Raw genomic sequence first — 60948 nt, forward strand, 5'->3', positions numbered from 1 at the left:
TTGACTCTCCCAGAGTCATGCAACCAGAAAGTGACATCGTGGCATCTCGATGAAGAACCAGCTTTAAGCTGGTTCCCCTTCTCCCATGACTCTTGCTTGCAAATGTCCTCACACAAAAAGCAGGCACTGGGTGCCCGCTGAGCTGAGTGACACAAAGACGTACGAGACACCAACAGAGTCCAAGAGGGACATAGAAAGGGATTGTCTAATCTGAGTGACAGTGAGCGTGGAGGCGTGTTCAGCTCCTGGGAGAAACACCCCAAAAGAGGGCTGGGTCACCTCTGCCTCAGTACAGGTCAGGTCAGGTTTCCCAGAGCAAATGACCCTTGAAACGGCTCCTAAAGGCTGAGAGGGATCTCCAGGCAGCTGGGGGAGTGAGGAGGCAGCTGGCCAGTTCCAGGCTGAGAGCGGTTTGGTGTGCCTGGAGACTGGGCTGGTGCGGTGGAGGGTGTAGTTAATGATGGAAAAGGGAAGTCCTTCTTCCCTTCACCTGCCCCCCCCCCAACTTGTCCTCCCACAAGTATCTCTCCCTCCCCAGCTGTAGGAAGGGATTTTGCTAAAGTAGCTCTAAGCGGCACAATTGCAAGAATGAGGCACAGGAGCATTTAGGGCAGAATCGGGAAGGATGGATTTTGCAGCTTTTCCCAAAGTGTAAATCTCTCTGCTCTCTGCGAGGGCCTCTGAGCTCAGCTCCAGGCAGAAGGCGAGTGCCGAACGTCCCAGGGCCCACCAGCTACCCTCTGAGATCCCTCCCACCTCTGCTCATTGCTTTGAGTCCGCAGGCAGTTGAGACGTCACTGGTGCCCTAGCTCTGAGCAGCACCCACTGCTCATCTTCCCACAGTGAGAGTGGTTTGAACGGATGGCAGGAAGGAGAGGCAGCGTGAAGGCAGTGCCTGTGTCTGGAAACCTCAGTCAAGTTCCCAGAGCACAACTGCTTCCGTTGGTAGCGCACCACCTCCCCATCCGGCTGTGGGCCTGGCGTCGGAATGAGAACGGCTGTTGCAGAAATGCAGAGGCAGGAACTCAGTGCACCTCACGCTCTGGAAGCCGCTGAAGCTCTGACGTGGATGACCTCGGGCAAATTCCCCAGAGTCCAGGCCTGGCAGGAAGCTGAGAGATGTTTGGAGACCACTGCTGTCCCTTCTTCCCCTTTTTCTCCATCCCCGTCCCCCTTCCCCACCTGCCCCTCTTTATAAAAGTACAAAATGGGGAAGGTTCACCCACAGCCTCTAAGTGTCCTTGCTCTTTGTATGTAGACCCATCCGATCCAGAATGTTCCGGCAATGGCATGCCCCAGGTTCAGAGACTGAAGGTGACGAAGTTCGGTGCTGGCAACCTCTTCATTGGTTTCAACCCACCCCCAAGCTGCCTCTGTCTGTGGCCGTCCTGGTGCCCCGAGAAGAGTCACAAGCCTCAGTAGCGTGAATAATTGGGTGTCACAGGAGTAGTGATGTATGAGTCTCTTTGACCGGCTTGCTTTCTTGCACTAATGTGTCATTCACGGTTCCTAAGCCTGCTGCACTGTGGCTGAGCATGAATCAGACAGGAGAGGAGGTTTTCAGGGAGCCCCCGTGCCCTCTGAAATAGAGGCACCACCACTTCTGTGTTTTCAGGTGTGTGCCCGTCCCGTCGGGCCATGACAGGAACACCTGAAGCACAGGCTGACGTCCACAATGCCACACCTGTTGCAGTCCCAGGAGCCCAGGGTCGCAGACCCCCAGGCACTGTGCCCACTTTCTTGGTGACCTGTGAACCTGTAAATTAAAAAAAGGAAGAAAGGGCATGAGTCACTGCACTTTGAGGGAAGGGAAGGTAAACTCCTCTCCACTCCTTCCTCCCACCTCTGGTTCTCAAGGGCTAAACCGGTGCTCTCTGCAGAGCAGGATTTTCTTGGTGGAACTTGAACCCAGTTCCCCTTTCGGGCTGGCCCTGAGAGCACTCAGAAAACCAGACCTGCTGGTCCCGTTTGGGGCAGAGCCACGCCAATGGGATTTAGTTGGCAGAGCTGGGGTGTGCTGCTGCGGGCCCTGCTTCCCGAGGGCCACGGAGCTTCTGCCCTGCTCCATTTCAGAGCCGCCTTCCTCCGCCTCCCTCCCCGGCCGTCTCAGCTCTGCCCGGCCCGGGGTTCATGGCCTCTTGAGTGCAGCTGCCCAGGGCTCTCGCATCTAGAGAACCGTCTGCCCTTCCTCCCACCTGGGCTCTCAGCAAAAGGCCAGAGGGCACAAAGCCGATTTGAACTTGTACGGAATGAAGTGCTTTGGAGGCTGGGTTCCTCTTCCCGCTGTTCTGTGTTCTCTAGACCTTTGGCCAGTGTTTGATGAGGGATTTTAACAAACACCACCTGCCCCCCCCCCCCCTTCCTAGAGGCTGCAACCACAGAAAAGGGATTCTGGGAAGAACTAGTCACAGAACATCACGCTTGAATTTCCTGTGTGCTCTCTCTATGGGTAGGAGACAGGAGGTGACCTGGCCTAACACTTTCACCGTGTAGACGAAAGTGAAGTCCGTGCCTTGTCTCTTGTCACATGGTGGCTTCTTGGAAAGACTAGAGCTGCCCCAAGTTGGCTGATGCTCAGCCACCCTTCCAGGCACTGTCAGCTCACCCTATCATATTTTCTTTAGGGCTGTGATCGTATTTCCATGATTATGTCCTGTCTGTCCTCTACCCACTCATCCACCAGCATATAAATTCCTTGGGCTTTGTTTGTCTCATCGCCATGACATCCTTATGTCTGGACAGTGACACACAGTAGGACTTCAATAAGTAGTTGTTAACTGACTGATGGGCTCAGAGTCCAGTGCCCTTTCTGTGCCTCTATCTGCCTTTAGTAGCCCTATGAACTGCAAGAAGACTCACTCAGGTAAGTAAAACGGCCCATCCTTTCTAGACCCTTTACTGAAGTGAACTGGGCTAGTAGCAAACTGGACAAATAAGGAGAACAGCGCTGTGACTCACCCTCTTCGCTCGTGCTTTGGCACCGGAGAGGTGACCTCACCCACCCCAAGTCAGGAAAAACTGCCGGATTACTCACCTGCCAGAGAGCTGGGAACCCGGCTGCCAGCCCTCCCTGAATGTGCACCGGGCAGCGCTGAGAAGGCAGGGAGGTGGCGGGCCAGTGTGCGGAGCGGGACCCACGTGGGCGATGGCACACCTGTGCAGGGAAACGGGGCCTGACGGGTGCACGTATTCCAACACCTGGCCATTAGTGTTGGGTGCCCCGGGGAGAGGGTCAGCTCGGGGGCCAGTGTCCAGGGAGGGCAGCTCTTACTTTGCACCGTATAAATGTGTATAGCGTGAGTGTTTGAAGTAAAAAACCCAAAACAACAACAACAAAAAAGCTGATGTGAATCACTAAAAGTAAATAAATTCCCCCTGAGAATCCAAAATAGCTGTGCGGTCCCCTCCTCCTTTCTTACCCCCTTCTCCTCTCTTCCTATTCTACATGAGTCGCAGGCAGACCCCAGAACTCAAAAACCTGGCCTAAACCGCAGCAAAAGAGCTGAATTCAAAGACAGAGAAGAAGGTCTAGGTTTCAGATGTGTAGGTCTCTGAGGAATGAGGTCAAAGGTTTCATTGACCAGCCGGCCAAATAGCTCCCTGGGTTCCATGGACACAAATTGCCACTCCCACCCCAAGCAACCACCTTTTTTTCTATTCACTTTCCCAGGCCTTCACTCCCTGGAGACACAGGCCTAGGTTTAGCATCTAAATGACCTGGCCCCCTCCTAGTGCAAACACTGCACTAACAATACCAGGATGGCACTTTGCAAACCCCCAGCTGCACTGAATTCCGCCCCCATGCACCCCACGGAGACCTCCTGAGGTCTACCTACAGCTCAGTGGAGTGAGGAGAAAAGGAGGAGAAGGAAAAGAAGTGGGATCAGCATAGGTGTCACAGCTGAACTTCTTTTGGTAAAAACAAAAACAAAAACAAAAAGCCAGGGGCTCTTGATCTCAGGGTCATGAATTCAAGCCCCACGTTGGGTGTAAAACCCAGTCAAACAAAAGCAAAACGGAATTTATGATGGTTTTCTTTTTAAAAAATCAGCTCCCCGGTACTTTTGAGATCTCCCTGAGAGGAGAGCCACAGGTCTCTGTCACTGTAACCACTCGGGACTGAAACACATCCCCAAGTCCTGTTTGCACTACAAGACTGAGACAGCTTAGACCTCCTTCAGGACAGGAGGGCTGCAGGAGACAAGGGAGCGTCACTAATGTTGAAATGACATTACAGACCAATTTTCGGCACCATTTCTAAGCGTAGGGAGCTCGCTTGTGTCAGGAAGCTGGTCGTTGCCTGGGGTTTTCCTGGTCGGACAGATTCCACGGCCCTTTGAGGGGACCTGGCAGGGCATGGCCTGCTGCTGCTGCTTCTGGAAGCTGTGAGGGCTGAGGGGAAGGAGAGCAGAGGCTGCACCGGTTTTCAAGGTGGCCGCCTGGCAAGCGATCTGAAGTGGAGGGACAAAGAAGAGATTCAAAGGGAACAAACAAACCAAGGGGAGCTGTTGGGTGGGGGGCTGTGGGAGGAGGAGAATAAAGACCTGAAGGCAAGGACACCCCCAAACACTTGCCCAGAGAGCGGCTGAGCCTGAAAGTCCAGTTTGGTAAATGGGTGGGGAGGAAATGAGGGTTGCTCTTCAGTAAAGCGAATGGTGAAGTAAGCAGAAAGAAATTCCTCTCTCAGGCACTGAGGCTTCCTCAGTGTGGCATCGTCAGGATGGTCTTCCTGACTTACAAGTCTGGTTTTTAGGTTTCGGTTTCAGGGGACAGGGAAGAAAGAGCCCCCCCATCATGGCCTGTGATCACAGGTACAAAGAGAAAGCGCCCCCCAAGTGCCAGGGAGCTGCTCCCGCCTGGGGCTGTGTGGGGAGAGGTGTCTGCTGTGTCCCCTCCCTCCTGAGAATGGGACAACCAGGGGAGGCCGGATGGCCATTCCTAGGGACTAGGTGGGGTGGAGACATGCCCTTCATCTTCTGGACAAAGCCGAAGTTTGCCCAGTGGCCTTCCTGGCTTCTGGAAAACAACTTTGCTGGCGCCGTTGGCTTTATAGGGCTGGGGGCCCGTATTCCATACGGGAGGCATCTCTCTGGCTCTTTTTGTTCACCCCAGTGAGAGCCTAGCCACTGGCTCCCAGATGACTCAGCTCTTCCCTGGACAACCAGGGCCACGTGTTTACACACACTGGCACGAATGTGTGGTCTTCTAAAGTGCAGATTTCTTCCTGCAGCTCTCCTGCTTCCAATTCTTTGATAATTGTCCTCCGGGATACGATCCATGTGGCCCCACTGTACCTGGCTTTTATACTTCTTTGGTCTCCCTCACATATCCTTTCTTCCCGAAGCCTCACCTACCTGCTCCCCAGACCCACTACCTGGCCTCCTACCCTTGAACCTCTCACTCCAGAAACAGATACTCGCAAGCCCCTGACCACGCCGTGTGGTTCTGATTCAGCCCTTTGCACGGGGTGCCCCTGCTCAGACACCTTTCACCTCCCGCCTTCCTGACAAAATTCTACCCCAACCTTCACCTCCTCTATGCTGTGAGAGTTACCCACCCATTCATTCTTCCCTGCCTCCAATGTCCTAGGTGAGGACTTGTTCTTTTTTGAAATTTATCTTTGTGCATGATAATGATTGTTTTCATGTCCCTTCCCCTACTGGGCAGTGACCCTAACGATTTCTCTAGGCTAGATCCTAGGACTGGGTCAGGCACACAGGGAAAGGAAAGAGGGAAGGGGGAGAGGAAGGTACTACATTAGATGCAAAGTTTGAGGCCAAAAGCTTTTCAAAGGCAAAAATATCTGAGGTCAGAGGGGGCTCTAGAATAAGGCCGAGGTGGGGAGCCTGGATGGATCAGGCAGTTAAGCGTCTGACTCTTGGTTTTGGCTCAGGTCATGATTGCGTGGTTTGTGGATTTGAGCCCCGAGTCAGGCTCTGCCCTGGCAGCACAGAGCCTGTTTGGGATTCTCTCTCTCTCTCTCTCTCTCTCTCTCTCTCTGCTCCTCCCTGCTTGTACTTTCTCTCTCTCTCTTTCTGTCTCTCAAAATAAATAAATAAACTTAAAAAAGAAAAATAAGGCAAGAGAGACCCTTAATCTCAGGTCGTATATATGCAGGTCAGCAGCTGAGAACAAGACCTTCTTAATTTTTTTAATTTTAATTTTTTTTGAAGATTTATTTTTTTATTTAAAAATGTTTTTTAATGTTTATTCTTGAGAGAGACAGAGTGTGAGCGGGGGAGAGGCAGAGAGAAAGAGGGAGACACAGAATTCGAAGCAGGTTCCAGACTCTGAGCTATCAGCACAGAGCCCAATGCAGGGCTCGAACCCACAAACCTCGAGATCATGACCTGAGCTAAAGTCAGACGCTTAAGTGACTGAGCCACCCAGGCGCCCCTTGAAGAGTTTACTTTTAAGCAATCTCTACAACCATTATGGGGCTCAAGCTCACAACCCCCAGATCAAGAGTCGCATGATTTACTGACTAATCCAGCCAGGTGCCCCTAATTTTTATTTTTATTTTTTTTAATGTTTATTTATTTATTTTGAGAGAGAGAGGGAGAGCACAAGCAGGGGAGAGAGGCAGAGGCAGAGAGACACAGAGAGAGAGAGAGAGAGAGAGAGAGAATCTAAAGCAGGCTCCACACTCAGCACAGAGCCTGACAAAGGGCTGGATCCCATGAACCATGAAATCATGACCTGAGCAGAAATCAAGAGTCGTACCCTCAACCGAATGAGCCACCCAGGTACCCCTAATTTTTATTTTTTTTATTTGAGTATAGTTAACACAAGGCCTTTTTAAATTTTGCACCTCAGTCCTGACCCTGCCAAGGCTTCATTTGTATTCCTCGCAGCCCAAGTTCCCTCACTGATTTGGAAATCAGACAGCTGTCTGCAGGGCATCGACCCTATTAGCTCTGCCTTAGGCACAGGGCATATTGCAAACACCTGTGTGAAAAGCACCGGGCCCGCCCTTGGAGAACTTGCAATCCGGGAGGAGAAAAGACAATCAAATAGTAAATTAAATTGTATTTAATCACACACCATCGTTCAGGCTACGAAGGAAGGGGATACGTGGCTTTCAAAATTGGAGCCAGTCAACGAAAGATGTTCCTTCCCCAGAGAACCAAATCTAGAGCCCGCGTCAGACAAGGCAGCCGAGGGTCCAGCAACCTCTTTCCCGGGCTCTGCCTCTCCTGCCCCATACATCTGTGTTCCCCGTCCCCACCCCCAGAGCGCAGGCAGTACCTAGTGACAGCGACTATTACATGGACTGTGTGAATGAGACAGCAGTTCCTGAGAAGCTCTCTCTGGGCTCCCTTAAGTACACGTGTGTGAAAATGTTCAGTGTGGTCTGTGTGTGCTAACACCATGTGTGAGTAACAAAGGGGTCTAGCAACACGAGGAAAGGATAAGAACAGTGTGGTGGCCACCCACTAAAGGATTCTGGGCACCAGGAGGAATTAACAAGCTACGTGTACACACAGCAACATGGGAAGATCATAAAAAATGGGGTGTAGAGTGAAGAAATAGAACAGGATCCATAGTAATGCTATAAGTTACATAAATTAAAAATTCACATCCAAAACAATGCTATGAATTTTACAAGGAGATGTCTATATATAGACATATAGATACACGCACATCTGCGCACACACATATCTAAGAACGGATATCAAGTACGTTATGGTGGGTGCCTACTGAGGACAGACGGATTGAAAGTGGAGAGTAGAGAGAAGGGAAAACAAGGATTTCCAGCATGAAAGGGCTTTGCACACACTGATGATAATTGTGCACCAAGAACTGAGTAGGGTTAGCTTTCTTCTCCGTTCCTGTGGTCCATCACAGAACAAGACGGTACAATCCCAACCAACCCATCAACCAGTAAAACCCTGACGGAGGACACTTTACACGGGCATAGTAATTTCGTTCCATTTTTCTCAGGGGTCATGGAATTATTCCAACCCAATTCCCCACCTTAGGGTTAAGGAACCCAAGGCCCAGAGAGGACATGTGAGTTGCCCTATTGCACAGCTGCCTGGTGGCAAGATAAAGACAGATGCAGATTCGAGCCCCTGGCCAGTACTCTGGGTCCTACCGTCTGTCTGCTTGCATTTTCTGACCGCTCAACCCAATCTCCCCACAGTGTTTGTTTAAAAGGCTTGGCCATGTTTATCTTAGCACATGGGCGCCCGGTCTGAAGTCATGTACTGGTGTTAACTGGCCTTTCCTGAGTAGAGTTCAAGGTGAAAACTTCACTGGGAGCTGGGAAGCTCAGGTTCTATTTTACATCACTGTTTAGTGGTTTTTTTTTTTTTGTTTTGGTTTGGTTTTTGTTTTTGTTTTTTTTTTTTTTTCTCTTTCCAGGACAACTGCCTCACAGCACAGATGAGCTCACTGACTCACTTGGGCAGGTAAGTGCAGAACCTGGACAGGGCTTTATTGAGAGCGCATCGTGTTTGCAGGAAGTGATATCACTGTGGTGTGGAGGGCAGAGGAGTGTCTTTAAAGGACTCATCTTTCCCACAGCCCACTCAGCCTTGGCCCTGCCCATGGCGTGTCCAGAAGCCCCTGCACAACGTGGGTACGATGTGTTGATGTCAACAAGTTTTGCTGGAACCCACAGACCCATAAAACTGCTAACAAGAAAATTAAACAAGGTGTGAACGTGGGCGGTTGGTGAAGGTTTATGACAGTAACTTTCCTGAGAGAGGGGAATGGACAATAGGTCTCAGAGAGCCTCTCGAAGGAGCAGCCTTTCAGCTGGGCCTATATCACTAACACTCCCAAATCCTGCATGGCCTGGTTTCTAATTAAAGTATAATAGATGCACACAGGCGAAACTGCGCATATTCTAAGGATGACTTTTCACCAGTTCCACATACCCACATAATCAATACCTTGATCAAATTTACAGACCATTCCCAGACAGCAGAGGCCCTGCACATCCCTTTCGGGTCACTGCCCGTCCTCCAAAGGGTGGTGGACCTCGAACAGGATAGGTGGGTTGTGCGTCCCCTGTTTTCACCCCATCAACATCAGGGCCGGTAGGTGCCCACACACGAGAAATCGTGTGCTGCTTGACTCCTTTTCAAGTATCCGTTCCCTTGACCCCGCTGTTCTCTAGTGAGATAGGCAGGTGACAGGATATATTCCCATCAATGGCTGCTGAGACACAGCTGACTTGCTTAGTCATAGAGTCCTACAGTAAGTCAGCAGAAACCCGAGCTTTCAGGCAGGGCCCCTGGCTGCCTCCCAGCTTGCCCGCACCATCTGACATCCGTGGGCATCATGCCCCAGGCTGCAGCTCTTTGCTGAGCCACCTGGGCCCTGCTGGGAGGGCACAGGTTTGAGATGTGATGTAGGTGCCTGGGACAAGCTCCTGGCTCTGACCTCCGAGAGGCCTCCATGATGACAAACCTCAGAGCCTTAAAGACGCATTAGACTGTGGGAAACAGCCAAACATCGGAGGCATGTGTGAAAAGCAATGGCCCAGTATGCTCAGATCACTCACAGAATTTCTCTTTTAGAAATTCCTTTGAAGCCAGATGATAAGCCATAGTTCTCTTATCTTGTGGTTGTGTCACCTTTATGATGAAAGACGGTCAGAGGCGCCTGGGTGGCTCAGTGGGTTAAGCGTCCGACTCTTGGTTTCGGCTCAGGTCATGTGCGATGGAGCACCCCCGTTCGGCTCTGCATTGACAGCACAGAGCCTGCTTGGGATTCTCTCTCTCTCCCTCTCTCTCTGCCCCTCCCCTTCTCGTGGTCTCTCAAAATACATAAATAAACATTAAAAAAAAAAAAGATGGTTATAAGCATGTTTGACTACCCACCATTTTTCACATGTGTGCCCATCAGAGAACAGAGCCCCAGCCAGTTGTCACTAAACATACAGGACATATTAACAAAACGGACTTCCCTGATTATCCCAGTTACTATTTATTGAGCACCTTCTATGCACCAAGATATACTTCCCATGCTAGTGACTCCCCCAAAAGATCATTTTTCACATTTTTCCCATGTACAGAGGAGAAACTGAGACTGATGGTAAATGACTTCCCCAACGTAACCCAGTTAGGAATAGCAGAGCTGGGATTTGAACCGGGTCTATCCAGAACCATAAGCCCACACTCACCTGTCAGTCTTCATGGGTCCCTAGGAAGGCCCTGTGGGGGGCCACCACAAAGACCAGCAATGGCCGGGCTCTTTGAGCCCCTTCTGAAGAGATGGGCAAGGCCGTTTGTGTAAGATGTGAGCAAATGGAGCAGAGAGGTGGGTTACAGTGTGGCACCAACATCCCCCACACTCTCGTAAGAACCCTGTGATCAGAATCAAAGAAGGGGCGCCTGGGTGGCTCAGTCGGTTAAGTGTCCGACTTCAGTTCATGTCATGACCTTGCAGTTTGTGGGTTCAAGCCCCGCACCGGGCTCTGTGCTGACAGCTCAGAGCTGGAGGCTGCTTCAGATCCTGGGTCTCCCTCTCTGCCCCTCCCCAACTCACACTTGGTCTCTCTCTCAAAAAAAAAAAAAAGCACACGCACACACGCACACACACACACACACAAGACTCAAAGAACACGAGCCCTGATGAGAACTTGGAGGGCAGGGGGCCTCACCTCCTTTAGAGGAATGAGGAACAGACATTTAGAGAGGGGATATATAACCGGCTCAGGGTCACCTAAAGTGGGATGAGGGGGCCTCATGAATTCCAGGCCTCTGCTCTTTCCTCAAGGTCTGGCGGTCTTCTTTTTCCCAGTGTCCTCGAATGCTGGGACACTGGATGTCTTTCCCCTTTTTGTCTTGCCTTTCCGGCAGCCAGGGTGGCAGATTTTATGTGGGTGGAGGACATACCCGCCCAGGTGGCCATAGGGCAGCCGGGGATCCTACGAGTCAGAAAGGAGTGTGCTGGGCTGTGGAGAGACAGCCTCCCGTCCCTCACGCTTGCTCTAGGCTTTGCTGACTTGAAGGAGACTCCAGGCACAGTGTGTTCCCTGTCCTTTCCCTGAACCAACACCTGCCTGCTGTGATGTGGAGAGCACCCCCCACCCCTCCATGTGAGCACTGGGCAAACGTTTTCCCAGAGAAGGGATGCCAGGAGTCCCAGGTGGGAGGGAATCCCCTGAAGACTTTGGCCTCAAGGATGAAGTCATGGGCCTTGGAAGCTAATGCATTTTATAGATCCAATAAATTGGATACAGGCTGGCTATTGAGGGACTGTCACGTGTCATGAAGCCCTGCCTTGCTTACTCTGCTGGAGAAGGAAGCGGAAACAGAGGCACAGCTGGGTTTAGTGACCTGCCCAAGGTCACCCAGCCACATAGGGACAGAGTCCAGGTGAGACCGACTGCCGGTCTTCCTGTCTGATGCACGTGGGTCTCTAAAGCCTTCTTGGTGAGACAGCCACCTCACTGGAGGCCCTGAGAAGTTGCCAGGTGTGGGTTCTGACCTAGAACGGTGATAATGGCAAACAGGTAGACTGTCTTCACATATTACACTATTTAACACCCTCAGCTGTTCTGAAGCTGAGACTTCAGATTCATAAGACTATGATTCTCGAGCATACATGCTAAGCAATTTGCCCAAGGGCACACACCTATTAAGCTGCAGACCAGGCAGTGTCTCAGCTGCCAGTGGAGGGCAGGCACCCAGCCATGTCTGTCTCCCCGACATTCCCAGAAATCATCCAGGGCCTTTTGCAAGTCAAGGATGCGGGGGCCATGTTTGAAAAGCCCAGTAGCTGCTTCTGTCTGCTCTCAGTGCCCAAGGGTGTGGCTTCAGGGTGTCCAGGGCCGATGCAGGGAGCCCTGCCACGGGACTTTGGCCCACCTTGAGGGAGTTGCCTTCCAAAAGGCCTGAGAGTTGGCGGGGTGGCCATGAGGTTCCCGTTCCTCTCAATGTCAAGCATAGACCTAGTTCCTGAGGCACTCAACACTGTCTTTATCTTTGTTCTGGTTGTCCCTCTTCTGGCATCCAACCCTCTTCTCCCAGACGCCAGCTGTACCCTCTGTGGGGCCTTCAGCTAGGAGCCCCAGGAACCACACCTTGACCTATCCAAACCAAGCCCAGGCAGACACAGAGACCTGCCAGTGAGGGAGGGGCCCTGGGCAGTGCTACTCGTAGGTACCTGAATGTTCCCCTTCCCCTTTCAATTCCAGCCCACACTTGCTGAGCACCTACTTAGTGCCAGTCACTGGCTGGGTCTTGGAGGGCTCCACGGATGAACCCCACGCACTACACACACACACACACACACACACACACACACACACACACTCCAAGGAGGTCACAGCCTCATTCAGTAGTCAAACATGGTCGCCTGTTTTCCGAGACAGGTAGGAATTGGTGTTATAATCCCAAGTACTCTGAGACATCCGGGGAGGGAAAGATCAATTTCCAAAGTGAGGGGTCAGAGGAGAGTTGATGGAGGGAAAGATGTATTCCATCTGGATTTGGAAGAGGCTGGGTTTCTGAGGAGTCACTGAGCACCCTGATTTAGAGACCCTGCGAGACGCAGAGCTTTCCAGAACCACAAACTTTTCTTTAACTCCCACTGAGAATCTGTCATAAGGTGACTGCCCTTGTACCCCAGGACCCCTCCATATGGACAAATCCAAGAGGAATAAACAGATGTTGCCTATGGCCCTACACCCAGGAGACAATCAGTAAGTTCTTTTTGGCAATAAGGAAGGATGACTGTCATGAAGCTTCTTCCCATGACCTAGTCAGGTACAGCTGGGCCTCCCAGGAGGTGACCCCTGCAAGGGAAAAGTGGCCTTAGGTGTCACTGGTTCCACTCAGCAACTGAGTCTGGAGCAGTCATTTCACAGATTCAGAGTCTTCCAAGTGGAAGGGACTTGGAGGGCCTCCGGCCCAGGGAGACAGACATGCAGCTTTGGCATGAACTCCTCTTACACCTGAAGGTTTATCTCTATTCTGTTTGGGAACAACACAGAATGAGATTAATCCCACTACCAGGTTCTTATTATCCTTTTTCAGTTTGTTTGTTTGTTTTTTTTTTTTTGAGAGAAAAAGACACAGAGAGAGTGGGGGGGGGGGGGGAGGGGCAGGGAGAGAGAGGGAGACACAGAATCTGAAGCAGGCTCCAGCCGTCCGTCTCGGTGGCTCATCGTCAGGCATGGTGCCCAACCCTTGGCTGTCCCGGTCATTCTTCACTGTCACACTCCAGCTCATCAAGGCTCCTCCTGAAAGGTGTGCCAGGGCTGGGGACAGTGTCCAGATGTGGACTGACCAGCTGGACCTCATGCTGGGGGCCGTCATTCCATGAACGTGGACAGAGATGGGGCTATGGGTAGCCATAGGAGGCCACTGCCTCACACACTCCCCTTTCATCTCTCCTAGAAGGAATTCCTCCCCCGAAACGTGGGAATGACAAGCTTCACTGGATCACGGGGATGACGGGTGTGTGGTAGCTCCGCAAAGCTGTGAGCTGCTGGGGAGAAAAAGAACTAGCTAGACTTCAACCCATTATGAGCTGGTTGAGCAAAACAGGGGCTTGGGAAAGGGCTGAGAGGATCAGGCAACTTAGCCCGGTGCTTATCTAGTGACTTATTTTCATTCCTGGAGTCAAATCTGAACTTAGGAGGAGGAGGCTCTGTGGGGGTGGGGAGGTGATTTTACTATCTGTCTCTCAGCAGTGGCAAGAAGCCCGCCCTGTGGGCAGCCCACCTCTTCTCCCTCCTCCCTGGGGATGAGTCAGCAGGTGGGAAGCACTGGTGCCCTGGGAAAGAAGCAAGAACAGCCGACCAGCGAAGCTGACGTCTCCACTCAGCCACAGCTGAATGGAGGCACTGTTCTTTCTGTTGGGGCAACTTCCAACACCGAACCACCGTTTTAATCCAAATATTGCTCGAACTGCTCTTATTGCATCTGCCCAAACTGGTAAAGCGGCTGTCCCTGAAAGTGGCAAGACTGTCCAGATTCTCCCAGCAAATGTCTTGGTCTGATGGGGAGCTGTTTATAGCAAGAAGTGGAGAGAGGAGAACTGTTCCGTACTGCTTTGGAAGGAACCGGGGCCCAGTCCTCCTTCCAGGGAGAGCTTCCACACTCTAAAACGTGGTGGGGGGCTACCTTCCGACGTCCCTTCTTCTGCTTGCTTTCTGAACACTGCACAAGTGCACTGTGCTCCCATCCGGCACTGAGTCAGCACCCTGGAGAGCTGCGCCCCACCCCCTTCCTAACCGGTGAGGTCAGCACAGATGCTGGCCTGTCTGGCCCTAGCACACAGCGAGAAGGAACTGCAGCCACCGGGCAAAACCCCCAAGAGCTGAGCTGAAATGACGGTCACGAAGGCTGTGGAAAGCTCCAGAACTCAAGAGGCCCGGGTAACAGGGTTCCAGGGAGCATGTCTGCTGACAAAGATCTCACTGTGGGCACTCATGTGGGCGTGGCATTGCTCAGTGTGCATTAGCAAATTGCTTTACAGACACTGAATTATAATCTTCCTAAAGAGCAGCCATTGCAAGACTTGAGTGAGGTATCACTTCCCATGTTCCTCTGGAGCCACAGTTCCAGAAGCTCTGATGTTGCGTCACTGAGAGCTCCAGACTCAAAGGAGTGGCCGAGCGTATGCTCGAAGGTGCCTCTGTCTTAAGATCCAAATCAGAACAACCCCTCAGGATCCTATGACAAGGCAGCTCTCCTCCTAACCGGGCGCTGAGCTCAGAATACATTTTCTGCATCATTTGCCCAGGAGAAAAGCACCTGCCCTGCCTGACAGAGGCCGGGAGAGGGGCCCGGCCCAGAGAACAACTCATCAGCCTCTAACCAGGACCCCCAGTCTCTGGCCTCTGTCCAGCCCACTGGTTCTCAACAGCAGGGTGAAACATGGATCGCTGGGGAGTTAAAATGCAACTTTGGGGGCCCCACCAGAGAGATTCTGACTTGGTATAGGTCTGGGGTGGGACCGGGAATCACCCACCAGCCCCAGGTGATTCTGTTGCACCCGGGAGCACTCCACACTGTGGGACAGCATGTGTGAGTGGCCACTCTGATATTGTCAGCGAGGCTCACCACCTGCAGCAGACATCCGGCCCTCACTGAAATGATTCACTTGCCCAGTTGACCCATTGTCCTTGGCCACACAGGCAGCCTCCCCACAACCTCTGCCATCTTCTCATTGGTTACCAGGAGGCAAGGGAGCAGGACTGAACTCAGCCTCCCTTCCGGGAAACTGAAAAAGCAGAAGGTGAACACGTTTCTGATGGGCCGGTGTTCTCGGAAGAACAAATGAAAGGTAGTCTCTGAGACAGAAATGGCACATATTTACTGGAGTTGGCCTGGGGGATGGGAGCCTCTGTGTCTGACCTCCAGAGCGGAGAGGACTTTTTTTCTGCAACAGTGGAGAGTGAACGTTACTGGTGCCCTCACGTTCCTGTGCCTTAACCTCTGCTTGCTGCCATGAAGTTGGAGAGGGATGTTTCTGGCACCCTGGCATTTTCCTGTAGGAACTCTGCGACAAGTGAGGTCTCCTGTATAGAGATGTCGATGCCCTGGTCCACCCATGGATGAGTTCAATAGGTTTTTCATGGGCTGGCCTAGAAACCTGCCTATAACGCATGACACAGCTGCTCTGGGAAAGTGCATTCTCAACTCCTCATCATCTAATTGCAAGCAGACGCGGGAAACATCATTGGCCTATGACTCAGCCCTTGAATGTTTCCAGGGAGGCTGGGGGCAAACTCCAGGCGTGATTCCAAAGGCCTGGCATGAATGCATCAATAGGGACCTCAATCAGATCTTCTTTGAAGGACCAGGCACCTTTGTCCCACAGGCCGACGGTCAGGCTGTGCCAGGCTCCTGGTGGGCCCTGGGTCAAGGGCCAATGAATGACTGGACTTTGAGTGCTGTCCATGGCTTTGACCTCTCCTGTAGTGGGGTCCTACCTACCAACCAGGAAGCCAAAAGCTTCACTGCAGAGCTGTGGCCTGGAAGACAGAAAAGCCATTTTCTTCACCTACAAGAATGTTACTTTTGTCTTCACCGAGGTGATTCAATGAGCCCTAGGACACTTTACTGGAAGATATTTGCAGATGAAAAAATTCCCAGGTAGAGCCTGCTCTGGGTTATCTTCAACCCTGCCACAGATGCAGTCCAAGCTATGCATGGTTACTCCATAGACGCTGAGTAGAAAGTGACTCTGCTGACCCACCGTCCTCCGTGTTTTTGTGTGTTCATGGCCCAAATAAATTTTTTTTAAGAAATTCACTATTTTATTTTATATTTTTAGACAGAGAGAGAGACAGAGAGTGAGCAGGGGTGGGACAGGGACAGAAAGGGAGAGAAAGAATCCCAAGCAGACTCTGTCAGCACAGAGTCTGATGAGGGGCTCGACCCTATGAACCTTGAGGTCATGACCTGAGCCAAAATCAAGAGTCAGACATGGGTGCCTGGGTGGCTCAGTGGATTAAGCTTCTGATTTTGGCTTAGGTCATAATCTCATGGTTCGTGAGTTAGCACCCCGCATCCGGTTCTCTGCTGTCAGCAGAGCCTACTTCAGATTCTCTCTCTCCCTCTCTCTTTGCTCCCCACCTGTGTTTCTCTCTCTCTCTCTCAGAAATAAATAAACATAAAAACATAAAGAGTCAGACACTCGACCGACTGAGTCAGCCATGTGCCCCATGGCCCAAATAATTTTCGAGAGCACTTAATGAGTTACGAGATGCAATGTTCCTTATTCTAATTTGGTTTATACATTGATGCTTATTTGTGTTTGAGGACACATACCAAAAAACCCAACCAGCCAAACAAAAAACTGCTTTTTTTTTGTTGTTGGGGGGCAGGACTGGAGCATGAATCAAAAGTATAAGAATTGAGGGCTGTCTAGATGGCTCAGTCAGTAGAGCATGTGACTCTTGATCTCGAGGTTGCAAGTTTGAGTCCCACGTTGGGCGTAAAGCTTACATCATTGCCAGATGGGAGCAGGGAGGCCATTGCACCCTTAGAGGCAGAAGTTGGTGAATTTGTTCACCTTGCAGGGATGAATTAATAGTTCCACCAAACTATTCTACACAAATAAGCAGAATCTTGAATGAACAATTAGGAACTGTGGCCCCATTAAACTCAACATGTATCTTCAGGAGGACTGGAACACAGGTTCCTTTTGAAAGTCATAAAATAAAAGGGTTAAAACTACTTGAGACCCACTGTGCAAATGAAGTCTTTTTTTTGATGTCAGTAACCCCTGGTACAATAGGTTGAAGGTACAGGAAGGGGTCCAGTGGCCCAACCAGCTTGTAACAAGCAGAACCAGGCTCTCAGAGTTCATGGGGGCAGACAGCAACTCACAAGGACATCATCTACTCATCTATCTCTCAGTGCCTGACCCAGGGATCAACCTGTAAACCGTTTCAGATAAAGCGCAAGAGTAGCCAGGACTAAAACTTGACATGAACCCCTGAGGTATGAGGTGCACCTTCTGAACAATTCCCCTCTTCTCAAATAATCACCAGCACTGCATTTCAAATAAAGCCATACTTCCCTCCCTCTCTGCTCATTCCTAAGGCAGCCGCAGAAGTGAGCTGTGATTTCCCAATAGTGTCCTGAGCCAAAATGCATGAGGACACATAGGAGCAGATCCAGACTTGCTGGCCCCACAGAGATTACACAAAGCTTGGCCCAAAACATGGAACAATGTGAGCATGTACGAGGTGCTGAACATTCCATCGACGGCCTGCGTGTCAGATGCAATGCTTGCATTCCCACGGGTCTGGCACGAGGCCTGCTTTCTAGGCCTTCAGGTAAACACAGACTCTGCTCCCGAGAAGACACACACTAACAGCCTAATTTGGCTCTTGAGCCTTTTGAGGACAAGACTGCTGTATCTCAAAGCTGTTGTACCTCCTATATCGGGGCTTTTCTGTGTGCAGGAAATTATATACTCTTCCCCCAGGATCCCACACATACACACCCATCAGCAGAGCAAGTTAGGATAAAACACAACTCCCATAAACAGGAACTTTATTAAACTACATGTTACATAAAAGAACATATAAATGAGCCTTTAAATACATTCAGTTCATCTTAAACAAATTTATATAGAAATTTATTTACATTTCTGCATTAGATACTTAAATTATTTTTCAAAGCTTACTACCAATAAAAGGTAATAGAATGATCATCTGCTCACACAGATGCATACACATAGGGTCCACAGGGCTAAGTAAAATGCCGCTTCTCAATAAACTCAGCTTATTAGATTTCAAAGCAACAACACATTCTGAAGGTGCTTTATTTTAAGCAGGCCTTTGACGTTGAGGCCTCTGCTATGGAGGTGCTGGGGGTTGGTTTGGAGAAGCTGGTCCTGCGGCAGGTGGGTCCTTGGTTGTTGATAATAATAGCTCCCTCTTTGAGCTAAGGGACCTTTAGAAGCCATCACTGAAGCCGTGCCCCGACTTCCGTAGACTGGGAAACAGAGGCTTAGGGAGAGGGAGTGATTTGCCAAAGTCACATAGCATCAGTGACCAAGCAGGGACTGGGACCCTGGTTCCCAGGATCCTACCTGGAGGTCCTGACCCCATCGCTATCCACAAACTTTTGATCTCTTTCGTCCTTTTCCACCCAACCACGGGACCTGTGCCTTGAATGTTGTTATCTGCACGGTTAAATATATGATTTCTTAGGCTTTTTGAGATGGTGAAAAACACTATAGGATTCCCATAACCATTTTGTGGGGCCCGTGAAATACGTATTCAAGGCTATTTTTATAAGAGATTTTGCGGTCAGGTGCCTTACTTCTTCAATCATAAAATTTACCTTTTCAATTTGGCTGACTTAGGGAAGCTCAGGTTCCAATTAATTTGGATGAAAGGCAACATTCTACAGGAGGAAGATTGTAACATCAACCATGTGGATTCGCTGAAATCCATCTACCGCTGTTGGATCTACACCAAGGTGTCACTACAGTTTCAATAAATGACCAAAAGTGAAAAAGAGTGGGGGATGACTTTAAAATAACAAGGAAGTTTCCAGAATTGCTTCATTTCCTAATTAGCCTCAAAAGGAAGTAGTGAAATGGGCAGTGAGTAGAAACAGTACACGTTTTCTCCCTTTTGAATAAAGCCTTTTTTTCCCCAAAATTTCCTGATGATATAAATTCTTCTGAAAGTAGTTTCTTTTTTTTTTTCTTTTTTGTTTTGTTTTTAGTTTTTTTGTTGTTGTTGTTTTTTGTTTTAAAAAAATTATTTTTTTCTCAGGACTTAAAAACCGTTGTACCACAAAGAACAGACATTGACATTAAGAAGCATCATCAGTGGCATAAATAATACGCACAGACCCTCCCGGCTTTGTGTTGCATTCGCAAGAGAAGGAAGGGCTGGCTGCAGGCAGAGAGAGAAGGGAGGGACAAGACTGGGAGACAGAAGGGTTTGTTTTTCCCTGTAACTAGAGCGATCCCAGGTCATAGCAGCCTTCACTCAGTTTTATAACAGATACACAAATGGGGAAACACAGAAGGGGCAGGTGTGCTCAGCCAAACAGCCCCTCAATGCCTTTCCATTAAAATATGGCACTTCTAAGTTCCGGAAGATCCAGCATTTCTCCCAGGGGCGGCTCCCCGTCTGCAGGGAAGGCGCTGCCCATGGTGCCTGTCCTGAGCACATGGGAGCATCCGATTTCCACGCACCAGTCTCACTTTCCCTCCTGCTCACAAGCAAACCTCACCCGAAGTCACACACAGAAAGATGAGCAACACAGAGAGCCTTCGAGGAGACGGTGCCAATCACAGAGCACCCAGGGCCTGCAGAGAAGTCCAGTTGCCAGCAATGGACGGTGTGTGGGCAGGTGGAACCCTGAGGCCAGGGAACACAGGAAAATAAAAATGTCTTCATATTAAGGGTTTTGTCTTTTTTCCTAGGAGGCATTTCATTCTGCAAAAGGAACTAAAATATGCAGTTTTTGTAATATTCAAAAATAAGTTTGGAATAGGCAAACTGGCCAAAATTCTTTTACTCCGTATGGAAGAATGTCATCTCAGACATCTATGTTTTTCATGCGGTCTCTGCTTGGGGAGGAGTGTGTGAGGTGCCAGCTGTCATGGTGCACATCCAGACTGGGGACCTTACAGCAGGAGGCGTCACAGTGGGTGGCAGTCCACCAGCCTCCCGGACCACACCTTCGGTGACATGAGCGTTAGTGGCTGGCACCAGGGGGTGACTTTATGTGAACAGAGACATCCGGTGCTGGACTGTCACAGGAGTCAGTCCTCACCACCTGAGCCCCCAGCAGCGAGAGGACAGACACCTATCACTTCCGTGAGGGATCGAGGGTTTTCCCCAGTGTGGTCGGATCTGAGTTTTTCAGTCTGAGGGAGGCCCTTTCCCCAGCCCCTCGGCCCTTTGGAGGGGTCTCTGTGTTGGCACTGGGACCCCCAGCAGACTCCGGACACTTTTTGGGGGCCCGGGCGCTACTGGCCCGCCGCAAGGTGCCGCTGTCCTTGGGGATGGCATCCTCGGGGCTACCCTTCGGCCTCGGCTGACGCTGGGAAACAGTCCGAGTGATGCCAGGAGCCTTGGCCACGGGAGGAGAATCTGTTCTCATGGACCGAGATGAGGACGCAACTGTGTTCCGGGCAAAGCTCGGCACGGGAGGCGGGACACGGGGCACGCTGGGGGGCGGCGGGGCCTTGGGCTCCTCTTCGGGGCTCTCGGAGTTGGAGCGGCAGATTTTATTTTCCTCGGGCTTCTGTCTGGGGACGTTCCTGAGGGGCTTGGCGCTGGGCTTCTTGAACGAGCCCCTGGGCTGCAGGGGGTGTTCCTTCCCGGGCCGGACGCTGCCAGAGCTGCCGCTCCCCCTCGCCAGCCTCGGCTCCTCCGGCACGGTCACAGCCCCTGTAGAGGGCCTCCTGGGTGACACTTCCGAGGTCCCCCGCACGGAGCTCCGGCGCGACCACTGCTGCTGTGCTGGGCTGCTGGGGGTGTCCCCAGGCGGCCGCTTCCAGCCCACCGAGCTGCCGCTCGACCTGGAGATGGGCACGACTTTACGCATGCTCTCGCTCTCGGAGGCTGTCAAGGTCCGCACAGGCTTGGGCGCCGCCCCTTGGCTCCGCCTGGCACTCACTGCCTTGGAGGTCCCCTGGGACGCCTCTCTGAGGGAGCTTCTCTTTGGTGTTGTCGCATCCTTCCCTTTGGCAGGTCTGTCCCTGGGAAGGGCGTCCTTGCAGCTGGGCTCACTCTTCCCAGAGAGGGGAGCAGAAGCCTCCCCAGGGGGGCTGGAAGGAGGGTGAGAGGAGACCTGGCTGCCTGTCTCTCCAGCCCCAGAGGACAGGGAGCCATCCCCACCACCCCCCTCCCCTGGCTCCGAGCAGTCCAGGGTCAGCGAGCAGTCGGTGGCATCCGAGATGTAGAACAAAGGGACGGGGTCTTTGCTCTCAGGGTCGCTGCTGCCTACAGATACCAGAGCCTCGCCACTAGGTTGGTCGGGGGCAGATCCGTCATCCCCCTGCAGGGCTGGGCTGAGACCCCCTGGGGCACTTGAGCTCACAGGCAGCAGGCCACTGTGGCTGACAGCGAGGGACTGCATGCTCCCATCCCCCAGAGACACAGGCTCCACGGAGCTGAGGTCATTCAGGGTCAGCCGGGGCACCTCCTCTGGGACCTTGGGTCCCTGGAGGTCGAACTGAGCCAGTCCTGTCACCAGCTCATGCTCCTTAATCCCCAGAGCCAATGGTGAGAGCGGAGGGGACCGGGCGGGAGCCAGGCCCATGGGCTCGCTGTTCCTCTTTTGAAGGATGCCCACCCCACTGCGCCGAGCTCGAGGGAAGAGGGGCGCAGGGTCCTCGGGTCGGGGGACTGGGAGCTGGCTCTGCCAAGATGAGGGTGGCTCAGGGGCCTCCTCCTGGCTCTGTGAGGCCTGAGGTCTGCGTGCGTGGCTGGGGTCCTGGGCCCTCGGGCCCCCAGGCTCCATCCAGGCCAGTGTGGGCCGGGCTTGCCGGGGGCTGCTCCGGGGCAAGCTGTTAAACTTGCTGGGCTCCTCAGGGCTGCCGGTGGAACTCTCCAGGAAGGTCAGCAGCTCCCGGTCAGCAAAGGCGCCCAGGGAAAGGCGAGAGCGGCGGGCGTTAGGAGGTCGGTAGGAAGGGCTGACGGGCCTGGGCTGCAGGAAGGGGGGCAGGTCCTCTGTGCCCTTCTTGGTCAGCAGCTCCACATCATTCTCACTGCTGCTCCGGCAGAAGCCCCCGAGCTCCCCAGCTGCCCAGGAGCGACGCTTCTGCTCCCGCTCCTTCAGCCGCTGCAGCTGTCTCAGCTCCTGCACCGCCCGGTCCTGGTTGTCCTGAACGAGGGGTGGAGAGAAGCCCCAAGACGCATGAGACGTGTGGAACGTGTGTGCAACTCCAGAGCCACCTGCCCTAAGACTCCAGTGAGATATACACGCAGGGAGGAGAGCCCAGCGTAAGCTTCACCAAGAGAGATACTGGTGTTTGCACCTGTGTGGGTGTGGACAGGGCTAGTTCTCCCAAAGCTGCGTGGGGGTGGCCCCACCAATCTAAGCTTATCGTCCCTGGGCCCAACTTGCAGCTTTCCAGTCAAGGCACTGTCCTCTAAATGTAGGCTGTGATTCCACACATGCCTGCCACTTCATTTCCAAGGGAACCCAACTTGGCTTCTAAGCAGGGCAAGATGGAAAGGACTTCCAGGGAAGGGGGAGTTAAGCAATGGCGGAGAGGAAAAAAAGGAGTCAGAGATCAAACCTCCCTGTGGCATCTGTGTTGACTGCATCTACACACACATGAGCAGCACATTCTACTTAATGCTTTGGATGCATAAATGTATACGCTAGATATTAAGAGATGCCTTTCAAATCTCTGTTCCCTGAATGCTCTTCAGTAAAAAACACCAGAGAGGTCATGTTGGCTCGGTCCCTCATGCTCCACCCCCTTTCACAATCAGACAAGATGATTTGCTTTATAAATCCTTCGATTACCCTTCACCCAGCTCCAAGTACCCAGGCCTCACCCCAGCAAAACTGAACCAGAACAAATGTATATGCTAAAGCACATTTTACCACCTGGCTGTGCACTTTAAATATATTTGTATCACCTAAATACATCTGTATCGTTGCAGCCCGGTCCTCTCCGCTCTCGCCATTGGCTCTGGGGATTAAGGAGCATGAGCTGGTGACAGGACTGGCTCCGTTCGACCTCCAGGGACCCAAGGGCCCAGAGGAGGTGCCCCGGCTGACCCTGGATGACCTCAGCTCCGTGGAGCCTGTGTCTCTGGGGGATGGGAGCATGCAGTCCCTCGGTGCCAAGTCCCTCGGATCTCACAAGCCAAGCCTGTTATTGGTAGTACTTTTTACTTGAAGATCAATTTCCTCAAATGGTGGACTTCCCCTCCAAGTTTCCTCGAGACTCTGGCTCTGGCTGGGGAGGCATGGCCCTTCCTGCAGCTCTGGTCCAGCCTCTCCAGTGTCCCAGGTCCCCCAGGCCCTCTCCCCCAAAGCTGCCTGCGGTGGGAGTGGGGCCAGGTCCTGGCGCTCAGAACAGCTGGGCGGAGAGAATCACACAGGTGGCCTCTTGGGCCTGCAGAATTCTGACAGGGAGTGAGGGCCTCAGAAAGAGCCAATTTGGCCTCTACCACCCACCACCGCCCCCCTCTGCTGAGCTCACTGCTTGGACAAGGGAGAGGAAACGTGGCCACAGGCTCAGCCTCCTTCTCTTAGCTGGAGAGAGGAAGGAGGGGTTGAGGACTCAAGTCACTCTGGCCTACTCAGGGCTGGAGGGAAATGTGACCAGTCCCGCAAAGGAATTCAGCTATGGACAAACCTGCATTTAAATACGGGGGAGGGATAACGCACACAAGTATTTGGTTCCTCACCACCACTTGAAGTAAAGGGATGTCGTTTTGTCTTTAACGGACAGATGAGAAGTTGTATTTGCAAAGCCAAGGAACCCAGAGTTTTCTGGCTCCTACACTGAACCCAGAGATGACTGGAATCGGAGGCTAAAAGGCAAGAAACGCGGCCGTATTGCTCAGACGGCAGCAGACCCCTAAGCGCTTGAGGATTTCTAAGCCTGCTCTGGCTGAGGAGGACACGGTTTCTGCAGTGCCCACTGCCTGGCAATAGCCGTGGTGCCCGAAACAGGTGAGAGAACACCTTCCAATCATCCCACCACAACAAAGGGTTCCCCCAAAGGGGAAATTCTCTCCTGGGGAGGGGGGGGAGGGAGACACTCAGGATCTTCAAAGACACTTGTTAATATCACGGCTGCCATCATAGATGAACTTTACTAACATAACGCTTTCAGGGCATCAAAGCAGGTGTTGATGTGAGCAGCACCTTAGCGGAGGCAGCCAACGCTGGGCTCCCGGCGACCGGGAGGTGCTCGGGGCCAGGATGGTACAGACACTTCCCGGTAACCCCAACTGAGAGCGTGGCAATGCTGCCTGGGCCAGACTTCCCTGAAAGCGTGGAAATGCTGACCCATCTTTCTGCCAGGGACAGAGGGCTGGGTGCGGAAAGCGAAAAACAAAAATCCAAACAACTCAGAAAACAGGGAGATGCCATCGGCCATACCTTAACCGCTTTGTTGAATTTGACACAAAAATCTCTAAAGATCTGAAGGCACTCGTCCAGTTTCATGGTTTCTTTGTCTTCACAAAAAAAGTCTATAAGGGTGTGGGCCTCGTCCTGGAGCTCTTGCTTCCAGCGCTCCAGTTCTGTCAGCTTTTCCACAGCGAACTGCGGGAAAACAAACAAGCACACGCTCAAGTCAACAGCAGTGAGGAGACTCTCTGTGCGCCGTCTAGTGCCCGGGGAAGCCCTGCTCCTGGGCTCAATTTCAAGTCGAGAAGGGAAGGTGGATTGCAAACCCAATGCACTCAGAGCCAAAAGGAAAATAATTCAACCCAAACAAAGCCCTGGGGAAGCAAGGTGAACTCCGGTGTAAAGGCCTGGAAGCAACAAATGCGCCTAAAGAGCTTTAATCTACAGAATGCCTCTGACAAAATGGTGGCCTTTAAGGCTATTGAAAAATGACATAGGCGTAACGTTGGTTTTATTAAGGAAAACTCATTCTGTATCTGTTCTTCCTTCTAAGTGAGTCTTGGGGCGCCCGGGTGGCTCAGACGGTTGAGTGTCGTTGGACTTTGGCTCAGGTCATCATCTCATAGTTTGTGAGTTCGAGACCCACCACTGGGCTTGCTGTTGTCAGCACAGAGCCCACCTTGGATCCTCTGTCCCTTTTCTCTCTCTCTCTCTCAAAAATACATAAACATTAAAAAAAAAAGTCTGATATTGGCCAAGGGTTCACTTCAGGGTGCCAAAAGTCACTCGTACTGATGAGTTATCCTGTGGAGGAGGAGTTTAAGCCTCACCTCAAGTGACCTGTATCAGCGTCAATGTCATCCCACAGGACTGGAAGCCCCTGCGCCTAGACAAATGCCCCAGCCAAGACTTCCTAACCATGGTGCTTATCCAAGTCAGCTCAGATGCTGTGTCGACAGTGCATGCTCATACCCCACCCATGCGATTCAGTACGTCTGAGGTGTAACTGCCACTGGTATTTTATTAAAACTGCAGGAGACCCCGATGAGCACCCATGGACAGGAATTACTGCCCTACACAAATCCATCCTCTTCACTTCTTCACCTCCTCCTCATTCTTCCAGGACAAAGTCTCCAGTGCCCCTACAGATTTAGGTGCCGAACACAACAAAGAAACAGAAACGAAAGAGGTTTGCTCTCCTCCAGTGAGCTCTCAGCCCTTTCAGGATGGGGACCTATCAGGCGCACGAGCACACTTCCCTGACATGTTGGGGACATTTCATGTTGAGCTGAAATGAGGAAGCAGCAGGTTAGAGGAGCCACAGCCGCATGGGGACCAAATTGCTTGGGATCACACTCAAGTCAACCTTCTTTTTCACCAGGGAACAAGGCTTATGTGAAGAAGGAATGTGTGAAGTACGTGACTTTATAAATCACACAGATCTTGTTCTTAAAAAGGCTTCTATTTGAGACACTTCCTTTGAGTGGAAGGACCGGCCTAGGAAATGTGAAGCGATGGACTGCCCGCCCTCATGGAGTGGGATCGCTGCTGAAACATGCTTGGAGAAGGAAGAGAAGTTCTGAGGAGACACGTCACCTCTCACCCGCTCCCACACACTCTCCCCCATAAGAGTCCTTTCCTTACACCAAACACACTCAAGAGGTAGTAGGAAACCAAAACTATTCAGGAAACCAGATACCAGAGAAAGTAACCATCTGAGTCAGTAGCCCGAGGCAGTGTGCGCATTCATGCTGCATTATTCTTTATGGAGAGAAGGGTATTCATGAAAAGATAAATCTTTGCCTGTCATTCTTCCACAGGGGGAAAGGTGGATTCCAGCCAAGAAAAACTCAACAGCAGAAAAATAGGACTCTTGACAAGAATCTATCTACATGGGATAGATTAGCTTAGCTCCTCCTCCCATGTCTCATCACTAGATCCTGTGGGGATCGAGAGAAAACCAGGAAGGAAAAACTTAACATGCACTGCGGTCACCCTTAGGACTTGGGAAAGTGAAACATTCCAAATATGGGTGTGAAAAATCACCCGGCTCAGAGTCTTTTGCCAAGACTTAATTTTTGCAGTCAGGACCACAAATGGCCGTCCAGAGCCACACTGGCCAAGTATAATGGACAAGATGTCAGTAGCCGTGCCAGGAGACTCCACTTTCCGTGTCTCACTTGTTTGCTCCAGACTAAAGTTCCAAACCAACGTATTCGTTATTTCTTGCCCAGAGGGTCAAAATACTGACAGAGATTTGCAAGACTGTGTTCTTGTCTTTTCTCTGCTCAAAAAACTTCAATGTTTCCCCATGGCTAAGAGCACAAAGTCCAACGTTTTCCCTTCATGCCCTGACCCCACCCTACCTTATAATATTAATACCTGCCCCCCCCCACCATTTAAAAAGAAACTGAATATAAAAAAGAAAAATAAATAGCTGTATGAGAACATTTTATTTACAAAGATAAAAATGATTACGAGAAAGAAGCATTTAGAGTCAAACAAGGTTGCCTTTAAAGAGCAGCCTAGGGGCACGGCTAAGACAGAGCTGCTTTTCATCATAAACCTTTCTGTGCTGCTATGTAGCATAAAATATTAATATTTAATGTAAGAGCCAGGGAATGAGAGATCCAGGATTCTCATCTCATTGTGGGATGGGCCTTCCCCCTATATTTCTGGATTTCTCTCATTTGTCTGCATGTGCTTACTGCTAAGAGCTTTCCTACCTGTTAGACCATAATTTTTTTTTAATGTATGTTTATTTTTGAGAGAGAGAGGGAGTGAGTGGGGGAGGGGCAGAGAGAGAGAGAGAAACACAGAATCCGAAGCAGGCTCCAGGCTCCGAGCTGTCAGCACAGAGCCCGATGTGGGGCTCGAACTCACAAGCCGTGAGATCATGACCTGAGCCGAAGTTGGACGCTTAACCAACTGAGTCACCCAGGTACCCCAGCTTTCCTACCTGTTAGGTATTTTATGGTGGTGTTTGCATTGTGGAGAAAAATCTGTGCACTTTAAACAGAGTATTTGTTTGGTTATATCTGAAAGAAAATACATATTTAATCATAAAAATAAACGTGCAGCAGAACCAAAGTGTTCGCTGATGGGAGCTGCAACTTCCAATATTTGATGTAGCTTAATTCCGAGGAAACGAGTGAAAGCTGAGGTTGGCAGGACCTTCGGAGCACGCCGTTCCCGGCACCAAGGGTGGCCGTGTTGCACATGTGCCGCCTCGAAAGGCGCAAAGCACGGATACTGACAGTAGCATACCACTTCCCTGGAGACCAAAAGCATGAAAAGCTGCCCCTTTTTTTTAAATAAGGAAGATACAAGAAGTATGTCAGACTATGTGATTAGTGAGTCACAGTGAGCTGTCACAAACACGTCCACTCGGCTGTTTTTTGTTGATGTTATTCAGAGCAGCTCCCGACACACCCTGTGCGGCTGATGTGTTTGGGGTGTTGATAGTCACGGCTATCGTGTGTGCTCCCGCTCTCATTATAAAAACATGCCAAAACCTGGCTTGTTTCTTGAATAAAAACAAGTGAAGGAACAACAGCCCAAGTTGTCAGGTGTCTATGATTTCCGTGGAACTCCCTTCTGTTGTCCAAAAGTTGGATTAGGAGGCAAGAACGCGTACACTGCGGTTTTGAAGCAAAACCTGAACTGCCACGCATATGCCGTCAAGGGTCAGCACCACATGCCGATACCAGTTGGCTACAGCGCGGGGCAATGATGGACGGGGAGCAGGGGTAAAGGGAGGCCAGCCCTAAGCAAACACCTTATGTGCAGACCTCATTCAACAACGCCTGCCAGAAAACCAATGCGGCAAGGAATGGGCATTGAAATACAAAGTTCCTTCTACTGAGCTGGGGAAAAAATATATGAACCGGAACCCGCTGCTTCCACAAACGTGTGCAGATTTAACCAGCCCTGCCGGGTGCCTGGAGCCGAAACGAGAGACGGACTCAAATCACCCACAAACCTGAAGGAAATCTTCCACCTGCTGACAAAGTTCACCATCCCGCTGAATGTTTTCCCTCAGAGATCTCGTCCTGATAAAGAGCGAGCGCAGTTCTGCCTCCGTGTTATCCAGAGATAATCTGAAAGAAGAAAGGGGAGAGAGTGGGCAGTTGGCACAGGGAAGCCATGTGTCACGCAGGCACGTCAAACGAGACTAGCCGTTGGTCAAACCTAGAAACAGAAGGGCAGAACTACCGCGATGACATTTACCACCCCTGTACTTAGACTCAGATACTTAGACTTCCCTCTGGAACCAATGCAAAAGCTCTAACTCACGGAAAGCAAGGCAGTGTAGACATTAAGGGCAATAAGGAGATACTAAGCAGACTTCATGTGGCCACAGACAGCCAGAGTAAGCACTCGGTATTTCAGAGAGAACTAACCATGCAGCTAACAATTCTGCAAAGAAATGACAGAACTGATCACAAGGCCTTTGTTACATACATCACATCAAGATTGGTAGTGCACGGAGTGATATTTTTGTCACCAGGTAAAGTGAATAGGTGATACCTAAAACCCAGTGCAATTCACTTAGCAAATTCATAAACTAGAATGCTTTCCTGCTTCTATCGCAAATTCTAACTTTTCGTCGTGCAATCACGTTTTCCACCTTCACTGGTCATCAGCATCCATTTATGATCTGTCTGTACTTCACCAGGATACCTCATCTTCTATTTCAAAGAAACAAACTTTACTGACTAGGTTTTTTTCTAAGACAGCATCTAGCTGAACTTTCCCATCTAACCAGAAATGTCAGAACAAAAATGTAATGATTATTTCTATGTACACCTCTTAGTAACATTTCTATACTAGTCAGAGGAAAAAATATTCTCACACAAGTTGCTTTCAGAAATTCAAAACCGAAACAGTTTATATCTTTTAAGAGGCTCATTCTTTGGGGGAATAATCTGAAAATCTATAAACATGAACTATGAACTATTCACAACTTTGGACCAATAATTTCCCTTTGGGAAAGACATGTAATCTGTGGTTAGATGTTCACAGTTAATAATACTGAGCCACTGGCCAATGACAGGGCTTAGCTTGAAAAGCTGCGGCTTGTGTATTTATGCATATGGTTCATGGCTCCCCTAACTAGAAACAGTCACACAGATAACAAGCAGGTAACACGAAGGGTGCCGGAGCCAGCTTGCAAGAGGCCACTGTGGGTGTTGGCATCCCCTCCCAGCTCCTCCCTCAGTAAGGCCACACGGGTAGCTTGAAATCTGCCACCGTAGCAGTATTTACACTATGGAAATCAGCAGGTGCTACAAATTAGGGCTTCTTTCTGGGAAAGCTGGATTTACCACTGGATACATAGATATGTGCTGTAAATTTAAAAACACAGAACTCTGGGGAGCCTGGGTGGCTCAGCTGGCTGAGGGTCCGACTCTTGATTTTGGGTCAGGTTGTGATCTCACAGTTCATGAGTTCGAGCCCCACATCAGGCTCTGCACTGACATGACAATGCGGAGCCTGTCTGGGATTCCCTCTCTCCCTCTCTCTCCACCCCTCCCGTGCTCTCTCTCAAAATAAATAAACTTATAAAAAATAAAAACACGGAACTCAACATAGTACATATACACAGATTATAGCTACATTAAAACACTCATTTACACTGGGATAAGAAGCAAATTAAAGTGATGTAAACACAGCTTTATGTTCGGTAGCTACTTTCTCTGTTGAGTGACTAATTTAAATACAATCCTTTCACAACCCTTGGTATGGTTCCAACTTCTTCTAATGCAGTAGAAAATCAATGTACCATGTTAGATTCTACAGGGAAACAGCCCTGGACGTTTGACTGATATATGCCAACTCCCGAGGTAATAGGCTGTGTTGTTTGAGCTCTACCTGTTGGGTGTGGAGGGATTTGAAGTTCTCAATCCATACTGTTTTTACACTGATGATATTCATTAGAAAAGACTGAAATGGGGTTTTTAGCTTAAAAATAAAAGATTAAGTTTTCAAAACCCCCAATTTCCAAAGATGCACACACACCTCTGTAAGCAAATAAAAGGAAGGTCTGAAAATTCAACAAGACAAAACTTTTTAAAGTTATAATATCTTCACCAGTTTTCATTAAAAAATAGCTTCAAAAAATGTGAATCTTACAATTCACTTTCAGTCTTCCTTGCTTACCTAGCAGCCTCCTGAACGTGATGCAATTTTTCAGAAAAGTTTAGAAGAATGGCGTCTTTCTTTTGGGCTTCCTAGAATAAAAACAGAATTTTCTCTCACTGTATGTATAAAACTGGAAGGAAACAATTTTCCCAAGGCTTAAAGGAACCTTAAAGTTCTTGTTTTTATGCTTGGTATATTCAAAGCAATTCACTGAAACATGAACTCTGATATTCTTAACAAGATTTACCAGAACTCCCCTACTCTCAAGATATATTTAACTTCCCAGAGCAACCGATCCTGACGTGAAATACAATTCATGTGCATGCAGAGTCAATGGAAGTGGGTGGTAGCTTAGCAGGGCCCATTGTTTCTAAGAGAATCCAATAAATTCTGCTTAAATACCACCCATACCTATGAGTGTGCCTGTATATGACCAAGATACCTTCAGCTGTTAAACCAGTTTGCAAAATGACTTTAATCAGAAGGTGCACAAGCCATGGAGGTATTTGCATTCTTCATCTGTTCAGAGGATACAAGGAAGGTAGGTATGAAGGAAGCAATCACCAACTCCGGAAACATCCCCACATGGGTAGGGACCAAGTTAGAGCACCTGGATACGTGGATCTAAAAGGACTGCCAGGGGAGCACCGGGTGGCTCATTTGGTTAAGCGTCTGACTCTTCATTTTGGCCCAGGTCAAGATCTTACAGTTCGTGAGACTGAGCCCCATGCTGGGCTCTGAGCTGACAGCACAGAGCCTGCTTGGAATTCTCTCCCTCTCTTTGCCCCTTCCCCCACTCACATGCTTTTCTCTCAAGAAAACAAAACCAAAACCAAACCAAAACAACAACAACAACAACAACAAAAACGTTTTAAATAAATAAATAAAAGAACTGCCAGAAGGCTACCTTCAAGGCACATAGGGTAAGGAAGACATTTTCTGGTTTTAACGCCCTGAAAATTAACTTTTAAATTAGCCCTGAGTTCAACATGTCCTTTGTCTTCTGAAGAATGTCATAGTAATTGTGTGTATTATTTACGGAGCGCTTACTCTGTGCCAAACACGAGTCTGGCACTTTATGGAATGATCCCCTTCAACCCTGTTGGTTACCTGTTTTGCAGTATCACTAGCCCCATGATTAGATGAAGAAATTGAGGGTCTTAATGTTTCAGTAACTTGTCTGAGGAAGTACAGCTAATAAAGGACAAGTCAAAATCCTAATTCCATCCTGTTCTGAAGCTCACACTAGAAACGAGCCCAGCTTCCTCCCCAGCTTAAACCTACATCTGTGTGATTGCTGTCAAAACAACAAAGGTGATCCAATGAAGGAAAAACAAATCGATGTAATTTGTAATTTGAGGTAATTTAACAACAAAGAGGCAACTGTCTTTGGCTGACTTTCCACTTTGTAATTGGTTGTTTCGGTATCACAAAGACCCAGTCAGAAATGGAGGTGATGGACAGGGGGAAGATACCAAACCCTGTGCTCGTGCCAAGGCGAGCTAACCTACAGTTCACAGAGGGACACCAGTGGAGGTGATCTTTTTCATTGCTCTGACCCCTTCACTCTACACTTACAAATCTAGTCAACCCAACATTGGGAATGTCTCACACCCAGGCCTCTGCTCTCCATCCACGTGGCTAGGACTCTGATTCTCAGCTCTTGCCAAGCGATCACAGCCAACTTCTGCCAAGAGGTGCCCTATTTCTAGTTCTCTCTCCACTGCAGCCCATTCTCCATATTGCCTTATTTTCCTAAAAACAAAGCCAACCTGCTCATGCCATTATGCCGTGCATGAACTTCTGCTGGCTCCAAAACGCTACAGCATGAATCCAAATTCCCCAGCATTTAGGATGTGAACTCTTCATAATCGGCTTTTGCCAACCCTGTCCCCTGCCTCCCCCACCCCCTCCTCTTTGCTACTGTCCTACAACCCTAGGCACAGTTCAGCTCAGGAATCTGCAGAGTGCTTCTGCAAAGAGAACCTTCTTAGAACCCACCACACCCTTTCCTATTTCTGTGTGATGCCCCCTTACACCTGGGAAAAACCTCTCCACCCCCGGGGACGATTCACACTCGTTCTCTCTCTGAAGTCACCATTTCCACATACCTGTGCAACAAAGTGCAGAAGATTCATCCCAGGCTTGTTTGCTTTTGTGTCTGCCAATTTGAGCAAAGAAGACAGTTTAAATCCTACTGCATTGCCAGCATACCCTCCCTAAAGAAGACAAATCAAAAGAAAAAATATATACATATACCTCTGCACAGACAAATAAAGTGAGAAACGCAACATTTTAATGCTTTTGAATTTTACTTACTGCATTCATGATGTTCCCCGCCTGCAGCACCAAGTGTAATATTGAATGTAGCTCCTCACACAGCATCAACTCTGTCAAAAAAGAACACACCACAGTCCCTTCAGCTTAAATGCACACGACAGCGACCACATCCAAGTTCAGGAGAGTCTGAAGCAAACTCTGACCCTACACTGCATACAAAAACTGGAGGAAACAAATAAAGCAGCACATGCTGTGGTAGATCTAACGCACCATTTGCTACCGGTAATCCACGTCCTAGTGTTTACCTGGGAATCGAATAGGTATGATAGTTAAGTTTCACAAAATACTTCCATAATGAAAAGTTTCAAGTAGTGGAAAATGCAAAGGCCTTATGAAAAGCAGCATACTGTTACAGGAATAACCTTTTTCTCAGCAATTGTTTATTTTTTCCCTTTATATCCATTAGCCTTTGAGACTACATTTATAGAACCTGCAAACAGAGAGCAACATTCTGCTTAGTCAAGGAGCTACAAGGAGATAAAAAATAAACAGGTTGGGATGGCATGTAAATAACTTGCAAAGCACTAACCCTTAGGGGCCAAGCACCCAGAGAATCTGTTTATTTTATTCAAAACTATACATTTCATTTGGATTGGCTTAAAGGTTAAAAAGGAGCTTCTCACTGTAATATGTTTTTAAATTAGCTCTTTATTTTTATTTATTTATCTTTTTAATGTTCATTTGAGAGAGAGAGAGAGAGGGGAAAGTGAGCAGGGGAGAGGCAAAGAGAGAGGGGGCAGAGAATGTGAAATGGGCTTCAAGGTGTCAGCACAGAGCCCAGTGTAGGGCTCGAACCCTTGAACCATGAGATCATGACCTGGGCCAAAGTCAGACACTTAACCGACTGAGCCACTTAAGTGCCCATTTAAATTAGTTCTTTAACAAACACAGAGGCTTTTGTACACACATCTGTGCAAATAAACAGTATTAAAAATTGTTAATGTATTTAAGAAGCTAAAAAAAAGCTTATTAAAATTACACGATATATAGAAAATAAAATGTCACCTATGATTTTTTTAAGTTCATATTCTCCAATAAGTGTGGTATTACTTACAAAAACTTACATTTGGATCATTGCCTGTATTATGTTATCTAAGAAGGCCAGTATTTCAAGGTTAACCAGATAAGAAACGTTTCCACCGTGCCCACAAATTTGCCTTGCTCATTATGAAAACTATTCCTCCAACTCGATTTGAAGAGGAAGAACAACTCTTCCAACATTGCTGCGATAGCCTTGGTGTACAGGAAAAAATTAAAAAAAAATTTTTTTTAATGTTTATTTATTTTTGAAGGAGAGAGAGAGGCAGAGTGCAAGTGGGGGAGGGGCAAAGAGAGAGGGAAACACAGAGTATGATATGTGCTCCAGGCTCTGATCTGTCAGCACAGAGTCCAATGCAGGGCTCAAACCCACGAACAGCAAAGATCATGACCTGAACCGAGTTGGATGCTTAACTGACTGAGCTCCCCAGGCGCCCCCAGGAAAAAAATTCTAAAAGGCCTCTCTACTGAAAGAAGAAAAATCGTCCTTAATTCTTAGTCTCCTCTCTAAAATGAATAGGATGGACTGAAGAGAAACATTTTATCTCAACACAGACCAGAGCAACTAAACAGGAAAATCAAATAGGAATCAACAGTTCTACTCTTAACTGATAACTAGAAATCTAGAAAACAACCAAGAGGGAATCAGGCTGGCCCTGAAAACCCTGGAAAATGTGAGGGGTAGGGAGCACTAGGGACTCTGCCTTGGAGATGAGGAGTGCCCACACACATGCGAGGCCTGCCTGCTCAGCGCCAGAAATGCCAGAAGGCCAAACCTCATCACTGTGGAGTGAGACAGCAGAGCAGCTCTCAGGAGTCTATCCAAGCTGCGTAAGCAAGCTATTCAAAGAAACAGACATAACCCATTGGCTGCTCTCAAATGTAAATAGCCCACCAGGTGTTAGAGTCTTGAGGGGAAGCAGGTGGGAGAGGAAACAGGGGGCAGAACTATCAGGAACCTGTAGAAGAGTCATGCTGGAGATGCCCAGGAGGAGTCAGGAGGCAAGGAGGTATGCTTCCGGCAAAGCAGGTCCTGGACACCAGGGGCCAGAGTGGGGGAGGAAAAATGCAGCTGGCCTAGGTGCCCAGGCTTTGAGCAGGAGCCAGCACCCACAAGCAGACACTACACACTGCATAGTCAGAGAAAGCTGACCTGGGAGAGGAAGAAGAGCAAGCTGCAAGCAGCAAGGCTTACTCTGAAGCTTGGGATGAAAGAAACCTTCTTCTACAGGAGGATAATATGCTCACTGATGGATTAATTGGCTAATTAATTGACTAATTAATCAATTAATTACTTAGGGAGGAAAGTAAATGGAAATAAACCTTAATTGTCATCCCAGGTAATATCTCATTTCCCTTTTTAGGGTGTAGCAGATCTAGGCGCTTGCACTTCTAATTTCAATTGAATAGTTTTTATTTATTTATTTTTTTAATTTTTATTTATTTTTTCACCATTTTATTTATTTTTGAGACAGAGAGAGACAGAGCATGAACAGGGGAGGGGCAGAGAGAGAGGGAGACACAGAATCGGAAGCAGGCTCCAGGCTCCGAGCCATCAGCCCAGAGCCCGACGCGGGGCTCGAACTCACGGACTGCAAGATCGTGACCTGAGCTGAAGTCGGACGCTTAACCGACTGAGCCACCCAGGCGCCCCATCAATTGAATAGTTTTTAAAAATAAGCTTATACCGGGACTCCTGGGTGGGTCAGTCGGTTAAGCGTCCGACTTCCACTCAGGTCACAATCCCGCGCTTCGTGGGTTTGAGCCCTGTGTCAGTCTCTGTGCTGACAGCTCAGAGCCTGGAGCCTGCTTCAGATTCTGTGACTCCCTCTCTCTCTGCCTCCCCCCTCCGCCCCACCCCGCTTGCACTCTGTCTCCCAAAAAGAAATAAACATTAAAAAAAATTTTTTTAAGATAAAAAAAAAAAAAGGCTAATACCAAGCTGGTGCAGCCACTGTGGGAAACAGTACAGAGGTTCCTCAAAAACTGAAAAATAGAATTACCATATGATCTGGTAATTCCACTACTGGGTATTTACCCCAAATATATGAAAACACTAATTCAAAGGGATACATGCACCCCTATGTTTATAGCAGCATTATTTACGATAGCCAAGATATGCAAGCAACCCAAGTGTCCACTGACTGATGAATGGATAAAGAAAACATGGTGTATATATATATATATATATACAATGGAACATTAGTCAACTATAAAAAACAATGAAATCTTGTCATTGGCAACAATATGCATGGATCTAGAGGATATAATGCTAAGTGAAATAAGTCAGAGAAAGACAAATACCACATGATTTCACTCATATGTGGAATGGAAGAAACAAAAACAGAGAAAAAGAGACAAACAAGAAAACAGACTTAATTACAGAGAACAAACTGGTGTTTACCAGAGGGGAGGTAGGTGGGGGGATGGGAGGAAGAGGTGATAGGGATTATGGAGTGCACTTGTCATGATGAACACCGAGTGATGTATAGAATTGTTGAACACTACATTGCACACCTGAAACTAAGATCATACTGTACATTAAGCACACTGGAATTAAAAAAGTAAATGAATTTGTAAAAATTAAGAGAAGAATGCTTACTAAAAAGAATAAATATTTGGGGTGCCTGGGTGGCTCAATCGGTTAAGCATCCGACTTCAGCTCAGGTCATGATCTCACGGTTTGTGAGTTCGAGCCCTGCATTGGACTCTGTGCTGGCAGCTCAGAGCCTGAAGCCTGCTTCGGATTCTGTGTCTCCCTCTATCTCTGCCCCTCCCCCACTCGCACTCTGTCTCCCTCGGTCTCTCAAAAACGAGTAAGAAAAGAATAAATATTAAAATAAAATAAACTGCTACCAAAATTAATAAAAAGAAATTACACGAAGCATCACGCATTCACTTACCTTTTGTAGCAGTTCTTAGAATTGTTATGTCTGTGTATAGAGAAGAACAAGAAGGTAAAAATTCCTTCTTTAGCACCATGGCTTCAATCCGAAGTGAATAGCTGAAAAATAAAAAGTAAAACTGTAGAATTTTATGTCATTAATTTTAAAACCTTACTCTGAAAAGAAGAGTGATGGATTATCCTTACTTTGGCACCTGAATCAAGTAGTGCAGAAAGGAATCTGCCAGCGACAGCTTGGACACATCTCCACTAAATGTTTTTAATTTCTTTATCTAAAAGACAAATGGAAAAGAAGGCAGACAAAAAAATAACTTATGATTAAAAGGTAACATTATTTTAAATTTCGTCTTAAAATTCCTTTAAGAAAATGAGACTTCAGTGCTCAATTCAAATCAAAAATGTAGGTCCAAGAAAAGACAGAAAAGGCAATCACCACATTTACTATGTTGTTTTTTGAAAGAAGATAAACCAAACAAATCAGAAAGAGAAGAGTTGTGTCACGTTTGTGGGTATAAACAATCCCGATCAAACCACAGAACCGGAGCCACAGGAATCCTCAGGGAGGTTACTAAAGGGTCAGATCTAAGGATGAAAATTTTCTGTAAAGTTATAATCTGGAAGGGAGATCACTGGGAGAAGACAGAAAAGACTGGGTTACCATTATAACATGGTCCTCTAAGTTCTTTTTTTGTTTGTTTTTAAAAATTTTTTTTTAACGTTTATTTATTTTTGAGACAGAGAGAGACACAGCATGAACGGGGGAGGGGCAGAGAGAGAGGGAGACAAAGAATCGGAAGCAAGCTCCAGGCTCTGAGCCATCAGCCCAGAGCCCGACACAGGGCTCAAACTCACTGACTGCGAGATCGTGACCTGAGCTAATGTCGGACGCTTAACCGACTGAGCCACCCAGGCGCCCCTGGTCCTCTAAGTTCTTAATGAAAAAATCTTAATATTTTGGGTATTCTGGATATAAAATATTCTGACTGGGTAAGTGCTAACCGACCTTGCTGTGGCCCAAGTCCCCCTCCACAAGAGTAACTTTATAGGAAGGGGATACTGTGTGCTGAGGCCACTACACTCTGGCTCTCCAGAAGGAAGGTAAAAAGGAAAATGGCTTAAGCAGCTGAGGTCAAGGTCAAGACTTCCCCCTATGAAAAAAATCAAGTAATAAAACAATATATACAGTCAGATCCCATTTCTATAAATTTTTTAAAAAGCGTCCACTATGCACCCCCCCACCCTCCATGTACACACCTTATACACAGGCAAAAGACTAAAAAGGGCCACTTACACGGGTGATAGGATTAAGGCGACTATTGTTTTCTTCTGCTGCTCATTTTTATTTTCTCACGTCTACAATGAACATGCATTACTCTTGTAAAACATTAAACTCAACTAAAAGTTATTCCTTCAACCATAGCAAAGAAAAACAAAAGAGTTCTGACATGGGAACATAGCCAAACAGCTAGCAGGTGGGGATGGAAGCAAAGAGAGAGTTCTCAAACTGCATCAGAGCAAGTCAATGCCTTCCTCACATAGAAAACGGGACCCACCCAGTGGAAGAAACTCTTTTACGTCCCCTGTAGTAGTATAGCATCTTCCAACAAAAATACTTTACGGTAAGTAGAACCTTGGGACTACTTTTAAGTAGACGGCCTATCTCTGCAGCTAACTGTTGCCAATAAGCACCTACCATCTCTCAGGACTCTTTATAAAGCTTACTACTCTCTTCCATCCCCTGGGTTATGGGGGGGTCCCATAAAAATAACATGATGTCTCTGTCTCTTGGAAAATAGGAAACGACAGTTCCAAAACACAGGGGAGGGAAAATCTGCAAAGATCCACAAGCTGAAGTAGCTACATCAACTACCTGAAAATTCAAAACGTAATAGTGCAGACTCACTGGTGGTTAAGACTGTGGTGTTTTTGGTTTTGGGTTTTTTTTCCCCACCGGGCAGAAAATAGCCATTTATCAAACTGCATTATTTCCCCTACCTTTAGGGCCCCAAAGTGAATTTACCATTTTTAGCCATACTCAGTTTAAGGGCAGACGGAATTTCTGGTTTAGCTAAACCCAAACCAGTGCCTGGCTGAACCGAGAAAGCCACAGGATGAATCCTGATCCCTTGTGAACTAGAGTTTGGTAGTTCACTATATATGGGCAGGGGCAGATTGAGGTTGTACCTTTTGTAAGACCATCTATGCAGCATGTGCAAAGCTTCTGAAAACAGCACAATTTTCTGTCTAAAACATAGGAATAGGTCATGCTAAATCAACTTGGTAGATATTTCTATTAAACATGTGCTCAACTCTAACTGAACAATGATTAATCTCCTTCACTTGTATAAAGAGCTAAAAAAATGTTTATGGATTTCAAGAGAATGGTGATGGAAAGATAGTCCTGAATTTAAGTGCCATGTATACAGTTCTTAGTTCCATTTCAAAATGAGCCTTATGTTCATTAAGAGGGATTATCGTACCTTCGCAGTGGTAGGGAGGTAAAAGAGAGGTGAACAAACCCTATAATTATTGTGCATTCTCGTCATCATCAAACAGCATTTATCAAACATTGTTAGGCATAATTTTGTTGGCTGAGCCAAGTGACTCTCATTATGACCTGGCTGTGCCCGGTTTCTGTCCTAATAGCAAACAGCATGCTCCTTAAGACTCACACATTCCAAAGGGCAGACCTCCTTCATCCCATCTAATTCCACTCACATGGCCTTGAAATAGCAAGATTTCCCACCAACAAACTCACCCAACAGAAGACCTTGGGGCTTCCCCCCTGTCATTCCCCTCCCAGGGGCAGAGTCAGCAAAGAAGGTAGGGATGAAGTGATGAAAATGTCAAAGGACGCAACCAACCTGATGCCAGAGAGAACAGAAAATCTCTACCACCTTCCCGCCCTTTATCCTTGACAGTGATGCAGGGACGGGGCACCAGCCCCAACACAGGGAAGGGCTTGCAGGCTGGGTCAGGGCTCCCTTCCACCGTCCTCCCGGCTCCTACACAAGCCTCTTCCCTGTCCCCTCTCTGGGCACAGGAATACTTTTCAGGACAAAGAACCCACTCCCACTGCTTTTATTTCTGGGTCTACCCTCTTCCTCTGCAAGTTTCAACTACGAGTTTAAGGCGAGATGAACAAACAACGCCAGATAAAAGATTTGTGGTGAAGGGCAGAGAGATCCTGAAAACAAATTAACCTTCTGCTGGCTTGTCAGCTGAGAATGCGGGACAGAAAAGGGCTGTTTCCGCTCGTATTTTCAACATGCTGATAAGATTACGGTATCATTCAAGTGACACTCACACTGGTCCTCTGTGAAAGTAGGGGCGATGAAAAGGCTGGGAAGCCAGTGCGGTGCAAGGCGGGGTCTTGAGAACCTTTGCCCTTCCTTCCTCAAAGCGAGGCAGTGGAGCGCAGCAGAAGGAACTGTTGTGGGCTCAAATCACGCGCAAATCCACCTTCCTCAACGGCTTATCAACTATGTGCCACTAGATGGGCTCTGGCTAACTTGTGTGAGCCTCAGTTTCCCCTCTGTAAAATGAGGAGTATCTTACAATGTTGCTAGAAGAATTAAATGAAAGAGACACACTAAATAATCCCAGCTATGGTTTAGTGACTTTCTATGTGCCAGGCACTGGGCTATGGACGCACTTGAGCACATTATCTCGCTCGACTGGATTTTGCCCTGCCCAGTGCCTGGAACATGGGGACACTCAATAAATGTTTAGTCCCTTCTTGTGCAAAAAACGAGCACAGAACGTTACACCACAGACTTAGCAACATGCAGTTACGCAGACACTTGTGCATTTATTAACATATTTCTGCCACATTCCTAAACCTCTCTCACTTGGCACTGACTCCCTCTTGGCCTCATCCCCATCCTCCACCCTCCACCAAGACTCTGGGGTCGGCCCTGGTCCGGGTGGTGCCAGAGGCCATGCAGTACTCACAACAAGGCCTTACAGGGGGCACTGGTCATGAGGTGGCTTCGGCTTTCCCTAAGACTCCCTGGCCAGGCCAGTGCAGAGCCCCAGAGTGGGTTAGGGAGGGGCGCCAAGATGCCCGGGGGACTGTCAGGGTGTTCCTGCTGAAGGAAGCTCCCAGTTGAGTGTGGAGGGTGTGGTGAACTGAAGCCAAGAGTCAGTAATGTAAACAAGAAGGAGTGTGACCAAGCTTGTCGGATATTCAGACTGAGGATGACCCTGCAGAGGAGGGAGCAGCAGCTGCAGCCTGGCTCAGTGGCTGGGACGCCTGTCAGGATCCCAGGGCGGTGTTTCATCCCAGCAGGACACTGTCTCCGGGGTCAGCTAATTGTCTGGGGGTGAGTGAAAGCCTCAGGACTCAGGGCAGCGCCTGGGTGGGTTTTCGTCATCTTGCCCTTAACATCCCCCCCACCACACATTTGAATTATATCCCACACACAACTCAAAAAGCAGGGTTCTTTTAAATACGAGAGGTTTGACAGCTAAGCTGCTTCTCTGAAAAATCCCAGAGTCTTCCACAGCCTTTGCATTCTCTAATCACCTCTGAATTTAAAATCAGAAATGAAGACATTAAGAAAACTGTACTTAATCTGCCAGCTCTTCATGGCACAAAGCTGGCAGTCTCCCCCATGCCTAACCTCCATTTAGTTAGAAACTCAGAGTTTTTTAGAGCATATTCACATGTACTATCAAATCTGATCCTCACTTAAATAAACGATGAGGTCAGTTAGGAGTGGGAACCAGAACAGCCCTAAGGAGGAGGCACGAAAAAAGCCCAAGCAGGAGTAAGATTTTGAGAACAACTCAATCCTTTTAAAATTCAAATCAATTAAATCCTATCCATCCTCATTAAAGGTTTTTGGGACTCTCATTCTTTACATTAAAAAAAGAGAAAAAGAAAAAGACTAAGGACTGTTTAGCATATAAGACCCAGGGTAAATTATGATTTAATGTACCTTCCCTTCAGGACTTTAAGACCCTCCACTAACATTAATAAATGCTGTTAATTAATCTTAGCTTAGATAAATTACACTTAATTTGCAAACAGAAAACCTGACATAGAAAGAGAGGTTCAGGTTACCAAATACACCTAGAATATCCAGTTACCTCGTAAGACCCTCAAGTTGGCATTGTGAGTTTATCATTGATCGATATAAAAGAAAAATTACAGATATATACTTCTCTTGTTATCAATGGCACTAAAGTCGAATTCCATAAATTATGTCTGGGAAGAAGAGAGGGATGCGGGAGGAGGAAGCAGTGGTATGTGTAGAAAGGATAACTTACACTTTTTACTTTAAGATTCTGTATTATTCAAATGTTTGCAAGCATATGTATTCATGTAATTTCTTACTGAAGTTTTTCAGGGTCCCCTTCTTCAAAAATAATCGGCAACATGACAATGTTATAAACTGTTTTTTTCTATCAAGCTCCTAACCATTCAACAGTTAATTCAGTCCAAAAAAAAGATCAATAACTTTATATTGTAGTACTATATTGCTATCACAGCAATTTTCACCTTTTAGTCAATTAGACATTTATTAACAGTTTACCTACCTCTCCAAAATTTTAGAGCATATCCATCCCAAAGCGGTTTCGTTTTACTTTTTGGTTTAAAAAGTGTATGTATTTATAAAATAACCTGGGTACAGCCTAGGCAAAAACCATCACTGGAAGATGGAAAAGGAAACCAAAGTTCATATTCAGGTCCCACATGCCGAGTACCACATCCAGCGCATAGCTAGGCTTTCAGCATCCTGACAATCCAGCGAGGCAAGCACCATCATCCTCTCTGCATAGGTGTGGAAACTGAGTTCACTGGAGTTAGGAAACTTGCAAGGGTACAGCTCCAGTTTAAACCTAGATTCCCTAACTCCACAACTTACACTCCCTCTCTTAGGTGACTTTTTACTTTTAGGTGAGAAAACTCTGGCTCCGAGTAGCAGAGTCCCCTTCCCATGTGAGTTTTGACACTCTGAAAAATGTTAAGGTTTTATCATCACTCCTAACATCTAAAATTCATGTGCCAAATTCCTTACCTCCTCTGACTCTGGCAAAAGCTTAAGAAATTCTCGCAGCGTCTCTGATCCATAATGTTCACTCTTTCCTTGATGAATATCTTCTACGATGGACTGAGGAGACCTTGAAAAGACAATTAATCAGATTCCATTTCACATTTGCTGAAGTGCCAAAGAAACACAAGCCAGTGGAAATTAAAACAAATCACCTCCACCCTCCTGCCATCCCGCCTTCTTCCCAGTCTGAGGGACATGCTGTGTCAGTGATCACAAGAGCCCCACTGCCAGGGAAAGCAGGGATGTTGACACGCTCTTCACCCAGAAGCCCATCCTTGGGCATCCCAGAAAGGCAGCAACCACTGGGGGTCTTCTCTGGGTGAAGAAAAGCAATCCCCTTTGGTCACATGGAAACCTGGCGAGCCTTTCCTTTCCACTTTAGAACACTGGCATTTAACCACTGTTGACTCACCAGTCCAACTTCCACTCGAGGGGCAACACTACAGATGAATTTATAAATTCCCTGACATGACAGGCTTGAACAGACACCCCTAGGCAACTCTCCCTGTACTTCAAGCCACTAGGTTCTGTTTTCATGCAGGAAAACAGCAGAGAATGACAGACACTTGGGTACTCATCACACCATGTATCTAACAAGGATATACAAGTATGAGGAATGACTTTTGCTTTTATTAGAAGCTGAATTTCAGCTCAGCCACACCCAGACTGATGCTGACAGTGTGGATGAGACTAAAGATGCAAATATGTGCAAAAACCTTACTTCTTAAATTGCTTAAGAAATATCCCAATGTTCATGCTCCGTTTTGCATCCAAGATAGTAATCTGAAAAAAATAGACACACGTAAGACTAGTAAAGTACAAATAAAAAGAGTTGGAGGAAAGGAGAGAATTAAAACCTATCAAAATACGACACTAATTTATAAGAGAATAACTTCCAATATGTAAATCTGGTGATTAATCGATATACCTAATGCAGCTTTGCAAACATTAAAATATTATCATCTCTCCAAATTTTCTGCAATGATATATTTCCTTGACTATAATAACTATACATACCTATTTTATTTTTAATTTTTTTAATGTTTGTTTATTTTTGATAGAACACAAGGTGGGGAGAAGAGAGAGAGGGAGACACAGAATCTGAAGCAGGCTCCAGGCTCTGAGCTGTCAGTACAGAGCCTGACATGGGGCTCCAACCCAAAGACCATGAGATCGTGACCTGAGCTGAAGTTGGTCGCCCAACCAACTGAGCCACCCCAGGCGCCCCATACATATCTATTTTAATCTTATATAACTTTTTTAAAAGTTTTAAAATGTTTACTTATTTTTGAGAGAGAGAGAGAGAGAGAGAGAGAGAGTGTAGGGGATGGGGAGAGAGAAAGGGAGATACAGAATATGAAGCAGGCTCCAGGCTCTGAGCTGTCAGCCCAGAGCCCAACATGGGGCTCGAACCCACAAGCAGTGATATCATGATCTGAGCTGAATTCAGATGCTCAATCGACTAAACCACCCAGGTGCCCCTCTTACATGACTTTTAATGAATAATGTATATTAAAATTTTTTTAATTTAGCAATTTCCTCTTAGAATAACTAACAGCCTGCATTTAAAAGCCCAAATTTGACAAGAGCACACTGTATGCATTGTATGTTAGCTAACTTGACAATAAATTATATTTAAAAAAAAAGAAAGAAAGAGAAAAAAATAATAAAAGCCCAAATTTGAAAAACAGGTGTCTTAGCATAGCAAGATCATATGAAATTTAAACTAAGAAAGTAAAAAATAACTGAAGATATTGCAGAGTCCCAACCCTGATTTAGGGATATAGAAGGACCAATACTGTTATTTTCAGAAATGTAATAAAATTAATTTTTTTTCAAAAAGAAAAATTTCTTTTCATTGTAAAAGAATATATATGTCCAATAGCCCTTTCAGGAGGAGGTAAGAAAGTCTTCTAAATTTTACTTACTCAAAATTTATAAAGGAAAATTCTTGTGCTGTCTTTCACCAAGTCTAAGATCCATGTTAACATCTCTGAAATCAGGAGGTATCTTACAATGTATGGCGTCTTTGAGTTAATGAAATACGGTGCTATTCTAATGTACTGTCAAAACCCAGATTTTGGCTGCAATAGGTTTTAGCTGTCCAAAATCAATAATTGGGCAGGGTTTTATCAGACTAGAAATTAGACAGAACCTTTTTTGGACAGTGGGGTGGATGTTGTTATTATAAACAGAAGTTTTTCTTTCTCTGGCAGCAAATATACAAGAGGCGTGGAGGCAAGATAGCCTTAAAACTGCTGCAATTTTTTTCATCTGGTTTTTGGTAAAGGGAGACTAGCTAAAACAGGAATGTTGTTATAATTCTCTTCCTTTCCAAATGTATGTGATTCATTGTGAACAAAAGAGAATCAGGTTTCAGATTAAATTCCTGGTCTCTGGGCCTGCTTCTAAGTTTATAAGCAGCAGCAAGAACTGTTAACCCAATTTAATGGCACTTCCTGGCTATAAGGTTAAATTTTTACAAGAGTATGGCTGCCTCCTTTTGAAGACTAATCTTAATCACATTATTTACTATCCTAGGGGTTTACTCTATGTTCACGCAATAACCTGCCAGCCATATAATAAACTCCCAAGCAATCAGGACAGGCTCCTTATTGGACTCCTACCCAAGGACTATAGTTCAAGTTGAGTGTGAAGGTAGGGGAGAAGAGGGGGGAAGAGAGGGAGAGAATAAAACCTGTCAACCTTAACACCCTTTAATGAGGAAAGCCCACACCAGACAGAGGAATCTAAATTCAGTAAGACAGAAAACTATGTCTTATTATAATTCATAAATTAAAAAGCCACAAGTAAGAACATGTATACTGATACAGTGACAGACATTTCCAAAGAACTTCCTCAGCACACACTTCTTGCCCCCAACTCCAATCTCCACCCTTAACCTTCTGATGCTCTGTGCCCTTGACGGATTCACAGCTACTGCTGCTGGAAGTGACAGAGAAATTACTCTTATTGTTCCTATCTGACAAATAAGGAAACCGAGCCTCAGAGATGTCATTTTTTATACTTTCCCCAAAGCAACACGAGAACTGAAATGCTAGCCTGGGTCTCTCTGGTTCCTTTTCTCTCTAGTTCCTGTGAGTTTTAACACTGCTGAGGATACAGGAATATTAGAGAAGTGGCAATGTTCCCCCACAGCCTCGGGCGGGTATCCACATTGGGATGTTCCTCCAGGAATGGGGGCAGATCTATAGAAAGCCATCCACAGGGCCTGGCCAGGTTCCCTGGAGACTCCAGAGCTGTCTGTGTGGGATGATGGAGAGAAATCGTGTTCTCACAGCTGACACAGCCTCCAGGAGCTGCTGTCATACTTGACACAGAGCAGCCACAGCCTGGGGCAGCGACTGTCTCCACCTCTTGAAGCAAACCTTCTGAAACTGGTCGCTAATTTAAGACAATTCAGCAACAGTCCTAAGAAAAACCTGGGCTGGCCATCACAGAGCACCTTCCAGGGAAAACGACAGGAAAATGAGACAACTGGCTGCCTTCCAGGGACAGTCCCATTCTCTCCTGGCATCCTCAGATTTGCCTAGTGCACAATCTGGCTCTCTCTCACAGGTTATCATATCCGATCCTTCTAAAGGAGTGTTATAAAAGTGTCTGTTAAAGTGCTTTAAAGTGCTTTAAAGCAGATTATCATTTCACCTGTAAATTAGCTTATCTTACTTCCCAAAGGCTTGCCGCCTCAGAGCTGGGCAATTCAGGAACCCCATGCGTGTGGGACCGGGTGGTGTTTTGGAAGCATCCAGAGCAGTGGACTTGCTGGCTGCACAGGCTGAGACAGACAGCCTCAGGAACAAGGATTCCCTCCCGGCCTACCAGTTCCAGTTGAAGGTAATCTACTTTTCTGAACACTGCAGGACACGGACGCAGGACCTGGACAGAAGTCAGGGCCTGTCTTAGCAGGTGCAGCCAGCGTACTGTAGAGCTCAGGGGCTTTCCCATGAAAGGCGCACTCAAGAGTTAAGCCAGCCCTGGTGAACAAGGGGCTCACCTCGTGCCACCCCGAGGACTTCCCACCAGGATGTGAAGTGGCCCTGCTAGGGGAACAGGCTCCCCACAGACTGCCAGGGTGGCCCGGGGGGCTCCGCCACCCTGAGGCACTGAGACTGTATGCAGCACTCAGTAAAGGGTGTGATTGGCGGTACCGCTCCTCTCGTGCAAACCTCCAGATAAGTGCTCCTACCTCCTCCCACAATTATTTTTTTTGTTTATTTAGAGGCAGGGAGGGAGGGAGACAGAGAGAGAGAGAGAGAGAGAGAGATCCCATGCACAGGGGAGGGGCAAAGACAGAGGGAGACAAAGAGAATCCCAAGCAGGCTCAGTGCTGTCCGCGCAGAGCCCAACATGGGGCTCCAACTCACGAACCATGAGATCATGACCTGAGGCCAAATCAAGTGTCAGGATGCTTAATCAAGGCGCCCCCCACCCCTCTACAATTCTTGTACTTTTATCTACTACCAACTACTACAAAATCTGCCTCCCCTGTTCTTTAAAGAGAAGAAATAGCTTTTCGTTTTTAGTTGTGGTAAAATACACGTAACATTTACCATCTTAACCATTTTTTTTTCAAGTAATCTCTACACCCAACATGGGGCTCAAATTCACAACCCCGAGATTAAGAGTTGCAGGCTCTACTGAATGAACCAGCCTGGAGGCCCCCATCTTAACCATTTTTAAACGGTCAGTATCATCAACTGCCTTCACACTGTTGTGCACCCATCACCACCACATCCACAGAACTCTTCCCATCTTGCAAAATTGCAACTCTGTACCCATTAAATCCTAACTCCCCATTTCCTCCTTCCTTCAGCCTCTGGCAACCACCCTTCTACTTGCTGTCTCTATAAATTGGACCATTCTGGGTACTTTACATTAAGTAGAATCATACAGCATTTGTCCTTTTGTGAATGGTTTATTTCACTTAACATAATATCTTCAAGGTGGAAGAAGAAATTTTTAAGCCACTTTTGTTTCAATATGTCCAAGAGGGCTTCCTTGACTACTTTAAGTACCACTAAATGGTGTTTATTTCAATGCCATGTCAAATTCTGAAAAGCAAAATTTTAAAAATCTTCCTGTATCTTCTACAGATGTAGCTTTTGGTTTCTGAGGTTTTTTATGTGTACTTTTCCAGCCCAGGTTTGGGGAAAAATATAAAAACCTAGGTTTTTTTTTTTTTTTCTTCTTTCAAATGTATTTCAAATACTCATCTAGTTCTGTAGTTCTGGATTGAGCATGTCCCAGAATTCTAGAACTTACTGGGATCATAACAAAAATTGAGAAATAACTGATAACCTGAATGAGTGTGAGAGAATAAGATATTTCTTCTCAGAAACTTAGAAAAAGCAATCTTCCTTCCATCCTCTCTTCCTCTTTCTCTTTTTCTAGTAAGTGATTTCAGTTATTTCTTACATAGTATTATTAATTAATGTTAAGTGTAAAGATTAATTCAGGGGCACCTGGGTGAATCGGTCAGGTTAAGCGTCCGACTTCAGCTCAAGTCATGATCTACGGTTCATGAGTTCAAGCCCCGCATCGGGCTCTGTGCTGACAGCTCAGAGCCTGGAGCATGCTTCGGATTCTGTGTCTCCCTCTTTCTCTGTCTGTCCCTCCCTCCCTCCCTCCCTCTCTCCCTCTTAAAAATAAACATAAAAAGGGGCGCCTGGGTGGCGCAGTCGGTTGAGCGTCCGACTTCAGCCAGGTCACGATCTCACGGTCTGTGAGTTCGAGCCCCGCGTCGGGCTCTGGGCTGATGGCTCGGAGCCTGGAGCCTGTTTCCGATTCTGTGTCTCCCTCTCTCTCTGCCCCTCCCCCGTTCATGCTCTGTCTCTCTCTGTCCCAAAAATAAATAAAAAACGTTGAAAAAAAAATTTAAAAAAAAAAAAAAAAATAAACATAAAAAAAATTTTTTTAATGTAAATATTACTACAGACATCATATTGTGTTCCAACATTTGTATCTTCTTTTCTTTTTTTTATTTCACTTTATTGACGTATACTTGACAAATAAAATTGTAAGATATTTAAAGCGTGCATCATGCTTATAATGATATATGTAAACATGGTAGAAGGACTCCCCCATCTATCACCTCCCATATTTATCTCTTTTTTCTCTTCTTTGGAGAAAGGGATTTAAGTTCCACTCTCTTAGCAAATTTCAGTTATACAACACAATGTTATCAACTGTAGTCACTGTATTACATCCTCGGGCTTCATTCATTTTGTGTTTTCTTTGTCAGTCCCAATTCTGATGTATCATATGGGCAAATACTCCCTTTGCATCCTTGGTTCAGTTCTGCCAGCTCAGTTACCTTTAGTTTCCTTTGGAAGATACCACTTGGCCAAGACGGTCCCTTCCCTTAAGAGCATTTCATATTCTAGAGGGAGGCAGGTACAGACCCAACGAACCAGTGTGAGTGAGACTCTGAGGGGGCTGGGGAGCCACAGTAACAGATGGACAGGGAACACCTCAGGGAAGAGGTCAGTGAACTCCAAAAAGAAGGTGGAGCTTGAGCTGACTCTTGTTATTATTATCTCCAGTAATATATTTTTGTTATTTCTAATTACTTGATTATACTTTAATTATTACTCTAACATTTGTAGCTTCCTGAAGTTAATTTATAGGTAACAGAGATACAAGGATAGCAATATTTCATAACCTCCTCCTCCACGTACTAAATGTTTTCATTTACTACTTTGAGTGTTGTTCTTCCTAAATCCGGCCATTCCTGAACCCAGCTCTTCCTTATCTTCTAGCAACTTCTTTCTTTGGAGTGTAATGGAACTTATTTGTAATGCTTTATGCGCCCTTTGAAGTAGCAGTCAACCACATAATGGCAGGCCACTTCTGTAGGAGGTTATTTCACATATTTCAAGGGGACATTATCTGATCTCTGGCATGTCTGAACCTCCAGAATTATGGCCTGTGTAGTGGCAGGTTGGGATGCCATGTTTCCAGGCTCAGGATGGGTCCCTCTGCCAAGCCTGCTGTTCAGGGTATTGTCCATTCCACACAGACAGGTGGTGACAACTATTACGTTTAACCCTGGGCTCCACTTACTACCAAGTAAATCGGAAGATTTATTATCGGGCCTTGTGGAAACTAGAACTGCTGAGTTGTAATTTCTTTAGAAGAAAATCTAATGGGGGAAGAAAATAGCATGTACTGTAGTCTTTTACTGAAAATTTTAAAAAGTATATATACTTCTAGCCATGTTGGAGATAGCATGAAAAATTGAAAATAATTCTGGATAACCCTCTGTTGTATGACAGTATTACCTAATACACTTAAATCCCTCTACCTAACTACTTATCCTATCTGAGTACTAAAGAGTTGGAGAGTTATATTATCTTATGACTACACAGTCATGGTGACTTAATTTTTCTTTCTAGCGACTCTCAGCTTAGGACCTACAAGTATTAAAAGTGAAAACACTTGCACACCCATGTTCATAGCAGCACATTCACAAGAGCCAAAAGGTGGAGCAACCCAAATAGCCATCGATGGAGGACCAGATCCATCAAAACGTGGTATCTACGTACAATGGAATATCATTCAGCCTTAAAATTCTGACACATACTGGAACATGGAGGAGCCTTAAGGACATTATGCAAAATAAACTGTTACCAAAAGACAAATACCACATGATTCCATTTAAAAACGGTTAAGATGGGGGCGCCTGGGTGGCTCAGTCGGTTAAGCGTCCGACTTCAGCTCAGGTCATCATCTCACGGTTCACGGGTTCAAGACCCGCGTCGGGCTCTGTGCTGACAGCTCAGAGCCTGGAGCCTGCTTCGGATTCTGTGTCTGCCTCTCTCTCTGCCCCTCCCCTGCTTGTACTCTCTCTCTCTCTCTCAAAAATAAAACACTAAAAAAAATTTTTAAATGGTTAAGATGGTAAATGTAATATGTATTTTATCACAATTAAAAATAATTTTAACAATAATCATTATTTAATTTTAGTTATTTTTTAAGTGAAAGCAAAAAAAAAAAAAAAAAGTAAAAATGCATCTAGGGTGAGGGGGTGGAGGGGGATGAGGGGAAAGCCTTTTTATTCCTGAATTTCAGATGCGGCCTAGAGATTGACATTTCTGCTCCTGCTGTAGTTCAGAAAAGATGCCATACTCCCTGCTATTTCCCTCCCTAAGTGGTTCTTAACCCCTCTTGAGTTTGCAGACATAAAGCTGCAAGTTCCTTGAAGCCCCTCAAACCATCATTTGGCAAAATAAAGGTCTCCAATTTATAAAGGATGCCACCCATTCCAAGCTGGGAGGTGCCTTCCCAGGAACCTGGTGAGCTAGACCCCCTTCTGTCAGAGGTGGTATCCTGAGACATGTGCTCCACTTCCACATGTGCCCACCCGCTCTCTCCTTCACAGTCGCTGACATTCAGTAAAGAGAACTAGGAAACAATGGTGAGAAGTGCCCCGCTGTACAATAAGAAGTCTCTGCTGGACGCTGGGGCAAAGGCCAGGGTACTAAGGAAGTGACTTCTTGCTCTTTCCAATACTGAAAGGATACGCTAAGAAATAAAAGGGCTTCACATAAAGGGAAGGAGCAGGGAAAGTCTATGCTCAGCAGGGGAGGGCGCTAGGGACAGTCCTGAAGACTTCCTGTCAAATTTACTTTACACACTTAATTCCAATCCCAGCATTTCCACATTTTATAATTAATCGACTCTTGGCTATTTCAACAGAGGACCATACCACCAAGTTCAAGGACCCCCAAGTGAATTCGTGGAGAGAAGAAATTCATACGCTCCTGGGACACACAGAGAAAAGAGGTCAAGACTGTCAACTCAGGAATTCAATCATGCAGAGAGATGCGACTCCATCCCAGAGCCCTGCCTACTCTCTTACCTGATCCACTCCATCTTTGACCTATTTCTTCTGTTCCTGTAGAACAGATTTTAAAAACCATACATTTGGGGGCACCTGGGGGGCTCAGTCAGTTAAGCATCCGACTTCGGCTCGGGTCATGATCTCATGGCTAGCTTATGGATTCAAACCCCACATCGGGCTTTGTGCTGAGAGCTCAGGTCCTAGGCCTGGAGCCTGCTTCCGAATCCGTGTCTCCCTCCTTCTCTGTCCCTCCCCTTCTCACACTCTCTCTCAAAAGTAAACAAACATTAAATAAATAAATAAATAAATAAATAAATAAATAAATAAATAAATAAAACAAATAGAAATAATACATTTGTTGCCCCTCCCCCCCCTTTTCTTTTCGGTGGGCAACATTCTTTCCTTTCAATCTCTAGTTTCCTCATGACTCCTGCTAGCAAGTGGAGGAGGTTTCTCAATTTACTTTGTTTCTAAACAATACTTTCAAATGCAATTTTTAATTCAGTTTCTATAATATATATGTATGGTAATCAATAGTTCTGAAGCTGTGCTTTTGGTGAACTTCTTATAACCTGCTAGCTTTATTCTCAGTACGACATTTATTGTTCACTGGAAATATGCTTCCTAGAAAATCCATCTAAAAACTAGCTTTATGCACTGAGCTTTCTGGAAATATCTATTCCACAGTGGCCATAGTTGAATTCAGAGCCATAGTTTTATTCAAGACTAACTCACAACACTTAGGGAAGGAAAACTAGAGGCATAGTTTTTATTGCAATAGGGGTAAAATCTTAAGGATGTAGAGTAGTTAATGGTGTATTTAACAAAAGGCATTTTGTCTCAGAAAGTTCCTGTTAATCGTAGTTAACTGAGTTCAGGAACTCCGGTTTTTGTTCCGACAGAGACTACTAATATGGACTTGAGCAGAACTGCCCCACCAGGGGAAACCACAGCAGATGTGTTGGAGACAGGGCAGTGCTGAGAGGCCAAAGGACGATGGCCCCAGATAGCATGTTCTCGGCGTGAGGTCATACTCCACCGGGATGTCTGGGAGGATGTGGCATGCATGCTTCTTACACTTTTTTGCTAGTCAGCTCAAGCTCATCGCATAAGGCCCTTTCTACATTTCCAGAGCACATTCGCTTGCGTTATCGTATTTGCGAGTGATTTAGCAAGTTCTGAAATGTACACAGCGTTCCAAACACAAAACAATGCAGCATGTGGAGGATCATCCCTCCTGGATCCGTTCTTACCTCTTCCTTAGGGTCTCTGAAGGATGAGTTTAAAGTTCCTCCTCTCCTAGAAAGGGAAGGTTTGGTGGTGTCTTCTTGCTGCCCAAAGAGCTCCTCGATGGTCTTTGTATCAATCTGGTAGTGATGCTGCTGCCTGGCCGCCAAAGTCCAGATGTTGGTTTTGCCACGAACTTGCTCCTCCGGAATGGTTTTCCAAAAAAAGTTTCTCATCCGCTTTTTCTTACCCAGGTGGCTGTAGCCGTTCATGTGAGAAGCCGGGGGTAGTCCTGGAGGGGGAGGTGGGACTGGAGGCACCCCGGGGAGTGGAGGAGGGGGTGGAGGAGGGGGAGAGGGCAGAAAACCCTCCCCTGAGTATGGACATGGTGGAGGTGGAGGGGGTGGAGGTGGTGGGGGTGGGGGGGTTTGCCCGATCATGAATCCAGCTGCCGAGGCGACATTCCCATTTTCTTTATCGCTGACCAAGGAGACACAATTCATAACATGCATAGTACTGTTGCCTTCTAAGGAGATAATTTCTTGACCTTGGGGAAGCAGACACAAACATCAAACTCGTGTCATACTTTTTCACCCGCTAGTCTGCTGCCAGAGAAAAAGGCAACTGTGTTGTGTGTCATCTTCCAAACCTACAAAGATAAAACAACTTTAAATCAGTACAGGAAAACATGTGAATACCAGCTCTTCCCTCCAGAGCCTAGTGCCAGTCCTCGTCGAGTGGCTGGGTATTACAATCATCCAAAAGAGCATTAAAAGAGACTACTACTTTTCTAAATGTGAACCAAACAAATTTTACCTCCTGGAAATGCTGCCAAAGCAGAAGCAACAAATCAACTTGGAAACCTTCCGTTAATCAATCAAAGACATATTTATTGGGAACCTGCTCACTATAGGTTCAGCAAGTACTGGTCACTTTATGAATAAACTACTTGTTCACTAACTGGCTCATTTTCTTTGGGCAATGGATACCCAACCCCTAGGGAAATTACCCAAATGGCTGAAGCATTAGGTATTAGTGTATGATCCTGCCTTTCACCAGTATGGACATGTCCCCTACCAATCACTTGGTCAAAGGGCATACTCTGCCTTGCATGTAATAGGCAGGGCATCTGGAGATGATAAAATAGTGACCAAACTCATTCCCCCGGAGTCAGGGGCCACCAAGTCCCTGCTCCACTTGGTGATGGGGCTTCCCCACAAATAGAGGAAAAAACCACTAAATGTAAAGATTAAAGGTTGTGGCTCTAAATCAAGCGGCACTGCTTACATTTTAGACAAATCACTTCGCCTCACTAGACTTCAGTTTTGTCATTTGTAAAATTAGGAGGTTGGGATCCATTACATGACCTCTCCCATTGCTTCCAATGTTCTCATTTCAGATTCTAATTAAGCCACTCATAGGAAACAATCAGAACTTCTGGCCAACCTCTTCTGCTTCTTCTGTGACATTATTAGCAAAGAAGACATATACACACGAGGATATGCTGTCCGTATCATACCTGCCATGTCTACCCCTTATCCACAGTCACTGACTAATTTTAGTAGCTTGTGTTTTTATTGACCTTTAAATGTTTGCTTTTGGTATTGAGTTGTTATGGACCTGATATGAAAACAGAGGTCAAAACAACTACATTTCTTCAGAGATGAGGACTGGTTCACTGAAGATGCAGGGACCCTTATGAAGTGAGCACCCCGACTATGTGGGCATGTAAAAAGGACCGTTTCCTCCAGGTCATAAAGGGCCACAGGGAAAGGCTTTTTTAGACTGGCCTTCTGAGTATAATTATCCTTTTACAACATCATTGTCAGAGCTCACACTTACAGACACACATTGGTCAAACAACACTGGATTACGTAGGAGTGATCTGTCTGATAGCACTAATTCAAATATTTTCAGATACTTTGCACAGAACCATGTACAAGAGGCAGCATTGCCTTGGGAATAAGAGTGGAGAGTTCGGAATAGATTTTTCCCCCTCAGATCTCGGTTCTGCTATTTGTTTGACTGAGCAACCCAAGGTTATTTGATCTACAGCTCAGTATCCTCGTCTATAATATAAAGATATACTGTTTCATCGGTTTGCATAAGAATAAATGAGCTACTACATGTACCAAGATGCCTGGGTACCATAGTTAGCTAGTATTAACAATAACCAGTATCATATGTCCATATGATTTCTCTTTACTTTCCCACATTTTCTTCAAAATATGTATTGGGTTTAATAGATAAAATGCTAAGTTACTCCTGGCTGCTAGAAAAATACCTTTAGTAGTCCCATTCTTTGCTTTCTAAGTTGCTAGGTTTGTCCTTTTTCAATACTCAGTGGTTATATATCATCTCTAAATTACAAGAACAAATGTTTTTATTAAACATTTGAATACTTAACTTTTGAAAACTATATGTGGGTAAAAGATGGCACTGCCAGCTACTAATTGGATTTTTTAAATGCCGTTTTAACCATTTATAAGTGTACATCAGTGACATTAAGCACTTTCAAAGCGTTGTGTAGCCATCATCACTAGATAATTTTTTAGAAAGTAAAACTGAAATTATTTACCCAAGCCAACTTACAGCTCACTCGAGATGCAACTGGCTTTTAAAAGGAGTTTTCATAATTATCATTAGGGGCATAACTAGGCTGTTTTCATAGTTGGCACCCCTTAAGCAAATGACTCATTGTCAATTACAGTTTATAGTTACATTTGAACTCTTCTTTTTTCAAGACTGTACAGGTAATCTTGGCAGTTTATCCTTACATAGTTTCAAATACTTCTGTACATAAAATATCTCATGTATTGAAGAGCTGCTAATCCTCCAATTCACCTCCAACTGCAGATATGCTGACTCGATTATAGATTACTCAAGAATAAGTGATCACCTTAAAAAGTCTCCATCCTAGAAAGCAATAACTCACTCAGTGCTGCATAAGTATATATACAGATATACCGTTAAACCTCACACAGCAAATACAGAGATACTAAGAGTGAGAAAGACCATACACTTGGTCCTGCACCAGCACTGCTTTGCTAACACTAAAGCTCTGAAGGATGCAAGTCTGTCTGAGTCTTGCACATTGCACAGAAGTACCAGATAAAAGCTTATCAAAGTAAAAAGTGACGGGTGTTAGTCATGCATTGGCATAATTCTAACCACTGCCCCATCTTGAGAAAGAATGTTATTTTCAAAAGTTAAAAGAACGAAATAAAATTTACAACACTGTTGCTGGTATGCTGTCTGGCTAATTTTTTCCCAGGGTAACAAATAAGGATCCTAGGCCCCCAACAGCTTCTAATGAATAAATTCTCCAGCAATGATTAGCTTAGATGCTAATGCTTTTACTACCAGCTTCAATAGGGCTTTGATAGGGCTTTCCCTTTGGCTGGGATTTCCAATGTCAAAGAGACATTGGAAAAAGAGTACAGACAGACATTCTAACCCTTTCCACAGTCTCATCAGGCAGTAAAACAGAGGATACACAAAGAACATTTGATTTACTAGGGTACTGTCCACAGTAAAGATGCAAACACATGCTCTCCAAACATGCTAGAACACAGGTATTGCGGGAGCCTTAAACCCACTGCTGTTTCTCACAGATGCCAATTGCCAACAGGGACAATGGAATTAGCCTTGGCTCTGTCTGGAAAGTGTCAAGTGTCCCATCGATCTCTCCAGGGCAGATAGAGACAGGTTTGTATTTAACATGTCACCTACAGGTTGGGGACCTCAGCAGCAGGGAGGGCAGCTGCTAAGGCTGACAAATGCCCAGCCCTGAGTAAAATGTAGGGCTGTCACTGTAAGGTTCTGAAGATAACTCTTCAAGTCCCCTGAGTGCTAATCATGACCCATCAGGGGTGTGCCTGAGTGATGGACCCTCAAGGGAGGCGGTAGCTCCGTGGAGCATCTTTTAACCATGTGAATTTTCAATAGGGGGATTCTGGGACCATGTCTTTAGCTGATCAGAAAGCAAAACGTCTTAGAATGTGAATGTTCATAAGGGTCTTCAACGAAGCCCTCTGGCCCAACAGCAAGCATTGCTTTGCTCTTGGTGTTCTCTTAAAGGGAGTGAGCGGGAGGGAAGAAGAGAGAAAATGTACATTTCATTTCACAGCATATTTAGGAGGAAAACATGTTCCTGAAAGTCAGTTCAGAGCTCAGGGTTTTCCTCAAAGAGGGTTAGTGGGGCCCTATTGCTCAGCACCTCACTCACCCTCTAGGTCAACAATAATCAAAAGTAAACCAGCCAAGGAAAACCCTCCAGGAAACCTTTCCCCTTCATTCCTGACTTGTGTCACAGATGAGGTGGGAGCAGGAAGGGCTGGCCCACACCCTTCTGATGACAAACGGGGCAGAGTAGGCCAGGTTTGGAGAGAAGACGAACACTCAGCCCTATTTAATCTGGGGAAGAAGAAAGGGTAGGGAGAGTACGAGCGATTCTAAAATACGGAATTTTTGCTCTCACTCCACTAATTCATTGGGAAAGGCTCCTCCCCGACCACCTATCTTTCAAAACCTTTCTTGATTATTAAACACAGAATGTCAACCACGCAGTCAAATCAGAGCTGGCAACATCCAACCCTTCACCTTGGCACTCCAGCGTGCAGCGAAAGAACCCAAGACTGTTTGCAGTCAGCGTGTTTAATCTGCAGCACAACATAAACACTTCACAGATGCCCCTGAGCGCAACACCCGGAGAGCAGAGAAAGAACGCTTGTTGTTCGAATGTGCTTTTTCAATTTCTCTCAACGTCCCAAAACCAAGAAAAAAAGCAAACGAGCGCCAAAGATGCTCATGAGAGAGGGAGGGAAGGAAGCGCTCGCCACTCATTCCAGGAAGACAACTATGGATCAGTAGAGGGGGGTCACAGACGGCCGAACAGTAGGGGCAATTTCTGTGCAAACAGATGTTTGAACACTGCCGGGTCCTGAAGAAATTCGGCGTGGGGCACACCGGGGGCACGATTTCTTTCGCGAGGTCTAGACACAGTAGTTTTCCAGGTCTCTGCACCGCCGAGCGGTCCACCGAGTCCTTCCGCCCCCAGCCCCGAGTCCTGCGTCCCGCCCCAGCCACTCACCAAAACGGCCCCGGCTCGGCCGCACAGAAGGCTCGGGGGCGCCGCGTCCGCCGAATCCCTGGGTAGCGCGTTGAGGCGCCAGCGGCCGCAGGAGGGACGCGGGAGGGAGGTCCCGCGGCCGCGCACGAGCCCCGGGCGGCGTCTTTATCTGGACCGCTGCAGGAGCCGCGGTGGGGGAGCGGGCGCCGGTGCGCCGCGGAGATAGACTCCCACACGGCCGCGCAAGCTCGCCGGCGACCCCTGCGGCGGGGCGAGGGCGCGCTCCAGGGAGACTCAAGTGCCGGCCGTGTGGGAACCAGCGGGGCCGAAAGGGCCGACGCCGGGGAAGGGCTGGACCCTCCTCCTCCCGGGAGCGCCGAGCGTTCGCCGGTCTTCGGGCAGAAGCGACTGGAGGGGCCGCCGCACCAGCTCGCCGCTCCCGCGGCCCCAGAGGCCAGCTGGCCGGGCGTGCAAGGGGGAGGGGGGGGGGGGGTCTCTCGGCCCCGCCCCCTCGCCTGGAGGGCCCGGGCTTTAGGGTCCGCCCCCCGGCCCCGCGCCGATCCCAGGGTACCCGCCCCTCCACCCGGCAGCTGCACAAAGCTCCAGAAAGCCGGGAGGGGTGGGGGGGGCTAACTAGCGGAGGTGTTTCAGTGTTTGAAGCAAAGCCGGCGGCGGGGGTAGGGGGGGGTCTCCTGGTTCGCAAACGCGAGCTCCACCCAGTCCTCGAACCTTCGCGGTGACACCTCCCCCACGTCCGGGGTCCGGGTCCTGGGCGCAGGGGAGAAAGCCCTGGCGGCCGCACTGCAAATCACCAGATGGGAGCCGGGAAGAGACGACGGAAAAAATGTAGAGGAGAGACTCCTGGTGTTTGGTCAGAGGATTAAACCGAGAGCCCGCGGTCCTCGAGCTAGGGGCACCGCAGCGGCTGGAGCTGACTCACCAGCCCACCCGCTTCCTCCCCAAATTTCAAAGCTCAGGGCGCAATTTGTAACCTGAACTTCGCACGGCCAGGACAAGTGTGCAAGTGCAAGAGCCGTCTTGTCCTCAGTCCGCATCACCCGGACGCGGTCCTCGCCAACCCCGCACCCACTGTCCGGAGGGCCAAGTCGTGGCTCCCCGCTGGCCGGTTGCGCGCTCTAGGACCGGGCGGGGATCAAGCGGGGGCACAGTTTATCCAAAAGTCTTAGCAGCTAAAACTAAATTAGCCAGGTCCAACCCGGAGGCGGCCCGTGACCTAGCTCGTTCTCTAGACGCGGGTCCAGGCCAGCCCGTCTTATCCTCAAGAGGCCGATCGCTGTCCTCTAGCGCAAGCACCAAAGTCACTCGGGTGGGTGTGGAGGAAGCGCAAACCTCCCCAGCCTTCCCACTGAGGCTCGAAGGCAGCCGAGACTTGGCGCCGCAGCCCCGGGTCCTGGCTGATCCTCCACCTCGGCCCTACAGAATCGGGAAGTGTCTGGGACCCGATGCCCCCGAGCAGCGGTCACCCCTGCCTCGGCCGTCCGGCTCCCACTCACCGGCGGCCGGCTCTCCGCGCGCGCGCTCCTCGCTCCCCACCGCTGTCTCCAGCACCAACGCTTCTTCCCGGGTCTCTGCAGCCGGGGCGGCCCCGGACCGCGAGGGGGCAGGGCGGCGCGGGGCGGGGCTCAGGCGCTGCCTCAGGTAACAATGCCGCAGTCCAGGCTGCTCCCAGCGCCAGCCGCAAAGCGCAACACGCCCTTTCCTGCTCGGCCCCTTCCCTCCTCCCACCCTCCGAGCGCCACCGTCGGCGCTGCGGTGCTCACCTTCACCTACGCGGGGCCCTGGGGGCCTGGAAGCCGCCACCCCGCACGCTGCTCCCCGCACCCGAAAGCCCCCGAGGGAAGTAGGGGCGGCGAGAAACCGACAAGTACGGAGTGTGAAGAAGAGTCGGGTGTCCTCGAGTAACCAGCAAGGGGAGGTGCCAAGCCGCTTCTGAGCCCGCAAGTGCTTTCCACAAAGCAGCCTCTGCCGCAACCTCCCCGGCACCCCCTGCGCACACGCACTCTCCTGCACGCACACACTCCGCGCGCGCGCACACACACACACACACACACACACACACACAGACACGCGCGCGCTCGCGCCAGTCCACCCTCTGCCCCCGTGCTTGTTTCTCCCTGGAGCACAAGACAGCATTTGGGTGAACTGTCGCAGCCCTTAAAACCGAATCCCGGTTGAGCCGGAGCTACCCAAAGGTCAGCTCTTCCGTAGAGTCTGTAGGTTTGTTACCTTTTTATATCTATATAATCTTCTCAGTGATGATGGTAACAGGAATCTTTCAGCTATACTTAAGCAAAGCAAAGAAAAAGTCCAGTGCAAGCCAGATCTCCTGAACGGACGCTGTCTGGGAAAGACTCCTCACAGGAAGAAACCCGGGACAGTTTAATCGCATTTTTTTTTTTCAAAGTAACTTGTGACTCCAGCCAGTGAGAAACATAGTCAAAAGATCCTGGGCAAGCCCGGCCCATCGGAAATCAGGTGGGGAGGTGCCCTGTGTGAGGATGAAGTCATCCTTACCTCTGACTTTGTGATCCCAGATAACAGACCGCACAGCCTTGCCAGCCTCTGGTGCCTCATGACTTCTGACTCTCCACCCTGGTCTTCAACCCCTGAACTCCCACGACAGAATTCCCGACCTCCATATGGATGGAAAAAGTGAAGCTATTAGGGCAAAAACAAAGCAAAACAAAAAACAAATTCCATGCCAGGCAAGAGCCCATATATCAGTCATTGAACAGGCTTATACTACACGTGAGGGGTAGGTCCAACCAAGCCCACAGGAAATC

General features: G+C 47.6%; 1 protein-coding gene across 4 annotated transcripts; it reads right to left on the reverse strand.

Annotated features, from left to right (window-relative positions):
- Positions 1 to 17963: 17963 nt before the first annotated feature.
- FHDC1 (FH2 domain containing 1) lies at positions 17964 to 60733 on the reverse strand. Of its 4 annotated transcripts, XM_042983752.1 has the most exons (13): positions 59659 to 59734; positions 53660 to 53722; positions 53100 to 53365; positions 43705 to 43766; positions 42948 to 43050; positions 37108 to 37193; positions 36920 to 37020; positions 32958 to 33028; positions 32750 to 32857; positions 30657 to 30727; positions 28477 to 28594; positions 24525 to 24689; positions 17964 to 22280 (listed from the first exon to the last, which is right to left on the reverse strand). In XM_042983752.1, exons 3-13 carry the CDS (start codon positions 53343 to 53345, stop codon positions 20259 to 20261), a joined length of 3153 nt encoding a protein of 1050 aa, XP_042839686.1. In that variant the 5' UTR covers positions 53346 to 53365; positions 53660 to 53722; positions 59659 to 59734; the 3' UTR covers positions 17964 to 20258. The 4 variants fall into 4 exon arrangements, with proteins under 4 accessions (XP_042839686.1, XP_042839685.1, XP_042839683.1 ...); XM_042983751.1 differs by lacking the exon at positions 59659 to 59734 and adding an exon at positions 60680 to 60733 and having other exon boundaries at positions 53100 to 53722; XM_042983749.1 differs by having other exon boundaries at positions 53100 to 53722.
- Between the last annotated feature and the right edge of the window lie 215 nt (positions 60734 to 60948).

This window comes from Panthera tigris, chromosome B1 (genome assembly GCF_018350195.1).
Source record: "Panthera tigris isolate Pti1 chromosome B1, P.tigris_Pti1_mat1.1, whole genome shotgun sequence".
Lineage (NCBI taxonomy): Eukaryota > Metazoa > Chordata > Mammalia > Carnivora > Felidae > Panthera > Panthera tigris.

Coding starts and splice junctions, on each gene's coding strand:
- FHDC1 (XM_042983751.1), bottom strand. CDS start 53,585: ATGCATGTTATGAATTGTGTCTCCTTGGTCAGCGATAAAGAAAATGGG. Junction 37,021..37,107: donor TACTTGATTCAGGTGCCAAA/GTAAGGATAATC, acceptor TTTATTTTTCAG/CTATTCACTTCGGATTGAAG. Junction 30,728..32,749: donor TTCTGCACTTTGTTGCACAG/GTATGTGGAAAT, acceptor TTTTTATTCTAG/GAAGCCCAAAAGAAAGACGC.